Source organism: Phacochoerus africanus, chromosome 13 (assembly GCF_016906955.1).
Source record: "Phacochoerus africanus isolate WHEZ1 chromosome 13, ROS_Pafr_v1, whole genome shotgun sequence".
Taxonomy (NCBI): Eukaryota; Metazoa; Chordata; class Mammalia; order Artiodactyla; family Suidae; genus Phacochoerus; species Phacochoerus africanus.
Genome location: NC_062556.1, coordinates 51,693,030 through 51,765,118, shown reverse-complemented (window position 1 = coordinate 51,765,118; position 72,089 = coordinate 51,693,030). Strand labels below are relative to the sequence as shown.

General features: G+C 40.6%; 1 long non-coding RNA gene across 1 annotated transcript; it reads left to right on the top strand.

The window, feature by feature from the left end:
• Positions 1–45,339: 45,339 nt before the first annotated feature.
• LOC125113443 (uncharacterized) lies at positions 45,340–49,823 on the top strand. Its single transcript, XR_007131454.1, has 3 exons — positions 45,340–45,582; positions 45,940–45,998; positions 49,300–49,823. It is a non-coding gene; the product is annotated as an uncharacterized LOC125113443 (long non-coding RNA).
• Positions 49,824–72,089: the final 22,266 nt, after the last annotated feature.

Sequence of the window (72,089 nt, the reverse complement as noted above, 5' to 3'; positions counted from 1 at the left end):
ATCTAGGTTACCTTAAACAAAACAAAATGCATTTAGTCTTATAGCACAGTCTGCAGTGATTCATGATCACCCGAGTTACACGTCTGACTTCAAATTAGCTTTGTTTTACCAATTATCTAATTTTATAAGTAGCTCCTCAAGAGCCCAACTGGATGAATGAGTGGCTAGTGTTGATCACGAAAAGAGAGGCAGTTTCTTGGGTTCATTATAAGATTTCGACCAAGCCACCTTTCTACAAATAAGCTGACAATCACCTATTCTTTTTCTATCTCACAGGAATGCTGCAAAGAGAAATTGCAAACAATATGGTTGCTTCTAATTATAATAAAATATTAAAGTTAATATTGAAATGAAGGTGCAATTAAATGATTTTATGGGGCTAAATTTCCCTTTTCAGTTTTAAAAGAACCTAGGCCTCTACATGTGGGTCTAAATATATTGCCTTAATTCAACCCAAAGCAACAAGATTGCCTGGTAGTCAGTTTTGGGAAATTTGCTTGAGAACATTCAAGTTAATATGTCAGTATATAAAGTTGTACAGCAACACTTCAATAAAAATTTTTTTAAATAAAAATAAAATTTACAAAGCATGTATATATAGATACACCTCCATACACAAATAAACAACTGAGTTGGATTAGCACAAAAATAAAGGAATAAAATAAAATAGATAAGCCAACAAAGATATACTGTATAACAGGGAATTACAGCCATTACCTTGTAATAAATTTTAATGGAGTATAATCTGTAAAAATACTGAATCAACAATGCTGTACATCTGAAAGTAATATAATACTGTAAATCAATGATACTGCAATAAAAAAATTAACATGTCAACTATTTCTACCTAAAATGAGGGGTGCTTAAAATGATTTGTGATTAAAAGAATTTTGAACATTGCTTTATTTGTATTTTCCCTACTATTTTTATTTTAATAAAATCCATTTATTGGTTAAATGGATTCGTATGGGGCCCACTGTGGTAGAAGTTTGGGATAAAAAGATAAAGAAGTCACAGTTCCTGCTCCCTGCTCTGTCTGGAGATGGAGGTACCCAGCTGGGATACCTAAGAAAGGCAGAGTCAGGAAGCTGACAGAGGTTGGGCGGTGGGCGTTGACCATGGAAGTGCAGCTGGACATGCTCATCCAAGTTGTTCAGGGAAAATGGTGCCACTGGTGGCAGAACAGAGTCCAGAGAAAGGGGTGGGAGGCAGACAGGAGCAAGAGAAGGGGGGTCCGTGATGCCTGCGAAGGAGGATAGCACTGGGGTCAAGAACATGCGCTTTAGGAGTTCCCGGCATGGCTCAGCAGAAACCATCTGACGAGCATCCATGAGGACGCAGGTTTGATCCCTGGCCTCGTTCAGTGGGTTAAGGATCCGGCATTGCCCTAAGCTGCGGTGTAGGTCACAGATGCGGCTCGGATCCCACATTGCTGTGGCTGTGGTGAAGGCTGGTGGCCACAGCTCCAATTCGACCCCCAGCCTGGGAACCTCTGTATGCCATGGGTGCAGCTCTAAAAAGACACACACACACACACACAGAGACATGCACTTTAGCCTCTACAAGACCCAGAGAGTTTTAAATCCTATGTCTGCCAAGTCACATTCTCTCTCTGGCTCAGTGTCCTTTTCTTTTCAAATAGGGACAACAGGGAGTTCCTGTCATGGCTCAGTGGTAGAAACCCGACTAGTATCCATGAGGATGCAGTTTGATCCCTGGCCTCGCTCTGTGGGTTAAGGATCTGGTGTTGCCATGAGCTGCGGCAGCTCCGACTCGACCCCTAGCCCAAGACCTTCCATATGCCACAGGTGCGGCCCTAAAAAGCAAAAAACAAAAAATAAAAAAAAATAAATATTAAAAAAATAGGGAGAACCATAGTAACTCATCATGAATTTACTGTAAAGAACAATGATATAATGCAGAGAAAGTGCTTAGTACTGTGCCTGGTACTTGCAAGTCTTCTGTGACAATTGGCTGCCTTTTAAAAAAGTGTTAATATGGGAGGAGGAGAGAGAAGAAGAGGGCGAGGAGGAAGAGGAGGAAGAAAAGCAGAGGAGAGAGAAGGAGGAAGGAGGGGGGAGGCGATTCAAGGGCACACCGCCTGGATGAGACAGCTCAAGGTAAGCCACAGGGCTGTGATTCCTGAGAGCGAAGCTTCAGACGGTAGGGAAAAATGAACCAGGGAGGAAAAAAAGTGCCAGCCTCAGATGGAGACTTGAGTTGATACTAAGTGGGAAACCAAGGACACTGCATCCCTTTAAAGCTTTAAAATGAATCAAAGCACAAAATGCCATGGAGAGCAGTGACCTGGAGGAAACTCCAACACACCTGGGGGCCCCAGGCAGATGGGGTGCGGTCATCAAGGGGAACCGAGGAAGTAACTCATGAACCTGTTGTGTCTCCCAGAGCACAAAGCCTTCATGCAGGAGAGGGACAATCTGGGGAATTGTGGCTGCTTAAATACTTTGTCTGCATTGTGCCCAGTTGGTTTGGGAGTCTGAGTGAGACCTACTGTGCAGAAAGCAACCACAGGGAGTTGGTCCTAACAGTCCTAGGAAAATGAGACAGCACCTCAAGGAGCCCACCATAGAATGTGCAAAAGATGAACATGTAAGAACCATATGCAATGTGCAGATGTGTGCCTGGTGTCTGGGGAGCCGAGGGAAGAGTTCAGTCAGTCTGCCTGGGCCCCTGGAAGAGTGTGCAACTCTGGAGTCAGACTGTAGAGGATACATTCACCAGGAGCGCAGAAGGAAAGGACCTTCGGGGGTGGGGGGGATGGCAGGAGGGGAACAGCAAGAGCAAAGCTGCACAGGTGTGAAAGTGGATGGCAAACTGGGGACACCAGGTCTGGTGGTGAATATGTAACATCGGGGGGTATGTGTCATAATGACGGGAGGAAGGAAAGCAAAGGAGACGGGAGGGAAAGAAAAGTCTTGGCTGTTTGGTGAAGTGTTCCTACGCATGATGTGTATTGATAAACCCATTTTCAGAAAAACCTTGCTCAGTGTGCAATGGGTCACAATAATTATATGACTTTATACATGATCTGGTCATCTGAGGATATTCATTTATTGTTTACTGAGAGTGTCCATGTCTTATTTAATTTTTATAGCAGCACAAGAAGATAGAGGTCTTGCCATCCCTGGTTTTGCAAATGAGGACACAGTCTGAAAAAACCTTAGTGAGTTGCCTGCCCAGGGTTGCTGTGCTTTGACTGAAACTGGCTGCCTCAGTATTCATTCATATTCAGCAAACATGCACTGAGTTCCTATTCTACTGCCAAGCACTCTGAGAGATGCTGGGAATACAAAGAATGCTCAAATGAATGCACAGAAAGGAGGGGAAACTATTACATAAACAATGAATTAAAAGATAATGAAGTAAAAATGACTATCAGAATGTGCAGGAAACTGCAACTCAGAATATGCACACAGGGATGTTGTAAGAGCTGTCCAGAAGGAGTGCCACCAGAACCACGAGCAGGTGGTTAGAGATGGAAGAGAGAAAGGCTGGTCCAGGCTTGGGACCTGTGTGTGCGGAACCATGGAAACATGAGAGGACATCACATGAGGTCAAACTCTGAGAAGTTCAGGGAGGCTAGTGTTGGGCTGCAGATGAAAGACACAGGAGCTAGTTCAAAAAAGGTCTTCGCAGGCTACACTCGGGGGGTTGAATTTTCATGCTGTAAGTGGCTGGGATCCACTGGAGGATTTTAATTGTGTGAGTGACAAGATCAGATTTGTTATTCAGAAAGCACACTCTGGCAGCAGTTCAGTGGGTGGGAAGGAAAGTGGTTACCCTGGAGACGGGCAGACCCAGGAGAGAGCTATGACAATAATCCAGGAGAGAGAAAATGAGGATAGTGGTTGGAGGAATGAGCAGATTCAAAGACATTTTGGAAGACTCATTGGATACAAATGCTGAACAAAAGGAAGATTCAAGGATGATGGTCAGGTTTCTGGCTGGGACATCTAGATGGATGGTAAATCATTAAGATGTAGAGGATCAAAGGAGCGGAAAATCTGCAGAAGAATATCATGAGCACATATAGGATGGGTTGAATTTGAGGTTCCTCTGGGACTGCTAGAGGACATGGTTATTAATACAATATATTTACTGTTCAGAAGAGAGGTTATGCGTACAGAGGTAGATTTAAGAATAATCATCAAATAGTTTGTTGTTGAAATTTTGACAGTCCCTGAAACTACAAGATCTGGGTACCATTGCTTCTACCCAATTCATTTGCACCATCTCTCAAGTAAGTACTAGCTCAAGCTTTGTTCCAAAGTACAAATTAGCATAGCAGCTCAGTAAACAATGTCTCTGAGCTTCTGGAAAGAAAGATGTTCAGTCACCATAAGGCCCAGAATTAATGAAAAGTCACGGAAATAATAGCTCTATTCTCCAGTTGCTTTTGAACCTCAAATCACTCTTTGGCAACAAGGTAAGAATTTACAGAAACTGCTGAAAAAAGACCTTCTCTGGTAAATAGGGCAGCAAAAAAGAGTTTGTTTTTAATATTCATGCGAAACCATATATGTGGTTGTACTTTGAAACTGCTCGTTCACATTCTTGACCTGAATTCCTTTTCTAATTGGAAAATCAATTTTGATTTTGATTATAGGATATAATTTCTTTAGGAAAAAAACTCTCATGAGAATTAGATTCCTTCTCATTATATTTTGTTTTCTGTTTTTTTTTTTTTTAAGCAGAAAAAAATTACAAGAATGGAATGAAGTATGCTTATGTAATGGATACAGTTTGTCTATATTTTAATTAGAAGACAGTTTGGGGAGGAAAAATAGTTTTGCTCAGCTGTGAATAAATATCAATAACATAACTTTAAAATTAAACAAAGGAAAATAGTTATTATTTTCAGGCTGGGGAGAGATGACTATAATATTAGGCCAGGACACTGTAGTCATGAATGCTCAGGAAGAACACTAAAAAATCAATAATTATGCTCCAAATTGACAGATATGAAACAATCATTCCCATTACTTCCCCATTCCCACCCCCACACTTCCGAATTTGGTTCACAGAAGATTTATTTGTCACGGTTCATGTTTTGTCACCAGAATGAACATCAGGGAAGGAAGGAAATGGCAACAAATGCTTTACACGTTTAATTGTCTCACAATGGTTTTCACAATAATCCTCTCCTGGGGATTCACAGATCTACTCAGTTTAAAAATTATTAAAACAGTAAAACTATTAAAGCAGCAATTATTGCATGATGAATATTCCATAAGTTTTCAATAGTATCAGTGCTTATTAGATAAATTTCCACTTTTTACCTGAGGACTCCCATACTCAGGAGGTTAAATATTTATCCAAAGTGATACAGTTAGAAAGGGCTGGTTCTGGGGTTGGAACCCAGGTTTGCCTGCCACTAGAGCCTCTGCTTTTTCTAGTATTCTATACTGCCACTTAGTGACAAGTAAATTTAGTTCCTATTGAAAATAATATTCTCTTACAGTATATTTGTGTAGAGAGGCTGCTAAAATAAGTATATGAAAAAAACCACCTTCTATCCTTTGATCGTTGATTTCAAAAAAAAATCCTTTGATTTACCTGTGCCTTAGTTTTCTCATTTGGAAATACAGATGTCATGACTTCCCTTCTTTGCCAATATGCTGTTCAAATATTCAATATAGTGTAATGTGTTACAGTTTCTACATTATAGCTTTGGTATACATCAGCTTTTTGGATCTTCAGAATAAGAGCTATTAAGACCTAATGGAAAGCATATTGCATTTCCAGTTTCCCAAACCTGGACACAGTGCTTAAGCTAAGGAAATTCTTCGAATCTCTGTTTTCTCACTTATAAAAAAAAAAACCTAGAAGATGAATTAGATGCTCTTGCTGGGTTCTTTAACCATCTTATAAAATGGGGTTGTGTAGAGATCATTCTAAAATTTAGAGGCCAGAAAGGGCTCAGAGAAGATCAATGGTTTTCCCTAAGGATGTTTAGAAAATAAATGATGAAATCCTAGGACCTGGGATATTTGACTCCTAACACAGGATCCTTTCTGCTCTACTGAGCTACACATTTATTCTGATGGGCAAAGACACTTTAGCGATGCTTGATATGGGCGATGATTCAACTCATCACATGACTCTGCTTTCGCCTTTAGGTAGATTGATATACTTCAAAGTAATTCGCATCTACAATTGTGAAACTGAGATCTGAGTGATGTTGGGACCAGGCTTTGTGAGTTGCCCTTCATTGGCAAGCTTCACTTTAACACAGCAAAGTCTATCCTGCCTGTACCTGAATTGCCCTCTTGAAACAAGTAACCAGTGTCATCTTTCTCTTGAACGGGCTGGCACTGCTGTGATATCAGTGATCACGTGATATTCCAAAAGGCAACTGTGATCTCTAGCTTCAAGGTGTTAGCAATCCATTTGGAGAAAATGAAGTTTGTTGTTAAGCTCCTGGCAGTTTCTAGCAGAGCTGGATTGAACAATAGGGTCCTTGAATCACCTGGAATATCCCTGAGTACTGCATAAATGTTACTCAATATTTAAACTGGATAAGACGTCACAGAACCTCAGGTTTCACAAAAGCAGAGCTTCAATTGTCAAAGGTATTGGGATCTTGGGAATTATTTAGAGAGGTTACCTTATTTTGGAAAGGAAGAATTTACCCACCATTTCTGTGGGCAGGGGAAGTGGGGAATGGGAGCTAGAGTTTCATTAGTTAATTTGCTTTAAGGAACTACAGAAGTAAACAGATGCTTGGCAAGCACCAACCACATAAGAGGCAACATGCATTTTCTAAATGCATGTGGATGTTCCTCTGTATAACTTCAGACTATCCCAGCATCATTTCATAAGCAAGTATCCCAGCCCTCAGAAATGTTGGGAGCCAATAGGGAGGCACTAACATGTAGCAGCCTTTCCTTTCCTTTCTTGGCTCCACATCCTAGTCCAGAGCCATTATCCACCAGCTTCTCTGGCCCACTTTTCACATGGTCATCACTGACTATGGCATATATATCTATATCTACACTATCTATCTATCTATCTATCTATCTATCTATCTATCTATCTATCTATCTATCTATCGATATCTATATCTATATCCAGAACGTAGTTCTTTTCCCAGCCCCAGACAAGGTGGGGAATAGCCTGACTCTCTCTCTCCTTCTACCTTCAAATTGCAAGATATTGTTTTTGTATGTCTCTTCTCTTTCAAGGCTGCCTCAGCATTCAGCATAACCTGAGCTGACTTGGGTAAGAGCATGAGTTAGGAGAAGGTCCTCAGAGAGTTATAATCCCGAGTCCAGACCTTCCAGAGAGGAGCCAGGCTGCAGAGCTTCCTAAGGCAAAAATCGTCTGATATAATTTAAGAAGTAGAACTCTCACCAGCTTGGGGAGAAAGCAAAAATGCCAGTAAGCTGCTTCTCACTGAGCACATAAAACAGTGGCACCCAAAATCTTGTTTTCTGTTTAATAAATTAAAGAAATCCATCACGAATGGAACCCAGGGCTGAGTGACCACATCATAGTTGACTCAGTGGGTGTGATGAATAAATCGCCTGTTTTATGATTGAGACATTCCCCAAAGTAACATTAAAGTAATGAAAATTGGGAGGGATTGTTCTTTCTAGAGAAAGAGGATGCTACTGACCTACCACCAGCAGCCAAAAATGTTTTCAACAGTGAGAAAGGATTTACAATGTTACCAATGAGAACTAATTGAAAGTGCTGACCCATAGCTGTGAAGCAGAGACCATCCCACAGATGTTTGAGCTGCATTAGTGGGCATTCCCAACCATCATCCCTGCCACAGCAATTTCCATTCTTTTACACTCAAAAAGGAGTACGCAGGTTTGATGAAACCTCCAGATTAGTACTTGACGCCTCCCCCCATACACACAAAAGCAGCTGGCCTTCAAAAAACTTACAATTGTGTAAGCAATAAAATCATATATTGAAATAATACATACACGTGCAATATTGTATTAATACACACAAAAAGGGAAATGACTAATTTTTAACTAAATATTTTCCAAAGAAATCTCCATATTTCTAGATTGCCATTCTCTAGATAATAAGTTAAACAAATATGTATTGTAACCCACGCAGAGGTGAAAGGTATCTTACTGGTAGCATTTTAATATAGGAGGGCAGTGAACTTTTGTTTTGGGCTCTGAGGCAGTAGTTTGCATCAGACTCATCCTTTGATGAAAGAACTATAAAGACCTTTTTTTTTTTTTTAAAGTAAATTCTGTCTGAATATTACAGAAAAATAAAACCATGCAGTCAAGAGTTGAGGATTCTGGATCCCAAATCCTTGAGAAATTTGCCAGGATCCAGAGAAAGGGTGATGCTTTGATGTGAGCCCCACAAGCCCTTGGGGAAGAGTCTGACTTGGGGCACAGGGCATGGAAACAAAACAGAAAACAGGAGCATGGACTTTGCAGTGCTCTCACTACACTGCAGAGATAAAAATCAAACTTTTCATTGAGGAAGCAAGAAAATATTTGGAAATGAGTGACATGTGTGCAGTGCAGAAAGAGTAGTGCTTAAGGGGGAAATTTTAAAGCTTTAAATAAATTTACTAGAAGAGGGAGGGGAAAAAAACCCTAAAAATCAGTGATCTAATAAGCATCCAACTCAAAAAATCTAGAAGAACAAATTAAGCATATTAAATAAAAAGGATGAGAAGGAAATAGCAATTTAAAAAAAAAGAGATCAGTACTTAGTGAAATAAAAACAAATCCTCAACTGGAACAATTTAAGGGCCAAATGTTGGTTCTTTGAAAATATTAATATAATTTCTAAATCTCCAGAAATACAGATGTTAGAAACAAATTATTAATATCAAGAATAAAAATAGGAGTTCCTGTCATGGTTCAGTGGAAACGAATCTGATGAGCATCCATGAGGATATAGGTTCCATCCCTGGCTTTGCTCAGTGAGTTAAGGATCCGGCTTGCCGTAAGCTGTGGTGTAGATCACAGATGCAGCTTGGATCCCACATTGCTGTGGCTGTGGTGTAGGCCAGCAGCTGTGGCTCTGATTCGAGCCTAGCCTGGGAACTTCCAAATGCCAAGGGTACAGCCCTAAAAAGACCAAAAAAAAAAAAAAAGAATAAAAATAGAACATCACTGCATATACTAAAGTTTAGTAAGAGGAGGTTATAAATATGTTAATTTCGTAAACTAGATAAATACATATCTTGAAAAGAATATAACTTATCAAGACTGGTTTTTTGTTTTGTTTTGTTTTTTGTTTTTTATGGCTACACCCAGACCAGAGACTGAATCTAAGCCACACCTGAGACCCACACCATTGCTGCAGCAATGCCAGATCTTTTAACCTACTGCAGCCGGCCTGACACCAAACCCATGCCTCCACAGCAATCTGATCTACTGCAGTCAGAATTTTTTTTTTTTTGTCTTTTTGCCATTTCTTGGACCGCTCCCACGGCACATGGAGGTTCCCAGGCTAGGGGTCTAATTGGAGCTATAGCCACCAGCCTATGCCAGAGCCACAGCAACACAGGATCCGAGCCGTGTCTGCAACCTACACCACAGTTCACGGCAATGCTGGATCCTTAACCCACTGAGCAAGGGCAGGGACCGAACCCTCAACCTCATGGTTCCTAGTCAGATTCATTAACCGCTGCGCCACGACGGGAACTCCTGCAGTCAGATTTTTAACCCACTGTGGCACAGCAGGAACTCCCAAAACTGATTTAAATAAAGAAGTAGAAAGTTCAAATAATGCTATTACCTATGAAAAGACTGATTTTTAAACCTTCCCACAAAGAAAACTCTGGACACAGATGCTTCAAAAGAGAATCATTCTATATACTTTGTGAAGCAAAAATTTCAATCTTGCACAAACTTTTTAGAGTCTAGACATAGGGAGAATACTTCCCAACTCATGTTACGAGACCATCACAATCTTGACAATGACACCAGATAAAGACATTATAAAGAAAAATTATAAATCAATCTTTTCTGTGTACAGAGGTACAAACATACTAAATAAAAGAGTAGCACGGTGAACCCAACATTATGGAAAAGCATCATATATCCCTATGAAATTGGGTTTAAACCAAGAATGTAAGGTCAATTTATTGCTCTGAAATCAATTACTGTAATTCATTACACCCATCCATTACACTTAAGAACAAAAGCATGTAACCGTTTCAATAAATGCAAAAGAACAAGTAAATAAAAACATTATGACCATTCATGACTGAAATAAAACAAGGCAACAACAAATTCCTTATAGAAAAATAGACAGAGGGAACTTTTTTGTATGAAAAGGAGTTTCTTCAAAGAAAATGCATAGCAAAATCATACGTGAAATACTAGAAAACTTCTTCCTGAGATAAGAATATCTCAGGAGATAAGGATAGCCCCATTGCCATTTAACGGTGTCCTGGAAGTCCTTCCAATGCCATAAAGCAAGAATAAGAAATAAAATATACATAGATTGAAGAGGAGATATGAAAGTGTACATAGAAAATCCAGAAGATAAACTATTAGAATCAGTAAGTGAATTTATCCAAGTCAGTGGATATAAAGTAAATATGCAAAATAAACCATACACATAAAATACCCATAAATAATGAGAAAATAAGATTAACATAAATTTTAAGTATCTAGTATTATACTAATAGTTATGTGCAAGAAGGAAACATTTTGAAAAGAAATTAAAGACGACCTAAATCAATATAGCATATATCGTGTCCATGAATCAGACGACAAAAGCGTAGGAAAGCCATTTGGCTCCATATTGATTTATAAATTCTATGCACTCCTAATCAAAATCTCAAGAGGTATTTTTGTGAAGTTTGAAAAGTTGATTTCAATCAATGTGGAAATGTTGAAGACCAAGAGTAGCCATGACGCAGTCCTGGAAGAAGAAAGACAAAGTTGATGGCCTTATTACTGATTAAAGGATAGATGATAAATATATTGAACAAAATATTCCAGAAACATACGCGTATATCTACAAATACTTCACTGACGACAAAGTGTCATCACAAGTAGTGAAAATGATCATTGCTTTTGCATTTCTTCCCAATAAATGGTGCTGTGTGAATTCGATGTCCACACAGGGAAAGAAAAAATGAGTCTTGAATCTCACCTCACTATCTTTTATCATACACCAAAAATTAATTCCAGATGCAACAGATTTCAATATAAAAAGTAAATAATATATTTTCTGGAAAATAATATAAGAAGATATATTCACGAGCTTAGGATGGGCAAAGATCTTTTAAATAGGCTATGAAAACACTATTCATAAGAAAATGATAGATAAGCTAGACTTCATTAATTTAAGAACAGCTGGACCATTGATGCTCTCCCCTTTCATGTTCTAAAAGAATCTGGACTATCCAACTTTTTTAATTCATAATTATTTAAATTTTTCAAAAGCCAACATATAGGTGAATTAACTATGTCTAATTAGCAGGAACGTTGTGCCCTCGCCAAAAAAATCAAAACCTTGACCATTTCAACAACATGGAATTGCTCAATAGAAATGCAAGAGACAGTTATTTGATTATAATTCAGCAAATCCTATTTCAAGTAATATAGTAGGGAGCTAAGTCTATTCTATAGAAAGCAATTTAAGACTCAAAAGTGCTTTAAAAGGGAAAAGTTAATCAAAATGTCTATGAACATCTGGCTTCACTCTTTTTTTAGTTAGGCTTGTCTGAAGCACAGTTCTGACAGAACTAACCCATCCAGGCGCAGCCTAAAAATGGAGCCAACTAAACACTGAAAGACTATCAGAGAAAAGGCAAGTGACTGTATGAAATGTGTACAGAGATTCTGTCTCAGAGAACAAAGCCCAGAGGAATGTCTTCAATATTTATCATAGAAGGTAGACTTTAGAGCTCCATCTTAAATCATTACCTATAGTTAATAGATCCTTTTATTAAACTGTGTGTGTGTTGAGGGAAGCACGATCTAATTCCAAGAATAGGAAGAGAATAAGAACAACACTCTGTCCTCTGAAAGCCATGAGTAATTCACATTCATATGTATTAATAAAACAGTCCTCCACTATAAGACTATGCAATTTTTCAAAAAAAAGGGAAAAAGGGGGGGGGCTTCATGCATTATAAAGCAAAAAGATAGAGCTGCAAGATAATAGGTTCGACAGGCAGTATTGGCTACGTAATTTGTACACCCGATGCCAAATGAAAATGGAAGGCCCCTTGTTCAAAAATGATTTAGCGTTTCGACAGTTGGCGATAGCAGAGCATTAATCCAAGGGCAGGGCTCTTCTGGGCACTGGGCCCTCGGTGGCTACCCCATGAGGCTGACCCTGTTTGCAGGCAAGCATTACACTCAAAAATCAGGCTTTCCTTCCACACTTGCCTACAGGGAGGACTGCACCATCAGCAGCACTGTCTGTGACTCCAGAGAACCACCATGTGGACGTCTGGATTCCGTATGCTTTTCGCTATGAGGTTAGACAGAAAGAGGATCCTCGCACTGAATCTTACTCTGCTTTTGCTTCTGAAAATGATAGCTTGCTGATTCAAGGCTGTGATTTTCAGAACGCATTCCCATTTCTATTTCCAGTCTCGTGTTCCTTAGACTGCCCCAAAAGAAAGCTTTGTGTGTGTTATGATTTTTTTTTTCAAACCCAGCCCAGTAAGCTTTCAAACCCAGTCAATCAGAAATGATACATGTGCATATAATATCTATTTCGCTTGAATTCCATCAGTTAATACAGAGAGTGGGACTGACTATTTAGAATATTTAATACTGAGAACAAAAGAATGCCATTCCTGGAGTTCCCATCGTGGCTCAGCAGTTAATGAACCCGACTGGCATCCATGAGGACGCAGGTTCAATCTCTGGCCTCCCTCAGTGGCTTAAGGATCCTTCATTGCCGTGGCTGTGGCATAGGCCGGCAGCTGTAGCTCCAATTAGACCCCTAGCCTGGGCACATCCATATGCCGCGGGCACAGCTCTAAAAAGCAAAAAAAAAAAAAAAAAAAAGATGCCATTCCATAAAAATGTAAGAATTAGTTCCAACTCTGTGTTTTTCCCTCCTGCTCTATCTAGCCACTTTATCTGCATGGATTTCTACCAGGAGATAAATATTTTCAATCAGGATTTTTTTTATGAGTTGCGCTCCATGACCTGTCAGGTTGTCTATCAAATTTGCAAGTGTATTTCCCCCTCCTGATTCTGCTAACCTGGAAAAAGGTTTACAAAGCAAGAAATCTTAGCTGTCTCATTCATTCTAGGCACTGAAAAAAATGGCAAACATATTTTTCTCCTGCTAAACACAAAATACCCATCTCCTGATATGTTCCCCTAAAGAGATGACAAAGCACAGATTTTTGTTTTACCCGAAGGACATAAAACGTACATTGAAAGTTACATTTCAGGGCATAATTTGCTATTTCTTACCATTAAGCAACACATTTTCCAAAATCAATATCTACTTCTTTTTAGATTTCTTGGAAGGGAAGAGTGAAATTGAATATGAGAAAATGTGACGGGTAAAGGGGTGTTTATCTTCTGCAGCCCATCCTGTGAAATAATAATGAGGCCCGGGGATGGATGATAATGATCACTCACTTTTATGTGTTAGGGAACCACCATCTCTGATGACGGAAACCACTAAGGCAGAGAGTGCTGCTGCAGGCGCCCTCATGCATAATTTAGGGACCCTGTGTTACAGGAGCGATTCCATCCAGATGTGTACAAAGTGAAGACCTAGTGCTATGTGATGTAAAATTAATACTTGTCTGAGTTGAGGCTTTAAGGAGAGCATAAAGGGACAGCAAGCAAACTCCTGACATTTTGGAGAATCCTCCTCCTTGCTGCTGTCTTTCACTTACTTAAAATCTTTTCCACATTGGATGTTAGGTTTAGTGCATTTCTATCCTACTCACTTTTCTTCCATGCCATTTGATAAGCTCAGCATAGAAAAGTCCCTCTTTATCTGCTTGGGGAATCTTCCCACTGCATCATGAGAGTCATTTTCCATTATTATTGCTTTAACCAACTCTTCCCTTGTGCCAGGCTTCTTGGTCTCTCACCCGGAATGTTTAATAACCTTGAGGGCCCTCGCTCCAGCCTTCTCCCCTTCTGATCTGTCTCTTAGATAACTTCTAGGTTCTCTTTTGAAAATGCCTATCTCATCGTGTCGCTCTGCTGGCTCTTAGGAGGAAATCTTGGCTCCCATGTAGATTCAAAGGAAGCGGGCAGAGTCCAAAGGGACCAAGGCAGGGGAGGGAGGGCTCGGCCAAATCCATGTACGGCTAATTTCCCACCCCATCCTGAAGCACCAAAGGCTAGCGCCAGTGCTCATTCATACTTAAACTGGATGAGGTTTTAGAGGCTCTTTGCTACACATTCTAACTAATCAAACTAACCAACTAATCTAACTAGCAATCTCTCAGGGTTTCTGTGTTACCTGATACCTGGCTTACTACTATCGTTGTTCTATTCCAAGGAAACACAATTTCTAGGGAAAAAGATCCCAAGGTGAGCCAAGGACACAGATGGAGATTTTATTGCTGAATACCAGGTGGTCCTCGGGGAAAGGAGATAAAGCAGTCTGCTTGGACAGGCTCAAATTCTAGGTGTAAACTAAGACACAATAGAAGTTCAAAGGTTCACATGTGTTCCAGGCCATATCCACAGGTTCAGGATTTCACTTGGATTTGAATCAATTGATTCCAATCAATCGTGTGTTTGAAATTCTCCTCCAGCATATACCAATGGGAGACTAGCACAGACTCCCCTTTACGAATTTGGAAATTCAAAATCTTGATGTATCTCTTTCCACCAAATTTCACTAACAAAGACTAATACATCTCATCAGCCTACAGTAGGAATTTGAATGGTTTTTCCCAATGACCTGAAATGAATTCCATAAACAGCAAAAAAGTACAACTCCAAGTGAGAAATCACATTACCTACAGCTGAATTTTATAAGCTCTTTTTCAAAATCATGTATTTAATATAGTACTTATGCTAAGACTGAGCAGAAGGATATTGAATCTCTCAACGATCTTAACGAATTATGTAAACCTCACTTATTTGTAGTGTAGAGTCAAATGCTTCCTATTAATGAAAGATTTCTTTACCAAATTCCCATAATAAAGTGGTTTATGGTATTTTCTAAATGGACGGAGCCACATCAGTCTTCAACGCCACACTGTCGCCTTGTAGCCTTAGGAGATTTTTCATATTCCACAAGGGATTTAATTTAAGAACTAGTCTTTTAACAATTATGTCTTTCTTAATGTTTTAACAATTTTACAGAACTCTTGGGGTGTGGTGTTAAACTGAAGCCTCTTCAAGCTTCCAAAAAAGGATTTAAAAGCTCTCAGAACTGTTCCCCAAACCAGATTAATCCTTCATGGGAGAAACTTCGATCATAGGATCACAGAAAACCTCACTTTCTTAGTAGCACGTTTGGGTTTCTGCATAAATCAAGGTCTTCTTTTGTTTTCTTTGCTTTCTTTCAATGGAAGAAATTTAAACATGAAAATTTAAAAGGAAAAAGCCAACCTGTAGTCCTTGGTAGCAGTTGAAGAGCTGACACCAAGAGGACTGCATAACCAAAGAGCTACTTTTTTTTATAGGAAAATACTCCATCAGAATGTGATCTCGGGTAGTTCCCCGAGTGCCCGTTGTGGCACCATAGGTTAAGAACACGACGTTGTCTCTGTAAAGATGTGGCTTCAATCCCTAGCCTTGCTCAGTGGGTTAAGTATCCGGCATTGGTGCAAGCTGCCGTGCAGGTTGCAGATGTGGCTGGGATTTGGCCAATCCACAGTGGTGTAGGCCCGAAGTGGCACATCTAATTCAACCCCTAACCTGGGTCTGCCATTAAAAAAACAAAAAAGAACATGAACTCAGACTCAATGAGTGGACTGATACTGTTTCCCCTGAGGCTTTTTGGGGAGACTTCACAAGAACCTTGGCTTCATCATTTCAGTCCCTTATAAATGCACAAAAAGCTAGTGTAGTCGCGGCGGCAGAGCTCACAGTTCTGACAAATGGGTAAAATGCTCCTTTGCTAGCTCTGTTCAAGACTGTAATAATGTCTCTGACATCCTGCGACGTCAGCGTGCACGCACTCCTACCAGGAAATCCAGCTCCAGCTTGTTGCTTCTAGAACTCCTCTAAATCTCCTCTAATCTCTGGCATTAGCATGTTTTCCATGACGACAGTGTGACTTCTTATAAGTGGAGGTGCTAACATCTGCATGAAGTTCAGGGCCTGCTTCCTGATGCCTCAACATTTTTGGAAAGCATGACTGCCAAGCCCCCTGCCGCAGAAATCACAAGATGAATCTAGGCTTTGAAAGTCTGACCCGAAATAATTTCAGGGCATGATGAAAGGACTCAGTTCCATCCTAAGTCCTTTTCAATGTGTTTCCTAAGATCCCATGTAGGCAGCATTTGGTATCCTGAAGATGTTTAACAAAAGCTACAAGGAACAAAATAGTCAATGTCAATGGCTGTTTTCAAAAGCTAATTCTGTTGGCTTTTGTTTGTTTGTTTGTCCTTTTAGAGACGCACCATATGAAGTTCCCAGGCTAGGGGTCCAATCGGAGCTGCAGCTGCTGGCCTACGCCACAGCCACTGCAATGTGCGGGATCCGAGCACAGTCTGCGACCTACACCACAACTCACAGCAACTCCGGATCCTTAACCCACTGAGTGAAGCCAGAGATCAAACCTGTGTCCTCATGGAGGCTAGTCAGATGAGTGGGGAGCCATGATGGGAAGTCCTAATTCTGTTGAGTTTGAGAGTCAGTCAGTACAGATGGTCCAAGAATAAAATTCCAGCTAGCACCAACATGAAGATAAAACATAATTAGGAGTTCCTGCTGTTGTGCAGTGGGCTGGGAATCTGACCTCAGTGGCTTGGGTCACTGCAGAGGTGCAGGTTTGATCCCCAGCTCAGTGCAGTGGTGTAGGTCACAGCTGTGGCTCGGATTCAATCCCTGGCCTAGGAACTTCCATAGCCCACAGGTGCACCCATAAAAAAAATAAATAAATAAGTCATTCGCTTAAAAATTATAGGAGTTTCTGTTGCAGTGCAGCAGGTTAAAGATCCGGCATCACTGCAGCTATGGCGTAGGTCACAGCTAAGGCTTGAATTGGATCCCTAGCCAGGGAACTTCTACATGCTGCAGGTGCAACCATAAAAATAAATAAATAAATAAATAAAAATTACAGAGGAAAGGCAGGTATGGGACATATTCTGTGTATCCACCTTGACCAGACTGAGACATCAGGTCAGGTCCTCATAGGTCCTGTTTGCATCAAAGTTCCAAAAGTTTCCCAACAATATGATGAGGAAAATTCATGGAAATGATAATTACTGTCATCTCCTGAAACATAAAGGCCACTGACATTACTGCCCTTCTTGTCCATCCTTTATTAAGTTCCCCACTGGAAAAATTATAGACAAGTTTTAAGAAATGATGGCATTTAAATGCGAACCAAAGCCCCTAAATCTTACCTAGGTGTTCCATCCCTTCCCATAATAATTTATTGAGTGGCTTGATGTTCCAAATAAAAGGTCACATTGCCCAGTGTTAAAAGAACTTCTTTCGAAAAGAGAATTGTACACTAGGGAGATGGGGTATGACTTCCTCAGGAATAGGGATTCTCAATTTTCAGACTTTAGAGTAATTGAGGTCTTATTCTTAACAAAGTTTAGGGCATTAAAAGTACATTTTGTAGTTATTAAGCATTCTTTAAAATTTTTTTCATACCCAAATGATTTCTTTTTAAAGCAAATGCTTACAAGTTTGAAGTTAAACAAAGGCGCTTTATTGCTCATAACTAGGGATTTTGGACTGATTTAGAAAAATGTAGAACATACTGACCATAATGATTTCACAAGTAATTCTTTTTCTTTTGACATATAAGAAAGGGGTGGATCAAATCCCTTATGAGAACTGTATTAGACTCTTTCTGAATTAAAAAGTGGCTTGAGTTTTAGCTTGTGTAGTTTAGTAACCATAAAATTATGTATTTTTTCTGCTGCTATAAACTCATGAAATTGGGTTAGAAGGAAATTACACATAAAATATGTATATACACATGTATACATATATACGTATATGTACCCATTTTATTCGTAATTATACACACATATTTTCTCAAATTTTAAATAAACTTTGTTTTGCTGTTGTGTTTATTTGTGAAGCATTCCTGACCTAAGCTGAGTAGTGGCTTTGTTATTATTGTGCCCCTTTGAAGCACTATGGATGAGTTAATTTGATAATGATATCCGTAGACATAAAACGTAGCCGCTTTTTTGTTTTTGAAGATCATAACATGAGAGCAGCTACTATTGTTATTAATGTTAATTTTAAGCAATAAAGAAATTATAATAAAACTGGACATGAGACCTCAGGGAAGAGATGATTATGAATCCCTTCATCTTTAACTAGCTCCACAAGCCTAGATACACACAAATGAACATCTGTTCTTGCGTTGAACAAGTATTTGCTCAGCACTGCAATGTACTAGGCACTACACTAGGCATTGGAGATAAAAAGAACAAGACAGACTCTTTTCCTCCCCTCATGTAACTTGCAGTTTTTCAGGAAAGACAGATGATTACACAAATAGACCGCGACTTGGGCTCTAAGTTTTTACGGAATATTAGGGAATATTTTTCAGAGGAAATGTCTTACAGATAAGTAAGAATTGACTTATTATCAGAGCTGATGTCTTATAGATAAGTAAGAATTGACTGGTAAAGTTCGAGGGGAGAGGGAAAAGGAGCCAGGTCCGGGGAATAGGATGTATCAAGATTCAGAAGCAAGAGACAGTTTGGACCCTCAAAGGCACTGGCAAGAGTTTGGTGTGACAGTAATTCAAAGCTGGTGGGGAGGGGCTGGAGGGGAGGTAGGAGGTACAGGTAGGAAATGGGTCATGAAAATTCTCAGAAGCCATGTTAAGTTGTGTTGCTGTCGGTTTTTGTTGGGTTTTTTTTCTTCCTTTTTTTATTTTTATTTTTTTTGCTTTTTAGGGTCATATCTGCAGCATATGGAGGTTCCCAGGCTAGGGGTTAAATCGAAGCTGCAGCTGTTGACTTACACCACGGTCACAGCAATGTAGGATCTGAGCCACATCTGTGACCTACACCATAGCTACACCATAGCTCACAGCAATGCCGGAGTGTTAGCCCACTGAGCAAGTCCAGGGATCAAACTTGCACCCTCAATGATACTAGTTGGGTTCATCACTGCTGAGCCACAATGGGAACTCCTGTGTTAAGTTTTGACTTGGTCTTAAGAATCCCTGGAAAATTACAACTGGTTTCAACCGGGGAATGGCACGAATTGGGGAATTGGCATTTACAGCAGATTGTGGGGATTAAAAATGATCTGAATGGTTAGGGATTTTCAGTGGTCCAGGGGAGTGATGGTGATGGCCTGGACCTGGGATAGTAAGCAGTCCCACTGGAGAGATGAAGAGAATTGAAACCGAATTCTTTTATTCATTCTTGACCAGGTGCTTGATTAAACAGGGAGAGAGATGTCACAGATGGCCCCCATGTTTCCGACTTGGGTGACAGTGCTACCATTCACCCTCACAGAAACCCTGGAGGATACAGCATTGAGAAGATGATGGATTCAGTTTCTGAAATGCTGAGTTCAGTGTTCTTAGATGCCTTAGATAACTTCAGCTATTCAGTCAGAAGTTGGCTCTGTGGCTCCGGTTGTCTGAAAATAGGTCTGATGTAGAAATAAAGATTTGGGAGGCATTTCACAAAGCTGCTGAACAAAACCCACATTCTTTTTTCTTTCTTCATGGGCTCAAAAGGGACTATATTTTCCTATACCCTTTGCAGTCAGATACTGCCATACATGTCTGAATCTGATCAGTGGATTACCAGAAGAAAAATACCTCACTTATGGACTGACCTGTAAAAACCTCCCATGTGCTCTGCTCCCAGGCTCTTTTTCTTTTCAGCAAATGCTGAAGATGGCAGGATCTCTGTCAGCCTGAGTTACTGGACAACGACCTTTTCACCTACCCAGTCCTGTTACAGGGGCAACATCTAACCTGCACCATGACTGAGGAATAGTGTGTTTAGGGGGTGAATCTGTTATAGTAACAAGGTTGGCATAACTAATTCAGGAGCCTTCTGATGGCTAAAGAATAAACAATCTGAAGCCTCTGAGGAGCTTGTCCAGGGAGAGAGCTGTCTTCGTTTCTGATTGCTACTGTTAACACATTATCACAAACTCAGTGGCTTGAAACAACACGAATGTGTTGGAGTTTTGGAGGACAGCAGTTTGAAGTGGGTCTTAGAGTGTCAAGGTGTCGGCAAAGCTACATTCATTTCAAAGGCTCCGGGGGGGGAGAAGAGTGTCCCTACCTTTTCCATCTTCCGCAGGATCAACCTCTGCATCTATCACAACTCCTTCGCTGTCTCTCCAGCCTTCCTCTTTCCCTTATAAGGACTCTTACGAGGACACTGGCTCGCCTAGATAATCCAAAGTAATTTTTCCATCTCAGCGTCCTTACCTTCATCTTATCTGTACAGTCCCTTTTGCCAGATAAGGTAACATGGTCACAGGTTCTGGCAACCAGGATGTGATACCTCTGTGGAGGGGGCTTTTATTCAGCCCACTGCAAGGTGTGAAATGACTCAGGAAAAGCATCAAAGACAACACTTTGAGCAGCACTGACTTAAAAAGTGTGGGCTGAGGAAGAGAAGAGAGCAAGGTATCCATGAATGAACAGATTCAGACATAGGAGAAACTAGGCAGTCCTCCGGCATGGAAAATAGGAAAAAAAGCATTTTAAGAAGGAGGGAGCAATCAGATATATTCTAGCCAGTGAGAGATCCAGGAAGATAAAGATTTGCACATATTTTTGAACTTAGCTACACGGAAATCATTAGCGCCCTGTTAAGGATCTGCCTGAGAAAAGCAGTAAGAATGGAGGACTAAGTGGGGTCCTGGCTGGGAGGGGGCACTGTGTATTTATCAGTAGAAACAATCCTTTCAAAATGATGGGCTCTAAAGAGAAAAGAAAACTAGGGAGAGAATGGTGGGCAGGAATGAGAAACAAGGGAGGGTTCCCTCCACCAGTGGCAGTACATATGCATATTTAAATTGCCAGTGGAGGGAGGGATATTATACATAAAGGGTAGGATGGACTAAATCAAAGTTAAGCCTCTAAGAAAAAGGAAGAGACTCTCTTCCATTTTTAATGGGGGAGAAAAGAAAAGTTAGTGTTGTATATAAGTAAATGGAAGGAATTACTGTTTAATTACATATGTGTTTTCTCTGTGAAACGGAAGACCAGACCAGAGGCTGATGGCAAAGGGGAGCTGGGGAGGGAGAAAACATAGATATAGTCTGAAACACCACATGGAATAGGAGCATATTGACCAAGAAAAATATAATAATTTTGTCAGATATAACAATTTGCTAGTGCCCCATCAAGACCAGACACCCAAAGCAGTAGTGGACCGATCCTGACTGACCGCCGTGTAACTTCTCTTGGAATGTCAATGAGTTGAATGCAAAAGCAGAGATGACAGCAATCAGATTTAACAAGGTTTGTGAGGTTTTCTTCCGTCCGGTGTGGTGGGAAACAGCAGACGAAGAGGTTTCAGAATACTTGTAAACAAAAGGATGGGGTGATGACACGAGTTAAGGAGAGAAGAGGGACCTAATGAGGGAAGGGACAAGGGATCCTGAAGAAAGGTAGGAAAAGGCAAAGAACGGGGGTGTTGACTCTCCACAACGTAAGAGACGGGGAGAGACCGGGACATGTGGTTAAGGTCCAGCATGCTTTATATGAGTGGTGGCACAACCCGGAAGTGAGAAAGTCTAGGGTGTGGCCACAAAGTGGAGACGGAGTGGGGCGGGGGGGGGGGGGGTGTCCTGGAAGGTGAGGCAGGCGTGGAATCACGAATGAGGCCAGGTGGTCATGCTGAGTCACCCAGAATGACATCAGGCCTGAGGGTGGGGAAGATGACCCTTGGCCTAGTGTTGAGGCCTTCTCCAAGAGATTTACTGACCATATTGGCAATAAACAGGCAAGGAGAAAAAAACCTCAAGAGCTTCCCATAGAGGCAAAGCCCCTTTAAGCAATTATCTGAATAATTCAATGAAACATCCTTCTCATGGCTTTTTAGGAAAAGGAGACTTCGCCTGTAATAGCCTAAATGAATTCACTTGACAATTTACAATATCCCCATCACTTTTCCTATTGGAAAACTTAGCAACTCTCAGACCCCCTCTGGGCCCATCTGGCCCTCAGGCCCAAGGATGGATCAAGACTGGACCTTCTCCTGATGAAACTGCACAAGAGGATTCTGGCAACTTTCTTCTTCTGCTAGATCAGTCAAGTCACAAAGGAAGGGCTGTGGTGGACAGTCTGGATGGGAGACATGCAGTGACCACTGAGACCACTGAGGGGATTCCTGCTCCAATCTGTGTGTTGCCCTCCCAGCTGCAAAGGAAAGGCTTGCTCACATCCGTTCCCCAGCCTATGATTTAGCCCTGTCATAAAAGAATATTTTTAAAATCAGCTAGAAAACCTTGCACTGTTTGGTGTACTCTGTAATGCAAGATAAACTGGCCCCTTCCTTACCCTCCAGGAGTGAACAATTGTGTGCCTATTTTTAGTTGCCTAAAATCACAGATTAAACATTTAGTTTAACCTTCTACTTGATACGAGTGACGTGCCAGTAAATTAGTGCTTCTAAGTGATGATAAAGGGGGATTCTTTAGAAAGGGCCCATCAAAATATCACCATCTGTCTTCTTCCAATTCAGAGAAATGTAGCATCTACTTACTGACCGCTTGCCATGCTCCCTGGATTGAAGCAAACACAAAAAGAAGATCTACACACATGCTTGCTGAGCACACGTGCAGGCTTGTGGGGGACGTCCATGACATTTATAAAGCATAAGATTTCATCCACTACCCAAATCATACACATACATTTATTATAGGACTGGATGAGCTCTGCAACTTGGAGATGAGTGAAATGGTTCCTGTTCTGGTGCTGTTCACAGTGGCGGGGGCGGGGGCAGTGGGGGAGCAGCAGGCACACAGGGAAGCCATAGAACTCTTCTGTAAGTTATACTGGAGACGTGGGGGACAGAGAAGAGGAGTCACTCACAAGAGAAGTGGGGAACCCTCCCCCAGGGGAGATGATAATGGAACCAGGTCTGGAAGGCATGGCAGAAATTTGCTGAGGACGTAGAGCAGTGGGGGGCAGGGGCGGGGGGAGAAAGCGGGAGACTCCAGCTCTCCACATCTGAGCCCCTCTCGGTTCTGAATAGCACCACTCTAAATGGGTCCCCTGCTCAATAATCCAGAGTTTATGAAATACTTTTGGAACTGGAAGGAAGAAACTTCAGGGATCCCATGATTCAGAAATGCAGTGGTGAACACTGAAATCCAGAACTTAAAAGGTCCTTATCAGAGTGCTGACTGCTCGGCAGCTGGGGACACGCTGGGACTAGACAAATCTGTAAATGTCTGTGGAGAAAATGATCACACAGGCTAACCCGTGCTGGGATAAAATCTGTAGAAGAAGAGAATAAAAGGAGGCAATAAAGGGAAAAGTTCAACACTAAACAGCTGAATGTTCTAATGGTTATGACAATGCTTATTGTCATTGCTCTTAGAATTCTGCTCACTGCTGTTTGATGCCATAGTAATGAAACTAGACATAACTTGGTTAACAGAGGCTTTATTGTCCTGTTTCCTTGCACAAAGATTCTGTGCTTGCTTATGACATTTTTGAAATCACAACTGAGTCATTTACCTTGGGTGGAGACCCCCGGCCTATAGTGAGCAATTGTTTATTGGGAGGGAGGGGCAAGGCCGACTCATAGTGAAACTTCAGCTGCCTCAGACGATGACAACCAGGGTTTTACTTTCTTAGTTTATCAAATTGAAAACCAGATGTACCAGAATATAATAAAAATGTGCCTCGTGACATAAATATTGCAAAAGGGGGAGATCCAAGCCTAGTCTACTATAAGCCGGCAATAATCAAAATGATGGGGCCTCACAGGTTTTGTGGATAAATATGAGTACTTCAAAGAGGTCAGAGTGGCACCTGGTTTCTGGTCTGACACATAAGGAGCTTAGAAATCACTGTTCCACCCTAACAAGTAGGAAGTTTGGGAACTGAAAAAATCAACAACTCTTCTTAGATATGTCAGACAACTCAGATCACAGGGAAAAACACTGCCCCCGAGACCGGAGAGAGAGACAGATGAATACAGAAATACTAGAACAGAAATCCACAGCAGAAACCTCCATGGTGCCAGTACTTGGGTGGGAAAACCTGAACTGTAATTGACAAATTGTTGGAGTCTCCATGTGGACAAATCTGAGAATTAAAAACTCCAAAGGATCCAAGTCAGAGTGTTGCCCCACACTTTTGTGCAAATACCAAGCAGGTTAAGTGCCCCAAACCAAACCAGACAAAACCCCAAACCCTACACCTAGGTGTATATCATTTCAAACTATAGAAAATCAAAGATAAGTCTACGTCCAAGAGTTCTACCAGTCTGCACACTGAATATTGGAGAAAAATCACCTCATGTTTCTGATAGGGGAAGGAAAACAGGAACTATTTTGAAATAAGTCAGAGCATTCTGTTCTTCTTAGTAAGATCTGCCTTCAGGAGAAACTATTTTCCCCAGAGCTGCACCCAATGGGGTTTTTCTCAGAGCCTAAGATATATGAGGGAAGGGAAATAGCTGAGTCCATCTCCCTCCACCCATCCTTCCCCATCTAAAGAAGGTGATGATGAGTTCCTGTTACGGTGCAGCAGAAACAAATCTGACTAGGAACCATGAGGTTGCAGGTTTGATCCCTGGCCTCGCTCAGTGGATTAAGGATCATTGCCGTGAGCTGTGGTGTAGGTTGCAGATGCGGCTTGAATCTAGCATTGCTGTGGCTCTGTCGTAGGCTGGTAACAACAGCTCTTATTTGACCCCTAGTCTGGGAACCTCCATATGCTTTGGGTGCAGCCCTATAAAGACAAACAAAATAAATAAATGAATAAAATAAAGGAGGATGATGAGACTGAGAAGCACTGGTGAAGTTCACAGTCTGGGATACAGGCACATCAAAAGACTAAGACCTAATCACAGGGCTATAGAATATTTCCTCTGCCCCATACACTAACAGTACATCATAAAACCCCATGGACTGAAGTTCCTTTTACCTTTTATGTCATGTTTACCTTTCAACCACAAAAAATTATGAGGTATACTAAGAGGCAAGGAACACAAGGCGAAGAGACTAAACAAGCATTATAACCAGAGTCAGAGGAAGAAATGTTGACATTATCATAGTAGAATTTTTTTAAAAACGTTATTATTAATAGGCTAAGGGATTTAACAGATAAAGTAGATAATTTGCAACAGATGGATAATGTAATCAGGGAGCTGGAAATTCTAAGAAAGAATTTTGAAGTAATGCTAGAAATAAAAAATATTGTAACTTAAATGAAGAATGCCTTTGATGGGTTTATTAGGACATGACATGACTGAGGAAAGTATCTTTGAGTTTGATGATATGACAGTAGAAACTTCCAAAAAATGAACAACAAAGGCTGGAAAAAAAAAAGAAAAGAACAGCGTATTCAATAACCATGGGACAATTACAAAAGCTGTAACGCACATGTAATGGGAATGCCAGGAGAAGAAGAAACAGAGAATGGAACAGAAGCAATATTTCAATTAATTATGATTGAGAATTTTTCCAAATTCTCAATTTATTTAATGTCACACACACACACGCACACCATAAATCCAGGAAGCTCAGAGAATACCAAGCAGGATAAATGAAAAACAAATGAGCAAACAAACAAACCTACCCTAAGCATGTAATATTCATGCTTTAGAATATCAAAGATAAAGGAACAAAAATTTTTAAAAGGAAACAATAGAGGAAAAAAAATCTTACCTTTAGAGAAGCAAAGATAAGAATTACACTTGATGTCTCTTCAGAAACCATGCATTCAAGAAGAGAAAGTGAAATATTTAAAGCATAAAAAACCCCGACCATCTTAGAATTCTGTACCTTGCAAAATTACACTTCAAAAGTAAAGGAAAAAGACTTTCTCAGGCAAACAAAAGTTGAGAGAATTTGTCGCCAGTAAACCTGCCTTGCAGAAATGTTAAAAGAAGTTCTTCAGAGAGAAGGAAAATGATATGGGTGAGAAACTTGGATCTCCATAAAGAAAGAACATCAGGGAATGAATAAGCGAAAGTGAAACAAAAACTTTGATTTTCTCATTCTTAATTGATCTAAAAGGTAAGAGTCTGTACATGAAATAACAGTAAAAATGTATTTAAGTATGCTCTGTATCTCTATATGCTTCCATATAAGTGTAATGAATGACTGCAGTGGTAAAAAGATGGGAGGGAGGAATTGGGAATATTTTATCATAAAGTATTTGCACTGCCTGTGGAATGGCTTAGAGTCATTTGAAAGTGGACTTGAGTTAGTTTTAAATGCGTATTGCAAACTTTAGAGCAATCACCAAAACATTTTTTAAAAAGAGGTAAATTGCTAAGAAAGGAGAGAAAACAGAGATTGGTGTGCGTCAGGGGAGACAGAGGGTATATGGGAACTCTGTACACTTTCCACTCAATTTTGCTGTTAATTTAAAACTGCTCTAAAAAATATTTTATTAAAAAAAAAAAAGAGGGGTTGGGTGACAGAATGTTTAACACTTGGGTTCTTAGAGAATAATACCTAATAATTTGACCAGGAATTTGTGTCAAAAAAAAAAAAAAAAAAAAAGAGCACTGGATCTAAAATGTGAAATTATCTGAAGATAGTTTGAAACTGCAACATTGGAGAACTAATCAATTGATTTTCTTCTTGGAAACTTTGATGTTGCCTTACAATTCTCACCATTAATATATTTATAGTAAAGTATAATTAATAAATGAGTCTTGGATTAGATATGTATTTTTAAAGGTATAAGCATCCATTTACCCAAGCTGGATGTCAGGACTAGATGAAAACAGGTGTGGCATAAACCAAATGGATAGAAAAGGCAGAAGCAGGACAGCTTTCCACTCAATGACAACAGTTTTGAACAGAAAGAGGCATGCCAGAGAGGGCCATTTTCTGGGCTCTGAGAGATAACACAGTCTTAACTTAAAAATAAAATGCCCTAGAGTCTCTAGAGAAAAATTCCTCATTATTGAGCTCATTATAATCAGGCTTAATTGATATAATACTGACCAATATTTAACTACGCCATATACCAGGCACTGGTCTAAATAAACACTTTACTGTATTACAGATGAGGAAACTGTGACAGAGAGGAAACATAATCAGAGATTAAGTAATATGCCCAAGGCCAAATAGCTAGTAAGTGACAATGAGGATTTTAAGCCTGACTTGGATCCAGAGCTCATGCTCTGAAGCTTTGTACTAGACTCTCTCTCACTCCACAGAAAGAGTTCAGAGCCAGCCAGCTTGACTCATGCTCTGTGTGGCCTTGGTCACATTGTGTTGCTTTTTTGAGAGTGAAATCACTCACAGATAAATCAAGCAGCCTCTGGCTATTCTACCCGGGAAGATGGAAGGCAGCAATAAGCCTGGAATTCTTATCTTTACTTACTTTTTTTGGGTTAAGTCTTCCTACCTAACCTTAAATCCTTTGGGGAAGAAATAAAGTTAAGTTTGGGAACAGATTTCTGCACCAGGTCTGGAGGACTCAAGGGATGTACAACGATTCACTGTAGCGTAGGGAGTCAAAAAATACTTGAATGAATAACAGCCTGAGTTAATGAAATAATCAGTCCAATTAGGCATCTAGTAGCTATGAATTTTTTATAAAGAAAAAACCCAATATATTAGATTTAATTAGAGTTTTAAAATCTTTAAAATAACTCACTAGTTGGAAATGAAAAGGTAGGCCATAGAAGACACTATTTGCAATATGGACTATTCAGAGTATACAAAGAACTCCTAGAAATTAACAACAAAAAAAACATAAACAGCCCAGTTTATAAAAAAGATGGGCAAAGATAAGCACAGACACTTCACAAAAGAAGATACAAAAATGGCCACCACACACATGAAAAGATGACCCACATAATTTAATCATCAGGGAATACAATTAAACCATAGTAAGAGAGTAGCTTAGACAGCTATGAATTTAATTACCTCCTTATTCCATTCTACAATCTTTCTCCCCTGCATCATTACCATACAACCTTAAATACAAATTATCTCACACTGCTGCTTTTCAGGAACACTTCAGTCAAGTTTCATTCTTTGCTACACTTATCACAGTTTTCTTCTTGTATGTTACGGTGCTATTGCTCGCGATGTAAACTGCACCCAGAATGCCCTCCTTTGCCAAAGCTGCAAGTTCAAATCCCACTTTTGGTTAAGGTCCAATTCAAACACAGCATATCTTCACTAGAGGAAAGTAATTTATCCCACCTCTGGTACCCAACATTATCATCACTCTATCCTTATTTGCATACGCCTTATCTCCCCACCAGAAGTTGCCTGACAGGGGATGCCAATTCTACTTTATTTGAACTGTCCCTCTTAGTGTTTTATGTGCTGTAAGTGGCATTGGAAAAAGATAGTACAGGCTTTAATTTGTTAGTATTAATGAATAAACCCTATACTCCATATATTACATTACTTATCAACTTTTGGCTTGTAATTCATCTTTTATCAACAGACTGTATCAGTAATTACTTAACTCTGGTAGGAGTATTTCAAATGGTTTTCTCCTGTGTTCATAATTGTATGGGCCTTTAGTGAATTAATCACTTCAATGATGCATTCACTTTAAAATTTATTAGAGAAGTTCCCGTCGTGGTGCAGTGGTTGATGAATCCAACTAGGAACCATGAGATTGCGGGTTCGATCCCCGACCTGGCTCAGTGGGTTAGGGATCCGGCGTTGCCGTGAGCTGTGGTGTAGGTTGCAGACTCAGCTCAGATCCCACATTGCTGTTGTTCTGGTATAGGCCGGCGGCTACAGCTCCAACTCGACCCCTGGCCTGGGAACCTCCATATGCCGCAGGAGCGGCCCTAGAAAAGACAAAAAAATAAAATAAAATAAAATAAAATTTATTAGAATTGAGATTACCTTTGTTTTATTATCATTGAAAATTTGGGGTTACTAATGAGAGGAAAAAAATGTAAGTATATATTAAAAGTTACATTTAGAACAGGATTTATTTTTTAAATAAAAATTATGCATTAGATGCAAAATGTAAAATCATATTTGCTGCGATTCTTTGATCAGAAAGAAGAATCACTTGGAGTTGCATAGAAACCTAAATTTTCTGGATTTAGTTACGAGTACATATATACCACATGTAAAGAAATTAGAAAAGAAACAATTTATCCTCAAACTGCAAAAAAATAACAATGGATGTGATACTTAAATATATTTTTAAAAATAAATTCAGGAGTTCCCGTCATGGCGCAGTGGTTAATAAATCTGACTAGGAACCATGAGGTTGCGGGTTCAGTCCCTGCCCTTGCTCAGTGGGTTAACGATCTGGCGTTGCCGTGAGCTGTGGTGTAGGTTGCAGACAAGGCTCGGATCCTGCGTTGCTGTGGCTCTGGCGTAGGCCGGAGGCTACAGCTCCGATTAGACTCCTAGCCTGGGAACCTCCATATGCCACGGGAGCGACCCAAAGAAATAGCAAAATACAAAAAAAATAAAAAAATAAAAGTAAATTCACATTATCATGCTATTCTGTTTTGCAGCTGTTATACCTATAATATAATTACATCTGAGAATTCACTGGAACTGTATGTAGCATTTTATTTTCTGATAAAATATTATTGTTGCCCTCCATATTGCAATAATTTATTTCCTTTTAAAAACAGAAATATAGGAGTTCTCTTCGTGGCTCAGCAGTTAACGAACCTGACTAGGATCTATGAGGATGTGGGTTCATTCCCTGGCCTTGCTTAGTGGGATAAGGATCCAGCATTGCCAGGGGTTGTGGTGTAGGTCACACACCCAGCTCAGATCCTATGTTGCTGTGGCTGTGGTGTAGGCTGGCAGCTGCAGCTCTGATTAGACCCCTAGCCTGGGAACTTCCATATGCCACAGGTGTGGCCGTAAAAAGCAAAAAAAAAAAAAAAAAAAAAAAGAAAAGAAAAGAAAAGAAAAAGAAAAAACAGAAATATATATGTAATATAATTGCAAGGCTTATAAATACATAACACACATCATCCCACCCCAGAGTGTGTGGCATTTAAAGAACAGCCAAACAAACACTCCAGTCTTTACCCCGTATCTCTTCCAATCCTTTAGTAAGTAATTAAAAACAAACAAAAATCCTCATTTCTGCATTCACTCTCTTTCACCTGAAGAGCTCCATCTCTCCTCCTTACTATTCTGATCTCTCAAACTTTCTCTGTGCTGCCTTTTGCCCCAGAACAGCTTATAGTTGGTCCCTTGTAATACCCTCAATGCAGAGACACAGATACATACCTGTACCCCTGCCCACACACCATCCCCCCAAAAAACATGTCCATGAGCACTGTTCTCAGCTGTCAGTTCCTCTGCAGTGAGGCTCTGCCTGCATCACTTCTAGCCATTCCCTCACTCCTCCATGGAGTGTTGGGTGTGGTGAAGGAGAAAGAAGAAAAGCCTCTGAACACATGGATGATTATTTTTTTTCCTGCCACATTTATCCCAACTAAAATACAATAATAATAAATGCCCTTTATAATGTCTTGTGTTAAACTTATGTCAGTAGGGTCTGTCAGTAGTACTAATTTTCCCTGTTGAATGTAAGGAATATTTCTTTTTAAGTCTTGATAAACTATGTTGCTAATAATGCATTTTTTGGAATTTATTTTTTATAAATTTGGTATGAGTATAGGTGACTTACAGTGCTGTGTTAGTTTTAGAGCAGTCTAGATTCACAGAAGTATTGAGATAATAGTACAGAGAGTTCCCTTATCCCCTCCTTACACTCAGTTTCCCTTCTTATTACCAACATCTTACATTAGGATGACAGCTTTGTTACAGTGAATGAGCCAAAACTGACACATTAATATTAACTAAAGCCCATGTTTTATTCCAGCATCCTTAGTGAAGCAAATATAATGTCTGTTTCTATTTCATGATCCCATCCAGGATACTTTATTATATTTTGTTATTACTTCTCCTAAGTCTTCTCTTGGCTGTGAGGGTTTCTCAGATTTTGCTTTTGATTATCCTGACACTTTAAAAAAGTATCAGGCAGGAGTTCCCATGTGGCTCAGTGGAAACAAATCTGACTAGTCTCCATGAGGACGCAGGTTCGATCCCTGGCCTTGCTCAGTGGGTTGAGGATCTGGCTTTGTTGTGCACTGTGGTGTAAGTCTCAGACATGGCTCGGATCTGGGGTTGCTGAGGCTGTGGTGTAGCTTCAATTCAACCCCTAGCCTGGGAACCTCCATATGCCATGGGTGTGGCTCTAGAAACACACACACACACACACACACACACACACACAGTATCAGGCAAATTGGGATTTGTTTAATTTTTTTCATGATTAAACTGGGGCTGTTTGCGGAGAACAAACACAGAGGCAAAGTGTTATAGTCATCAGATCATATCAAGAGCACATACTGTCAATATCACTTGTCACTGTTGAGGTATTGCTTGTCAAGTTTCTCCACTATGCTATTACAATTCCCTGCCTGCTGGCCACAGGTGAATTCTTTGGACTAGATTTCTTGGGTGCAAACACCGATCATATTCAGGCTTCAGAGTATAAGATCAGCTGATCCTATTGGAAAAAAAAAATCCCCAGCTAAAATATTAAACAGGGAATTGGCATAATTTTTCCCAATTAAACTTTAGTTTGCTTTCCACAATTTTAGGGGTTTAGACATGAGTAGCTCCATTTTCTGGAGAAAATAGTAAGTCATTCTCAAGATGAAGTCATTTTAGTAAAGGTTTAGTCTGTCATTTATAAGGAAACTACTTGGTAACTGGGAAAAAAATCAGATTTCATTCGTAACAAAGCAAAAGGACTATATTTAACATATGCATACATATACACAGGAAGTACATATAGGTAAAAGAAGAATCTACCTAAAACTTAAGAGAAAATCTCTGGTCATAATAGCTCAATAAGGGTGGGTTGTTTTTTCCTATAGTAAGATGGTTTTCATAGTTCGTATCATAAAACTTTCTTATAAATCACTAAATTGAATGAAATTAAATCAAAACTATGAAGGTATAAAGAAGCAACCCTATATTCTTCCTTTCTCAAATTCTCTTAATGTCTTTCACACTTTTCTTTCTTCTTTCTTTCCTTCCGTCCTTCTTCAACAAATGTCATGTTTAAGAAGATATTTTAAATGATACATCTTACAATGGATTTAAAAAGGGTTGGTGCCTTCGGTTAAGGGCTCCCAAAAGTTAAATTGAAATGAAGTTGTAGACACTCTGTAATTTTATTTTCTACTAAGTTTTAAATAATATAACATTAGCAAAACTCTTACACTGATGTGAAAGCACAGAAGGATTAAGAAGCCACTTAGATGGTCAAGGTCCCAGGGCTCCAGTCTGAAAGGTCAATATAACTTACTGGAATAAATCAGCAATATGTTGCCAGTTTTCAGGTCTCCTCATTCAACTTCTTAAATAACCAGAGAAATAAAAGTACATTGAATGGAAAGAGATTTTTTTTTAAGTCCTCACTGATACACCCTCTCTGAAGAACACCATTATCTCTGAAGCCAGCTTGTACAGAGTTGTACGAAGTTAACAGTCTCAGAAGAATTTCTGAAAACTAATAGCGTAAACCCAGTCCATTTTACAGAGAAGTTATTTGATTACCTAAATTTCAGGAGTTACAATGCCTCCCAAGAAGTTGTATGATATGAGGAACAGCATGTAACAAAAAATGGGATAAATTCCTGATTTTGCTTTATTTATTTATAAGATTTGTGAATTACTAAAGAGGATTAACATACATTAACTAGGAAGACACTCCCTGGTGTGCAGTGAGAAATCTCCAATTTCCCCATCTCCCAGCTACCAGCTGATTCTTCAGGGACAGCCAGTTTTTAGTTCTTAAATAAACCTCAGGAGATATTTCATGCATTTATAAATGTATCCACAGAAATATTTTTAAATGAGAGTTCCCATTATGGCTCAGTGGTAATGAACCCAACCAGTATCCATGAGGATGCAGGTTTGATCCCTGGCCTCGCTCAGTGGAATAAGGATCTGGCGTTGCCGTGAGCTGTGGTGTAGGTTGCAGATGTGGCTCAGATCTGGCATTGCTGTGGTTGTGGCGTAGGCAGGCAGCTGCAGCTCTGATTCAACACCTAGCCTGGGAACTTCCATGCCATGTGTGTTGCCCTAAAAAAAAAAAAAAAAATTAAATGGCAACATGTTATATACATGGTTCTATAGTTTCTATTTTATTTTTTTAATTGAAACACCTTGGAGAATGTTCCATATCATAAATGGAGATTTTTATATTTTAAAATAGCTCATGTGGCATTCTATTCTGTGGTTGATCTATAATTATTATATAAACCCTACTGTTGGACATTAAGTTGTTTATATGCTTTGGCTAATTTATTTAACTGATGCTCCAGTTATTATTTATTATGTATTATTTCTCATAAATTCCATAATAACTGTGGAAAGTTCCCTGTTGTATGTAATTTTTGTTATTTGGAAACTAGCTTCTCTTTAGACTCCAGACAAATATTTCTTTTCTTTTTTTTTTTTTTTTTTGGCTTTTTAGGACCGCACCCATGGCATATGGAGGTTCCCAGATTAGGGTCCAATTGGAGCTACAGCTGCCAGCCTACACCACAGCCACAGCAACATGGGATCCAGGCTGTGGCTCACATGAACTTGAAACATAAATCAAGATACTGGGTCATAAAAAGCGGGATTTTTAAAAAAGATTTCTGAATTTTTTCATATGAAGAATTTAAAACACTAGGGAAATTAAATCCTATTCACTTATACATTTGAAAAAGGATCCGTTTCTTGAAACCAGAACGCTACCAGAAATCCTATGGCTTATGGTTATCATCCACATGGATGTGAAATGGGCAAGGTCAATGGCAGCATCTGGTGTGCTGAGGGATGAGAAAGCTTGCCCCCTTCCATCCAGGAAGAGTTAGAATAACAGAGAGTCAGTGTCAGACATCAATGACCTCTAGTCACTACGGGTCACTAGGTTTCTGTCAAGAGTCAGGTAGGAAAATTTCCTGCCAGAGAAGATGAGATGCAGTTCGAGAAAAAAGTCAAAACACCTTTCTCATTAACTCAGTTCTCAAAGGGCAGACGGGGGAATAGAGAAAGGAAAATCGGAGGAGATTTTTCATGACTAGAGCAATAATTTGCAAGGTGAAAAAAAGGTGGCAATAAAATAGAACGTTTTTGGAAATGATATTCATTGGGTCCCACAGCTCCAAGTCGCAATGGAGGAGACTCTGGAGAACAGTAAACTGGAGCTCATGGTGCCCAGCCATGTTGAATCACTGTTATTTAAAGGTTTTGTTGCTGTTGTTGTTGTTGTTGAATGATTTATAAAAGAACCTGTTTTTTTAAGACATTCCAATTTCAGGGAATTTTATTCTTTTTACTCAGATGAGTTTCCTAAGGATCTTATTAAATACAGGAAGTTGTTAGGTTTCATAACAAATTCGTGTTAGAAATAATTTTTGAAAATATGCCTTTACTTCAGGTAAACAATCTGAACAAACTTTTCTTCAAGAAATATATAGAAAGGATCAGTAAGCACAAGAACAAATACTCAACATCATTAGTCATCAGGGAAACGCAAATCCAAACTATGAGATGCCACTTCACAACCGGTAGGATGGTTGCAACCAAACAGTCTGATAATAACAAGAGTTGGTACAGATGTGGAGAAATAGGAACCTCCTCCCCAAACACCAATGATGAGAATGAAAATAGTGCAGCCACTTTGGAAAACAGTCTGGCAGTTTTTCAGCTGATTAAACATGGGAGTTCAATAAGACCCAGCAATTCCACTCCCCAAAATAAAAATGTATGTCCACACAAAAACCCACAGGTGAAGGTTTAGAGCAGCACCATCCACTATAGCCAGAATGTAGAAACAACTCACATGTCCAATGGATAAACGAAAAGTGGAATATCCAGATGATGAGGTATTATTCGGCCATAAACAAGGATGAAATACTAATACATGCTGCAGCATGGATGACACTTGAAAACATCTTGCAGTGTGAGCGAAGCCAGTCACAATAGCCAACGTATTAAAAAATTCCACACGTATGATTGTTCAGAAGAGAGAAAACTATAGAATAAAAAGTAGATCCATGGCTGTGAGCGGGTTGGAGGTTGAAAAGGATTACGAAGAGTACAGGGCTTCTTTTTGAGGTGATAAAAGTTTTAAAAATTTGACTGTGGTGATGATGATAACATCTAAAACTAAAAACATACTGAACTGAGTACACTAAAAATCATTACATTATATTCTTTACATCTGTGCCTTGCATGGTATGGAAATTATATCTCAATAAAGCTGTTTTTAAAAGGTCAGTTTCAGGGAGTTCCTGTCGTGGCGCAGTGGTCAACGAATCCGACTAGGAACCATGAGGTTGCGGGTTCGATCCCTGCCCTTGCTCAGTGGGTTGACATCCGGCATTGCCGTGAGCTGTGGTGTAGGTTGCGGGCGCGGCTCGGATCCCGCGTTGCTGTGGCTCTGGTGTAGGCTAGTGGCTACAGCTCCGATTTGACCCCTAGCCTGGGAACCTCCATATGCCGCGGGAGCGGCCCAAAGAAATAGCAAAAAGACAAAAAAATAAAATAAAATGAAATAAAATGTCAGTTTCAGAGTTCCTGCCATGGTTCAGTGGAAACAAATCTGACCAGTAACCATGAAGACGCAGGTTCGATTGCTGGCCTCACTCAGTGGGTTAAGGATCCGTGTTGCCGTGAGCTGTGGTGTAGGTCACAGAGGCAGCTCGGATCCTAGGTGGCTGTGGCTCTGGCGTCGGCTGGCAGCTACAGCTCCAATTTGACCCCTAGCCTGGGAACCTCCATGTGCTTGCAGGTGAGGCCCTAAAAAACAACAACAACAACAAAGTCAGTTTCTTGATGGTTGTACAACTATAAATATACTAAAACTCATTGCGTTTTTTTCAGTCAGTTCCCCCCACGCCCCATCCCAGGGGGATGGGAAAGAGCAGAACCTGCTGTTGTTTCGTAAGATTTATTCTGCTCCAGCTTATTTAGATAATCTCTGGTTTCTGGAAGAATTAGCAGTTTTGTAATAAGACAAGGACAGTTTTCCAAAGGAGGCAATAATCACAGTGGTCTTTTAACCTTCCATATAATCAAGCACATTGAACTTCCAGCAGCCGACCGTCAGAAGTAGCTCCTGCCAGCATGTTCTAAAGCACTGATGAAGAGCGAATTACTCTGATTTCTGAATTGTCAGAATGAGAAAAAGCACAGCTGCTTTCAATGGAAAGAAAATTAGATTGCAAAGTGGCAAAGAACTCCTCCTCCCGTGTTTGAAAGTCTCTTCCTCTCTAGGTTTGCTTAGTCCACAGGCTACCAGGAAATGAAACCCTTAACCTAATATTTCTATATATCAATTTACAGCAAGTGCTGCCCTGCACATACAGAAACATCAGTGAGATAGTCCTCTCATTGAAGTCATTAACAAAATTGAATGTTTATTTTGCACTCAGTCTGCAGTACAACGGATAATGTGTACTTTTAGGAAACAAAAGAGAAACCTCAGACAATTTCTTGTCACTAAAATATAACATCCAAAGCTTTTTCTTCTTTCAGGGCAGTGTTTTTCCAAGGCTGAAGATCTACATATATTTCAGGAAGTGAGCTAAATGCGGTATGTACATTCTCAATTAATTTCACACCAGCACCATGAAACAAGTGTGTTAGTATAGATCCTTGAAACGCATGACAAAGATGATAAAATAGTACACAAAATACCCATAGATTCAAGGCTAGGAAGGTCCTTATCCACCTGGTTTATTCATTTATTTACCTTTTCATCCAACTGTTATATACTGTGTCTTGGTGACTAGTTGTTGTGCAGCAGTGAGTGAAACAAAGTGCTTTCCTATATAGCTTGATGAGATGAGGGGCGATAAATAGCCAACTGAACAAATATTTACAAAATATGAAGAGCCCTAAAAGAAGAAAAGCGTGCTAAAATGGAGAAGATCAGAGTTCCCACTGTGGCTCAGTGGTTAATGAACCAGATTAGTATCCATGGGGACAAGGGTTCGATCCCTGGCCTCGCTCAGCAGGTTAAGGATCCAGTGTTGCCGTGAGCTGTGGTGTATGTCGCAGACTCAGCTCAGATCCCACGTTGCTGTGGCTGTGGTATAGGCCAGCAGCTGTAGCTCCGACTGGACCCCTAGCCTGGGAAATCCCTATACTTTGGGAGCAGCCCCCCAAAAAAGACAAAAGACAAAAAAAATAAAATAATAGAAAATGAAGAAGAGCATGAGACTCTGTTTAAATAGACTGATCAAACAAAGCAGGCTACACGGAGGAGGAGGCAGTGATGGAGGGCAATAATGTTGGAGAAGGAGCCAAAAATCCAGGGAGGGGAGGACCTTCCTTGCAGAAGGAAGATCATAGGCTCAAACCTCACTCAGGGATGTGAGGAGTGGGATGGGAAGGGCCCTGTGAGCAGCACAGGGGAAGCGAAGTCGAAATCGAGTTGGAGACATCAGCAGGGACCATACCACACAGGGCCATGATGGCCAAGGTCAGGAGGCTACTTCATTCCCTGCACCGTGAGAAGCTTAGCCTGAGGTTACTTCATTCCCTGCACCATGAGAAGTGCCTGGAGCTGGCCTTGACCTGCCAAATATTCAAATTCTGGGTTAACTGAGCACCATACTTCTATCATACTACAGAAATTGTGAGGTAAATTAAATGACATTCTTTTTTTTTTTTTTTCTTACTACAGCCAACCTGCAGCATATAGAAGTTCCCAATTCAGAGCCACAGCCTACACCACAGCCACAGCAGCATCCAATCTGGGCCGCATCTGTGACCTATGTAGCAACATGCAGCAACAATGGATCCTTGACGCACGGAGCGAGGCCAGGCCTCGAACCCATGTCCTCTTGGGTACTAGCCGGATTCTTAACTCGCTGAGCCACCACAGGAACTCCTAAATGACCTTCTTTAAAAAGCATACAATTATCATAGCTCTCACAGATTGAAGAGAGCTGAAAAATAGGATAACTTAAACTTCCAGAAAATAAATATGTATTGAATATCCCTATTCCACATGTGATCTTTTAAGGGCTGAAGCTAAAACGTGAATCAGATGTTCTAAACCATGCTCTTTTTATGACATCACATAAAGACATCTAATCTATTGAACCCGGTACCCCAGCATTTCACATAACATGAGGTTCACCAGAGCACTGCATGCCTGAATGGGTTCCCTGAGACCTTTCTAGAAATCCTCTCATTAGGTAAAACATCTCTGCAGTCTGACAGCATATCTGCATTTTAGTCGTTTGGATTCCAATATCATCCCACTGCATCTGCTTTTAGATGGTCTTAGGGTTCCAGGAAATCACATCTCCCCACGAGTTCTCCATGCCTCTTTGATTCTCACTAAAAGCATGAAACTTGGGCCAAGTACGTATTTTTGTCTCCACATTATAAATGAGGTGCCAAGCAACCCCACTGAGCTTCAGATTCCTCCCCTATAAAATGGAGGCGATAATGCTCACCTTCCAACCTTTCAGACTTAGCAAGAGGAGCAAATAAAACAATGGATGGGAGAGTTCCTGAAAAACTAGAAGTAGGAGGTAAGCTGCTATTACATTGTCATAAAAGAGGACACCTCTGTGCCACCTACAACACAGATCTGCAAAAAAATGTACAGGGCAACCGTATCAGATCTGCATCTTGTTCTGAGGCTTCAGGGTGATGGACTTGGGGTGAGAGAAGACCTCAGCCCACCAATTCAGAGGGATTCAGTCTCTCCCAACTTAAAACAATCCCTTTTCGGTTAATTCAGTCCATTTTTAGCAGAGGCAAAGTAAAGCTGCAACTCCCCATCACGACTCTGCCCTGATTCACAGATGTTCCCCTCTGTTCCCAGACATCACGTGAGCCCAGGGGAAGCTGAGTCCTTATGGCTTTAGGGCAGGGCCCGGTGTTAACCCAGCCCATGCTTCTCTTCCAGCTCCTGTGGGCCTTCAGCTGAGGTTTATAAACTCATTTCACACGTGCACACGCTCGCTCGCTCGCTCGCTCTCTCTCTCTCTCTCTCTCTCTCTGCATCTGCTCATGAGGCCCTGTAGCTGACGTCATGTCATGCTAGCTGCTTCTTCTCTCAGTCCAGCCACGGCCCAGCAGTTCATGCTTTGCTCCTCAGCCTGACCTCATTTTCCTCTGCCCTTCAGATCTTCTGAATCTCAGCCGTGGACTCCATCCATCGGACCCCTGGGGAGGCTGTCTTCTCTCCAGCCTCTGCTAGGTGTTCCCCTTGTCCCTCACTGCCGCAGCCCCCTGCAGGCCTGCTGGCTCTCAGCCTCGCGTAGACATCACTGGGGACACGTGCAAAACTCTGGATTTCCCCAGTCCTACCAACTGGTGCTAGGGAACAAAATGTTCCCTCTCTCTCTCTCCCACCCTCCCCGCTTCACTCCACACTTTTTCCCTTCCAGGAACCGTCAGGAGCTTCCTGACATCATATTTTCCTTCTTTCCTTCTTCTTTTCAAGCCATGAACCTGCTGATCCAAGAGAGGAACATATCTGTAGGCACTGGGTCCATCCCAACCTTTTACACATCTGCCCCACAAGGGAATCTCAAAATCCAGAGACGCTATGATGCATTTTTGCAACAACTGCATACAACCCAGTGCTTTGCCTAGAACTGACACCCCTTAAAATCTGTCGAGTGAACCAGTGATGGAATCCCCTTCCTTTATTGCTTTATTGCTAAACAGGCTGAGGTGAAATATTTTGCCCAAGTTAAATAGCGAGTTAGAGGCAGAGTGGGGACCAGGTCAAGTACGCTTTTCAACATGACGTGCTGCTTTTTACCTAGACTTTCTTAGCCGCTGGGAACACAAAGCCTAGAACATAAGATCTAAATGTGAGCAAGGGGGTCAGGAAGGGATGATAGATGACAAGGTCTTTCCCAAAGAAGAACCGAGCTTCAAAAAAAAAAAAAAAAAAACAAAAAAAAACAAAAGCAAGTAGCTGAAGGTAAATTAGTATGCTTTTTCTCTTTGTCTACATAAAATAAAATCAGCTCAATCTATACTCCTAAAATCTCTGAATAGAGATCTTACAGGACTCCGTGTTTCTGCCGTGATCAACTACTTGTACTTGGGGGATGGGTTACCGCAGAAATTCTCACAGCCATTTCCCCCTACCGCTATATATAATTTGAGGCGCATCTCCCGCTCATAATAATATACAAAAGGTTTAAAAGAAATCTAACTCCCCTGAAAGTGGAATTCTCTTTTTGTGGATTTAAAAATCCATTCCTTGTTAGAAATTGTAATTGGTTGTCTCCCCCTCTAAAAGACAGACGGCATTCACAAATCCTTTTGGAGAAAGGGCTAGCTACTACACACAGAGCAGTAACAAGACTTGAAACTGCAGCGTAGGCATACAGCATCTTGATGAACGCACACCAAAGAAATCTGGGTGGCTTAAAGTTTATGAGTTTGAGAGGTTCTTTTCTTTTTTTTTTTCCTGCTCTCCAGGGCCGCACCCAAGGCCCATGGCGTGAAGGTTCTATGCCAGAGCCTCAGCGACGCCAGATCCAAGCCGAGTCTGCGACCTACACCACAGCTCCGGGCAAAGCCAGATCCCCAAGGCACTGATTGAGGCCAGGGATCAAACCCCGCAACCCCATGGTTCCTAGTCAGATTCCTTTCTGCTGCGCCAGGAGGGGATCTCCAAGAGATTATTTTCTTAATGAATACCAGGAGCACTGGAGTTCCTGTTGATTCTTGAGGACGTGGGTTTGATTCCTGGCCTCGAAAGGCTCCAGTGTTGCTGTGAGCTGTGGTGTAGGTCACAGACGTGGCTTGGATCCTACATTGCTGTGGCTGTGGTGTAGGCCAGCAGCTATAGCTCCGATTCGACTCCTAGCCTGGGAACTTCCATATGCCACGGTGTGGCCCTAAAAAGACAAAAAAAAAACAAACAGTAGCACTATCCTCAGGAAGCAAACCTCAGAGGGAGGTGGGATTTTAGATCTATCTGTTGACATTTCCAAAGGGGATGTGAGCAATCCGCTTTTGTACAATCCGTGCCCCAGCAGACCAAAAGCATCAGCCAGGAGATCTGTGGGGAACATTTATGCCAAAGACAACGGTCTTTGGAAGCGTGCAGTGGTGGGTGGACAAGCAAGAGGATGTCCATTTGCCCCATTTGGCTTCAGCTTCCTTAGTTCCCATCTTCCCTTCACCCCTATACCATTAATTTCTTCTTTTGGGGGAGGTTCCAAGGGGAGGTGACTCGCTGCTGCTGAGGGTTGGGGAGCGCTCTCCTCTCTCAAAACAGTTACAGGCATGGACACGAAGCAGCAGAGTACGTGAACACAATGACGTCATTCTGAAGTGTGAAAACCTGTCACCAGAATTGTTTTCCTATGCGAATAACACCATACGACTACAGATAGTGACATGGGGGTGTGTGTGTGTGTGTGTGTGTGTGTGTGTCCTGTGAGGGAGAAAATAACACTTGTAAAACTCTTAGAAACTGAAAATGGATCAGTGAATAGGCCTTTCTGTTGGATATTTACGGGGAATTTGGTTTGTTTTCTGATTCTGTTTCAACTTTTAAGGAGCACCGTTAATGTGATTAATTAGCAAGAATTTATTGACTCGAAAAATCTCGACAGCCAAACGTATATGATTTTTTTAAATGTATTTTTTCAGGTGAAACTATAAACTGGAGGTCTAATTAAGACCTGCTGTTTCCTGAAATTTCACGTGCACAGCTCTGGGAAGGGAACGTTGCATGGAACTTTACTTGAAGGGGTACGTGTAATCTTAGGAGAAAATCCCCGCGTTCTATTCACTTCTTTCAGACGGAGTTCTTACTTAAGAGCCCCGGTGAATTTATGTCTGTGGTAAACATGAAAGCCCGCTCTGGAGCTGGCTGAGGGAAAACTCAGATCAGCTCGAACGTCATAAGTTGAGGACTTTGGCTGTTCCTAGCCAATATTTCCAAATTTACACTTACACACCATGAAGGATCATGCAGTTTGAGTCTTTTGACATTTTCGTACGTGCTTCCTTCCTGTTACTCTGCTAAGGATGAAAGGCTCTCTAGCCCATCAGCCTGTAAGAAATAGAATGTTCAGTGTAACCAAAAAAGGTTGGCTCTTGATTGAAGTTGCAAAAGGCCTTGATGGACTGATCTCTGACTGGTATTCACTTGACCTGCTTTCATTAGAAAAATCCATGCTCTGTTCCTAATGCTGCCTTGATAGCTCTAATGTAGTTCTTTATAGATCTAATATAGACTTTAAGCTGTAAGAATAAAAGAAATCTGCAGAATTCTAAAAACTGTCCAAGGTTTCTTAGTTTAGCCACATATTTATATGGCTTATCCCCAAAGGTCACTCTCTGGAGGTGATAAACTTCTGCCATCACAGTTGCTTCAAAATAATAAGCGAAAGTTTTTTTCAGCTCCCTTGACGTAAGCTTTCTTCTTAGGGCCCCAGGGAGAAAACATGAACAACTTACAACTTGAGAGCAAAAACCAATATCATAGTTTTGTCATTCAGCTAGATGTTGTGAACTGATGGTTTTGCACACTTATTAAACCGTAAGGAGCTGGGAACTGGGCTGGGGTGGGGCGGCAGTTAGCCATGAAACCTAAAATTTTTTTAAAATATTGCTAAGAAACTGTATTGTGGGAGTTCCCATTGTGGCTCCGTAGTAACAAATCCAACTAGCATCCATGAGGATGTGGGTTCGATCCCTGGCACTGCGCATTAAGGATCCGGCAACGCCATGAGCTGTGGTTTAGGTCACAGACGCGGCTCGGATCCCTCTTTGCTGTGGCTGTGGTGTAGGCCGGCAGCTGCAGTTTTGATTCAACCCTTAGCCTGGGAAATCCCATATGCTGCAGACATGGCCATAAAAAGCAAAAACAAACAAAAAGATAATATCCAACATAGAGCCCTCTTTTTCTATTTTCTGAGCAAAGTCTTATTATGAGCCTTCTTAAATGTGGAGGGGAATCTTCTTTCTCTTTACAATACTGCATTCAGTGCATTTCTCCAATAGCTCTTGCCTCAGGACAGGGTCTTGGTCATTTCCTATGAGACATTCTCCAGTGTCCTCAACGACCCAGAGATAGAAACATCCATGCGTGCCTCTTCCTATAAACCGTCTGGCTTCCCCGGCTCCTTCTTGCTGCATGCCCGCCTCATCCCCAACCCAGCCAGGCCCTTGCCTGGGAGCTCAAAGCCCCAGGCCACACCAGGGGAGAGCAGCCACATCAGAGCTGCTCCTGGCACCGAGGAAAATTATTTGCCCGGAGAGGCAAACACAGCCCACGCAGTGTCCAGAGTATCAATCCCTCTCTTCTGTGTGATAAAAGGCCCTATTGTAGAACCACAAATCCCTGGGAGATGGCATGGACAATGTCTAATCACTTAACAGCTACTGGGCACCCACTGGGTACGGGGCCCCAACTAGACACTGTCTATAACCTATTCCCTGGAGGAGGGCAGGGAAGCGGAGGACACCGATTTGAATTCATCTCCCATTCTAACCCTTCACACCATGGCCAACACACATCCCCGCAAACCAGTAGACAATGACAACTGTAATAGACATGAGACTACTTGGACCTGTGAGTGGCAAGAAAGGGGAAGGACACGAGCTTGGTATTCACCTGGACCCTGTTTTGACTCCTGCCTCAATAATCACTCAACTGGGGAACCTTGGGGAATTCACTGAATCTCTCCGGGATGCTCCCTCCTTAGACGCAAAAAGAAAATAATACTATCTAGGTCATAAGCGCTGTGAAGACCACTTTCACCAGCAGGTAGAAGTGCCAAAAGCTCCACATGGCCCATCACAGGCAGTCAAGAATTTTAGCTCCCTTCCCCATCTGTAGAACGCTGAATGCTTGTCAAGGCGTCTCACATGCATTATCTCATTTGATCCTTATGCAATACTCACAGGTATCTTAACCTCAGAGGCAGAAGGTTAGGTCTTTGCATTTCTTTTTGTTGCCTTTGAGGAAACACGATTGAAAATATACACTTGGTTTCTCCCACTACCTTAGCTCTGTTCTGCGGCAAGTCTTACAAAGTACCTGAGGCAAGAAGAAGGGTTCCTTTTATTCCACTGTTCCAGATGTCTTCAGCACCTTGACTTTAGGAATACACGAAGAACAGTAAGGCTTTTTAATGAAACTGAAAGGTATGCATTGTACTTAAATCTGGAACTTTTTCCTCCCGAAGAAACTCCGCCACCGGGACAGCCATCCTGCCATTTTCGACAGGGTGAGATATGTTTTTGCTCAGGCTTACCCTTTTTCAGCACATTTCCAACCAACGGCAGTTGGTATCCAAGCAGTTAAAACTACCTCAGCACTAATAGCTATGAGCTCATCTTGTATAAAGACATTTTTAGTTAAACACCACAATCTTGGGGTGGGGGGGGGAGTTAGCGTGCTTAACCAGGCTGGCTTGGAATAGCTCACAATATGACGCATACCACAGGAAAGAGAGTGGTGTGAGGCACCTACAAAATATTTTTCAAACAAGTCATTGACGCTGTAAGCCCCATGCCTCAGCTTTAGGAAGTCACTTATTAAGAATCAACACCAGCCGTGCCAAGCTAAGCTTTTGCTCTTGGTGATTTTCCAATTGAATATTCAGGGCCCTGTTTCAGTCTTGTTTTCAGGGGAGTACATGCCTGGAATGTTAGCAAGCTATTTGCTGGAAAAAATGCCCACAACAGGCCTAATGTTGATCACATTAATGCGTTTGAGTGAGTATGGAGTGCAAATGATTGAAAATGCTTCCAGATCCCCGTTGCAAGGGACAAAGCAGGCTCTGTTCTCTGATCTGATGGTCATTTTTTTTTCCAGCGGAGGATGTGGGGCAGGAAGAGGGAAGAGGGCCAATCTCTGTCTAATGGTTCCAAACAGGGCCCGGGCCCGGCCCTCTGGATGCTGACGAGTGGGAAATGAAACACAGATGGGTCAGATGGGTAAGGAGAGGGGGATTACAGGTCAGGCCAAAGAGTTGGAATAAATTAAGTGCTTATGAGGTACAGAATGGCACATTGTTTAAGTGAATGGACAGGGAAAAAACATTCCAGCATTGTTCATCCGCAGAGGGAGCCCAACGCTCCTCTTCCCAGACGAGCCCAGGCCACAGAGCGCCTCCTCCTCGCCAGGATGTTTGTGACCCACAGACTGAAAACGCGGCCAGGCGGTGCCCGAAACATTCTCCTAGACTCCAAAGAGGCCAGTTTGGCTTTATTACACGTGAGATGTAATTTATTGGGAGAAATGTTTGGGTTCGTGTGTCGGATGGTGGAGAGTCAGATTTGGAGTTCCCTGGGGATCTCCGAGGAGAAGGTGAGTAACCACAAATTAATACAGCAGGGAAATAAAGTGACAAAAGAAATGTTTCATTGTGCCTGAAATCTTGAACCAATTTCCCCCTCTTTAGCCTTTTAAACCTTTGCTCACAAATCAAAGAGGAGCTCAGCTGAGAAAACTCAGCAGAAGCCTGGAGGCCTCGATAACCCCAAAAAGGGGGCAGGGTCCGATATTCTTTCTGGTTTACGTGCCTTCACAAAGTAAGGAAAAGAGCAAAAAAAAAAAAAAAAGACACCTTGTTTTTAGAGTATTAGAAAACAATCCAAACAATTAGATACCTAAAGAAAAGGAAGCACTGGTAACCGTAACAAATCTGTGCATTTTGTGTTGTAGGTGTGTTAAGGAAATGACCAAGTCCCAGAGTGTAGACGAGCCCGATCCCTTCGCAGCAGGTAATCAACAGCCAGGCTGGAGAAAGCGTGTTTTCTTGAAGGAACCAAACCGAGAGAATGTGAGGGCGGAGAGGGTCACCTCAAAGGAGAGAGCTGAAGTCACAGCTGCCAACAGAATTAGAAAAGTTCTAAAGCTGGGGATTAATGGTTTCTTTTTTAGCGCGACAGAAATTATTTTCAGAAGTTTATTTTCATACCAGCCACGTTTCCATTTTATGGGCTTGACCTTTAGCAGAATATCCCACAGGCAACGCGGGAGACAGTGGTGCTCATGCTGTGAGTATGAAAAGCTTCTCAGTGGATCGATTGGGGCAGGGCAACTCCAGGCACACGGGGAGATGACTCCCAACGACCAGTGTGGAAAGTCTGGATGCAGCCTCTCTTTCAAAAGCCAGTGATTTGCACTGTTAGGATTTTAGTAAGTGGGTCCAAGTGAGTGAGAGCTGATTATGTGCACATGTCATCTTACTGTATACTGTTTAGCTGTACTACTTATAATGTCAATATTTTACCTTTCCCCCCCAATCTCTCCCCCCCCCAGAGCTTTTATTAGTCCTATGCTCTGAATCTTGGAAGGGAACCCCAGGAATAATCAGTTTGTAAAACAAATTTGAAAAAAACGATCATGACACAAGCATCAGTATTAAGAATTGGAGAGAAAAAAAGGACTGTGGAGAAATGTCCAGCTTGTGCTGAGCAAAAACATAAAACTGTTATTCATGGAAAGAAGGACAGACCCATAAGAAACTAATATCCGGTTTGGGATATTTGCTTTTTCCTTTCCAATAAAAGCGATGATTTTTTGGGGGGGGTCGGGGGTTAATCAGGAACCTCCTGAGTCCTCTGGACCACGCCTCCAGCCAGGTGTCTGAGTGTGGTCCAGAGGCCACCACAGAGCTCTCAACTTGACTTTCTGGATTAGACCCTGAAGCATTGAGCAGCAAACAGACCCTTCATGTCCCTGTGAAGGTACTTGGGCCAGCTGGCTTCGTGCCAGGGGTTCCCAGAAAATGGAAAGTGTGCTTGCAAACTAGCAACAGAGTGGCCAAATCTCTGTGACTGAGGCCTAGTGCAGGATGCACAGAAGTTTCCGTGACAAAAGACCCTCAAGCAGGGCAGTAAGGATGAGGCCATTGTCACCTCCAGCCACGGCTTCCTGGCTGTAGCCATGCCCGACTGTCCCCTCACAAGGTCTTCTGAGGGACGCGGCCCTTGGGCTCACCAGGCTGGAAAAAACACTCCATAGGCACAGCCGTGGGCTACATCGAACATCTCTGCCATCCCACTGTGAGCATGGAGCAGTACACAGCCAATAAAAATGAATCTCTTAAGGCGCATCCCCAAAGTTGTATAACCTCCAGATCCCACAAAGCCTGGAGCCACCCCTGGGGTTGCCATTTATGAGAGGGAACATTAGGGAGAGTTTGCGGAGAAGAAAGGGAGCTAGACTGACTTTCTTGATGTTTCTGGCTTAACGCCCAGGAGAATTCAGGCAAAGCTGTCCATTCGGTTGGTAACGACACAAGCAGGAGAATAGGACGGAAATCCAATTCTTCTGCTCCCCGGGATGTGACTCTCACACTGCATCACACAGCTTTCATTTCGTGAAGAACTTGTGGGTAAGCCTTTCACCCAACCTAGGAATTCTTTTCAGAGGAAGTCATCAATCCCCAAGTACCCATTACTTCTCCTTTTCTTTTTGTCTTTCAAAACAGGTAACACAGACAGAAACATGAGGGCTTGGGGCCACATGGTAGGAATTTTATTTCCCCCAAAAAGACTTCCAAAATAAGGAAGGAAAGACAAGCATCCCCCCCACCCCATCCACAATTTTGCTTTCTGTGGTTTCAGTTTGACCCATGGTCAATCATAGTCTGAAAATATTCAAGTAGAAAATTCCAGAAATAAACAAACAATTCGGAAGTTTAAAATTGCACGCCATTCTGGGTAGCATAATGAAATCGCATGCACTCCTGCCTCATCCCACGTGGGATGTGAACTGTCTCTTTGTCCAGAGTATCCAGCCCCCGAGTCTCTTAGTTGCTGCTGGGTTATCAGGTCGACTGCCATGGTATCGCAGGGCTTGTGTTTAAGTCACTCTTATTTTACTTAATAATAGCCCCAGAGCACAGGGGTAGTGATGCTGGCAACTCAGATAAGCCAAAGAGAAGACATAACAGTGTTTCCTCTAAGTGAAAGTTCTAGGCTTAAGGAAAGAAAAAAAATCATATGCTGAGGTGGCTAAGCTCTACCAGAAGAACAAATCTCCTATCCATGAAATTGTGAAGAAGGAAAAAGACATTCGTGCTGGGTTTGCTATCTCACTTTCAACTGCAAAAGTTGGGGCCACAGTGCCTGATAAGTGCTTAGTTAAGATGGAAAAGACATTATATTTGTACAATAAGATACGATGTCACTTATATGTGGAATCTTAAAAAAAAAAAAAAGATAACATACAAATGAATGTATTTGCAGAACTCACTTACTTGGAAAGCAAACAGTTTCAGTTACAGTTACCAAAGGGGACAGGTAGGGGGGTTGGGACTGGCATGTGCACTCTGTGGTTTATGGAACGACTGGCCAACAGGACCTGCTGTATAGTACGGGGACGATTACCCAGTATTCTGTGATAATCTATTTGGGAAAAGAATCTGAAAAACAATGGATGTGTGTACATGTTTAACAGAATCACTTTGTTGTAAGCAGAAATTATCGCACCATTGTAAATCAACTATACTTCAAGAAAACTTTTTAAAAAAGGAGAGAGACCACATCCATGCAACTTTTATCATAGCATATCATTACAATTGTTCTATTTCATTAATAGTTTCTGTTGTTAATCTCTTATTGTGCCTAATTTATAAATTAAACTTTATCAAAGGTAAGTATATATAAGGAAAAACATAGTATATATATATATGGCTTGTACACTATATACATTATATATATATGATATATATAGTACATGTATAATATATATGTACATGTGTACTATATGTATACTATACTATTATATACTAGTAGACTATTATATACTATAGTATACTAGTATATACTATATACTAGTAGATATATATATTGTACTATTATATACTATATATATACTAGTATACTATATACTAGTATATATTTAGTATATATCCACAGTTTCAGGCATCCACTGGGTGTCTTTGACCATATCTTCCTCGGATAAGGGGGGAACTACAGTATCAACTAACTATTCACAAAGCACAGACTGCATACTGTTTTCAAATGATGGGGAGATATTTATACTTTTCTCCTTGGACTCTCTTATAAACAGAAGCAGATGTTCACAAAGCAACTGACCAGGGCAGGTGTGTCCTTCAAGGCTACCTGCATTCAACAGAGGCGACCACAGCCCAGACCCATCCTTCTTGGGAGAGTTTCAAGATGCTCCACATAGTGGTGCCTTTGGCTCTGTGCACTCAGAGGCTAGAAGAAAAGATACAGAGGTCCTCTTTCAAGGAGAGGCCCTGACGTTTCTATTCTTACAAGGATTCTTTGGTAATAAATACAGTGAAAACACCATCACCGTGAAGATAATACTTAATGCTCAAGAGGTACGCAGCAGAGATTGCATTCCAATCAAGGACTTCCGTAACCCTGTCTACCAAGCCAGTATCACCTGTAGGCCAGTTCACCTCCATCCAGTCACTTTACAGCACTTGAGTGTTTGCTGTCCGCTCAATTAAAATCCTACTCTGGTGGGAAAAGCCAGATTTCCAAATGGGGACTTTATTGATTCAATAAAATTTAAGAAATTCTGCTTATGGAAAAACTCATTAACCCAAACTAATAAATACGAGTTTACCCTGCAGTCTGGGTCCTCTTTATTTGACAGAATTAAAAAATCACTCTGGAACAACTTAGTTCACTTTTCACTTGTTAATGGAGCTTAATAGTTCAGTAATTCGCTTTCTGTTCTAAGCTGGCGAACTCTTCATTCTTTCCGACACAACTTGCATTCTCTCGCTCTCAACTTTACAGAGCGTGCGGGTTACAAAGAAGGTTCACAGAAGTGAAGAGCAGGGAGGAAGGGGGAAGGAAGGAGAACTTTTCCTCGGGCTGATGTAATGGCTCGAGGCTCAGCCCCTCCTTGAGGGTGGTGTCAAATTGCAGGGCACTGTTAAGATTCTTCAGCAAAGTTTCAAATGCAATGTCCCTGTGAGGGACAACGTTATTATCGCATACATGTCACAGCAAATTTCCACTTCGGTTCAACATCCTCTAAAAGAAACTCCAAAAAGCCAAAACTGTGTGTGCACTGGACAAAAACCTTCCCATCAATTTTGCCCTCTGGCACAAAGACTTTCCTTTGGAAGGCTGCTACTGTACAAATGTTTGCTTATTCTTAGTACAGAACTTATGATGTCAGTTTTTTTTTTTTTTTAAAGCAAGAATGTGTTAAAAGTAGTTGTGACTGACTATGGATGTCTGAAGGTCTTCGGGATAAAGTGCAGAGCTTGAGGGGCAACGTCAGAGTTTGTTGAGATATTTTTGTCACTGTTCAGTTTTTCCGACACCTCTGGAGAGATGCCCCAACTGCACCTGTTGTAGCCATATAAATCACACTCCAACCCACCTGCATTCTCTGGACCAACCACTGCCCACCAAACAGTAAACCACTAGTCAGCTCTTAATGTGAAAATCTTAAAAGCTAGTTGTAAGTCAGTCTGAGTTGTTGAATCTTTGAAATATGTCATATGGTTTAATTGCTTAATTTTCTATCACTCCACAATCCTTTTTTTTCCCCTTAATCTATACTGACTTAGGAAGAAGGATTTTTTATGCAGGCAGGAACATTCAAACTACTTCCACATATACAGATAAAAGTAAATAATTGTTTCGTCTCTGGATACAAACTGAGGATTCTACTACTACCCCCAAAAGTGAAAAGATGCACCTTATGTTCATATTTAACACTATTTATAATAGCCAAGACATGGAAGCAACTTGAATGTCCATCAACAATGGATAAAGAAGATGTAGAATGTACAGACACACACACACACACACAAACACAAATGGAATACTACTCAACCATTAAAAAGAATGAAATAATGCCATTTGTAGCAACAAGAATGAACCTAGAGATCATCATGTTAAGTGAAATATGTCAGAGGAAGACAAATATTACGATATCGCTTATATATGGAATCTAAAAAATAGTAAAATGAACTTATTTACAAAACATAAATAGACTCACAGACATAGAAAAAAAATGCATGGTTACTAAAGGGGAAGGTGGAACGGAAGGAATAAATTGGGAGTATGGTATTAACATATATAAACTACCATATATAAAATAAACAAAAAGGACCTACTGCAGAGCACCAGGAACTATATTCAGTACCTTGTAATAAACTACCATGAAAAAATAGAATCACTTTGCTGTACACCTGAAATGAGCACAATATCGTAAGTCAACCACACTTCAAAAAAAAAAAAAAAAAAGGAAAAGAAAAAACAGAAAAGTAAAAACAAAACAAAACCAAGAAACCCAAAGAGACAAAAAAAAGTGAGAAGAAAAGCCTGGGCTTAATGAGGTAATGCCGAATGATTTTCCAAGGTGGATGAATCAACTTCTGCTTCTACCAGCATTGCCTATGTGTTCTCCCTGTTTTACGCTCTTGCCCATTTAGGTCTGAAGGCATTTGTAATTTTAAACATGCAAAGTCACTTGAAATATTCACAATCAGTAGGTGTTGTTACTTCTATGTGAAGTTCTTAAGATGACATCAAAGGGAAAATCGGTACAGTGGCCTGGGCTCAGGCCTCAGCTCACATTCAGAGTTCATCTCACGTAGGTCTGTGGCTTTAACCACTGCTGGGTGACCTCCAAATATCCGTCACCAGTCCTACCTCTCCTGTTTTCCCCTCAACCACCTATTTGGGATCTCCTTGTGTATGTTTAATATGCATCTCATTCACCTCCCCCTTTTTGTAACAGCCACCTAAAATTTGCAGAAAAGAAGCTGGCAGCTCTAAATGGCCACATTGATCCATGTCATCTCACATCAAAAACCCTCACTGAGGGAGTTCCAGTTGTGGCTCAGTGGGTGAAGAATCCGACTAGTATCCATGAGGATGCAGGGTCGATTCCTGGCCTTGCTCAGTGGGTTAAGGATCTGGAGTTGCCACCAGCTACAGCGTAGGTGGCAGATGCAGCTTGGATCTGGCATTGCTGTGACTGTGGCCCTGAGAACTTTCATATGCCACAGGTGCGGCCATAAAAAGAAAAAGGGGATCGATTTTAGGGGTTTATATTTGCATAATTTCCTCCCAGTTGTGAATCTACTTAGGCTATACTTTGGCATCTTGAATTTTTACTTTATAGTAGACATCTGACTTAGAACCACAAACTCTCCTGAAAACACAAATATATATGCCTGCATCATATTCCATCATGTAGATAAACCATGAATTACGTCTTTCATTTCTTTACTATTTGACACTTAGATAATTTCTAAGTTATGCTGTTTAATTCTATTACTATTTCCTTTTTCCACTGTTTTTATGTAGATTGTTTTTGCTGGAACATAGAAAAGTTAATAAATGTATTAATCTTGTGCCAAGTCAGTTCACTAAACATTTATAGTTTCTACTAATAATAGTTATTCAATTGATTCTTTACTGTTTATGAGGATACACAAATAATATATTTTTAAAATGCAGAATAAAGGGAAAAATATTTTTCCTTCCTCCCAATACAACTTTCATTTTTTTCATAATCAGGTACTTCCAAAATAATGTTAAGTGATAACATTTATCACTTCTTGAACATTTATTAAGTGCTAGGTCCTATCATAATTGCTTCATAAACATTATACATTATTTATTGGTTCACTATTTCTTAGATTTTTTTCTAATTTTTAAAAATCTCCAATATCCTTTAATATCTGATTGGCTGTTGGTTTGAAGCAGATATAGTTTATCATGCTAAGGCAAGTAACTTAAATTCCTTTATAAAAAATAAGCTTTATAGTGAAGATCTAAGGCTAGTACAAAAAAAGCCCTAGATACCCCACGCAGATTCCCCTAATTTGACAATTATATAATCATGGTGCATTTGTCAAAATAAGAAATTCACACTGGTTTACCCTATCAAATGAACTCCAGATTTAATTCAGATTTCTCCAGTTTTCTCATTAATTTGCTTTCTCTGCCCCAGGATCCCATCCAGGGTAGCATATTGCACAAAGTCCTTATGTCTCCTTAGTGTCCTATAGTCTGTGACAATTTCTCAGTCTTGTTTTTGATGACCTTGACAACTTTGAAGAGTCCTGGTCTGGTGTTTTATAAAATGCTCCTCAATTTGAGGTTCTGTGATGTTTTCCTCACAATTAGATTAGATTTATGGGCTTGGGGGAAAATGCTGCAGAGAAATGACCTTTCTTTCTCACATCATGTGAGTATGTGACATCAGCCTCACTTATCGCTGGTGTTAACCTTGATGAAGGCGGTGTTGGCTAGGTTTCCTCATTGCAAAATTAATTTTTCCCCCTTTCCACACGCTATTCACTAAGCCAGTTGTGAAAGAGACTACACTCAGCTGAAAAGGTAGAAACTAAGCTTCACCTCCTAGAGGAGAGAAAACCTACATGTATTATTTAAAATTCTTCTGTAAGGAAGACTGGTCCCACCTCTTCTATTTATTAATTTTGATAATACTGATTTATATTAGTATGGACTCATAGATGTTTATTTCATACTTTGGGTGAGAATCCAATAGCACTACATTATCTACCTTATTGCTCAAATTTTTCCAGCTTTGGCCAGTTGGCATATTTAGTTGGCTGCTGTGTCCCTTTGACATGTCCCAACATTTGCTATTGTTCTGATTCACTCTGTGCCCTTTGTTTCTCTGAGCCCTTCATTAATTTTTTGGTAAGATTCTCCAGGTTTACCTTGTACTTTCTCTGTCCCAACCCTAGAAACAGCCATTTCTCAAAAAAAATCTTGGTCTGTTTTATTGGAAAATGGTATTTGGAAACCAAGCTCTGAGCACTGTATGCTATATTCGTCTTTGCTTTTGAAGTTTTTTGTGCATCCCAATGTTCAGAGCAGCTTTATTTACAGTAGACAAGATATGGAAGCAACTAAGTGTCTATCAGCAGATGAACGGATTTTATACACACACACACACACACACACACACTGGAATATTAGCCATATAAAAGAATGGAATTTTGCTATTTGCAACAACATGGATGGGCCTGGAGAGTATTATGTTATGCTTAATGAAATAAGTCAGAGAGAGAAAGATAAGTACCGTAAGTTTTCACTTCTATGTGGAATCGAAGAAATAAAAAGAAATAAATAAATATACACAACAAAATCAGAAACAGACTTACAGAGAACAAACTAGTGGTTATCAGAAGAGAGACAAATGGGGGGAGGGGCAAGATGGGTGAAAGAGAACAAGAGGTACAACTTACCAGATACAAAATAAATAAGTTATGAGAATGTGATGTACAGCAGAGGGACCATAGCCAATATTTTATGAAAACTTTATACAGAGTATAATCTATAAAAAGTACTGAATCGCTAAGCCGTACACATGAAACTAGTATAAAATTTTAAGTTAACAATATATACTTCAATGAAAAAAGATAAAGTATTCTGTTTTGCCTTCAAAAAACTGTGATAATATACTCATGACATAAAACTTACCATCGTAACCACTGTTATGTGTATAGCTCAGTGGCATTAGTACATTTACATTGTTGTGCAATTGTAACCACCATCCCTCCACAGAACTCTTCTCATCTTGCAAAAACGAGATTCCATGCCCATTAAACAATAACTCCTTATTATTCTCCCTCCGCCACCCCTAAGCAACCCCCCTTATAATTTCTGTCTCTGTGAATTTGACTACTGTGGGTACCTCATATAAGGGGAATCATACCATATTTGTCCTTTTATGACTGGTTTATTCCACTTAACGTCCACAATCTTAATCCATGTTGTAGAATGTGTCATAATTTCCTTCCTTTTCAAGGGTGGATAATATTACATTTTGTGTCTCCTTTCATTGGCTAATAAGACACATGGGCTGATTGAAGTCCTAGGGCTATTGTGAATAATCCTGCTACAAACATGGGTGTACGGCTATCTCTTTGAATCTCTGCCTTCGGTTCTATGGGTTGTATACCTAGAAGCGGAACTGTCAGATCATATACTGATCTATGGGTTATTATTTTTTATGAAGTTCTATACTGTGTTTCCAGCAGGTGCACTATTTTACATTCCCGTCAATAGTGCCCAAGGGTTCCAGTCTCTCCACATCCTCACCAACAACACAAAAATCATAGAATGGATAACACCAAGAGCAAATCCTAATGTTTGGACTTTAGGTGATGATGAGGTGTCAATTGTCACAAATGTACCATTTGGGGAGTATGTTGATAATGGAGGAAGCTCTGCATGGGAGGAGGCTGAGGGTATGTGGGATAACTCTATACTTCTCTCTCAATTTTCATATGAACCTAAAACTGCTCTAAAGACAATGAAGTCCTTTTTTTAAGATAAAAAAATGAACAGAATATTTCTCAACATTTCTCTATGGCCTCAGTGAGTTCATTGAATGATAGGTGGAACTTAGCCTACAAGGATGGGCAAACAATTGCACTGAGACAGTGGCATCTAAGAGAATTAAGATATTTTTAACAGCTTCAAATAAAACAAAGTTTACTTGACTTTCTCTAGAAACCGATAATATGTATCCCCTCACCGTAATAAAACAAAGTTGACTTTTTCTAGAAATCAATAATATGTATCTCCTCATAGCAGTTATTCCTTAGCTTTACCTGCAAATGAAATAATAGAATTTTGAGGTTCATTTATTAAACCTATGGCAAGCTATAGGCAGTGAAAATATTACCTAAATAATCAATCTCTAGTGGTATTTTACGCAACTTTAAACATAATTGGTGAGAAAATAAACTGACAGCCAAGAATGTTGGGAGGTGAACAAACTTTTTGATACCATATTCCTTTTCTTTGCCAAACTCAGGGAGGATAAATTTGTGAGGGTGAAAACGCCTTTCAAATGGGCTGATTTAATAACATCTTCTCGCTAGAGAAAAAGTCTGATGAAGCTAAAGCAATCTAAATGGAAATATTGGTTCCCACCAATTTCTATTGGCTTTGATGATAAAACCTTCTGCCTCTTCTTTTTTTTTTTTTTTTTTTGGTCTTTTTGCTATTGCTATTTCTTGGGCAGCTCCCGCGGCATATGGAGGTTCCCAGGCTAGGGGTCTAATCGGAGCTGTAGCAACCGGCCTACGCCAGAGCCACAGCAACGCGGGATCCAAGCCGCGTCTGCAACCTACACCACAGCTCACGGCAACGCCGGATCGTTAACCCACTGAGCAAGGGCAGGGACCGAACCCGCAATCTCATGGTTCCTAGTTAGATTTGTTAACCACTGCGTCACAATGGGAACTCCTGCCTCTTCTACTTCCTTTTGATCTAGTTGCAAAAGGGATGCTGGGAGAGGCTCGGTCCAGGCTCCTTCAATGACCAGCTGCTGATACAGCTGTGGCTTGTTAAGGCCACAGGACAAGGAAAAGTTCCAGCATGCTTCCTGTTTTATCACATTCTTAAGTTAACATTATATTACTGAGAAAAGTGATATCCACACAGATGCAGAAATATGGTATGTACTGAAGGCCAAATGGATTGTAAAAATGAGGATCCAGCTACATATTTCAAACAATTATTAAGATGTAAAAGCTTATCAATAGAACCTTTATTCCAACACAGCAATGTGAAACAAAGATCTGCTTTTAGATAGTTTACTTGTCTAAGATTGATGGAGAGAGAGAGAGAGTTTGAATTCTCTGGAGAAACACACAAGCTCTGGTCTCAAGTATCCAGATGGATTTGTATCGTAGATCCAACCTCAGAGGCTTAAGGAATGTTACAGAAGGCCTCCAGCTGATGGGGGCGGATCTTAACTATGACTCGCACTGCTTTCCATTAAGGAAATGAGAAGCAACTCACTTTTTACAAGGTGTTAACTAAGCTTGGCTGAGCAGCCCAACTGAAAAAATCAAACATGCCCAAACACTTCATGTTTATAAAAACAAACTCCATTAACATGCCTGGCTTCCCTTTTCGTAAAATTGCTGATGATTTTTACTGCATATCTTAGTGCAGTCCAATTTTCCTGTAAAATGCATGTTCTGTATTATGTTTGGCACATTTTAGGCGATCAATGTGTAATTGTTGAATTGAATTAGAATTGATTTGTTTTCCATGAAAATTATAATGGAGGATTTTATAGAACCGGTGACTATCCAACTGACATAAAAGGGAGTATTTATACACAATATAAGAACTGGTATGCACTCCTAAAAGGAAGTGAAACATTTTTTTTTTTTTAATACCACAGTGTTCATCCTTCCAAAGTCAGACTTAAAAGGAAGGAGACCGAATTCTCTTGCAACATGCTCCATCAAGTTGGGCCTTATTACAACAAGTCTCTTCGGAGTAATTTCACTGTCTCCAATCCCTATATACCTGATTATATAAATTATTCTAGTAAAACCCAATTCTAGCACTTTCTAAATTTCTTAAAGTATTTCCAGGACAATGTCTATTCTTTCTGTTTATCTGCTTTAAAAAAAAAAAAAGATATTCCATAAAAAAGAATTTACAGCAAACCTCTCTGTACCCATCCACAGAAACAAGATATGCTAAGACAGTTGAAGCTGTTTACCCATCCGGATCACATTACCTGCCCATCCCCCTCTGGAGGAACCCTTCATTCTCTTTATCCAAGTCTGAATTCAAATTTGCTCACTGACCTGTGGCCTGGGAAGAAGAAAACATTGTAATAGGTTCAGAGCGGAAATTAGTTTCACTTTAAGTTTTTTGCAAAGCCCACTCTTGAGTAAGGTTATCTGATGATTTCATGTATTCTTCAGAAGACATTGGCTCTCTTTACCCTATTGTGGAGATAAACCTACTAAACTTACTAAAGGGTTGGCCAAGAAGAGACACAGACATTGTAGAGGCTTCAAAAACCCATGCTTTTGTGGGAGGCAGCTATGCTCACCACTATACCACCAATGCTTTGCAAAAAACCCCCATGCTTTTCTCACTGTGTAAGCAATTTAATCCCTTTCCTTGAACAGGTAGGTCCTTGGCATTCTCCCCGCATGGCCAAAGGCAACTTTCTGCCCTTTTCTAACTCTGTACCATTGACCTAAAGAGGTGAGCAAATTGATAATGATGAGATCCACAACCACCCAGGCCCTTCTCTAAAGCTCTGGTGTATTCCTAAGTGGGACCTTCACAGCCAGAACGAGGGCAAGATAAGCCATTAGGGTGTGGACAAAAGCCATGTGAATTACTACTTAAATGTATCTTTATCTAAAACTAAGAAGTGGACTACATAGTAATATACATATTCATAGAAGTACATGTACAACTTATGAGTAAATATATATACATTGAGGATACGATCGCTCACAATTCTTTTTAACCTTCTAAGAGTTTTTAATTACAAAAGGCTGGAGACTACAGCTCCAAACAATTCACATTTACTATCTGTGTGACCTAGGAAAAAAGAGCTTCAGGATATACTGTATGAATTAAATCGTATTCAGGTAATATTTAGTACCAATATACTAGGTACAATAAAGGAAATGATCTTCCTCTGTATCTGTGTGAAGTGGTAGAGGTCCTTGAATTTTTAGTTCAGCTAAGCAAATGAAACTAAACTTTCCTGATTCGTCATCTGCACACCTTAGGTCTTGCAATAGATTTAAAACACTGTTTTACCTTGGGTGCCAAAGCCACATGGAAGGACTAAATTATATAATACTCTCAGACCTAAAGGCTTCTTGTCTGTTTGTTCCTTTGTTTTTGAGAATCAGAATCTAGACGAGGTTTTCAGTAAAGAGTGGTCCAACAAAAATCATTGTTATATGAACTTCCAATATTTTTTGAGCACCTGCTCTGATATGCTGAATATTCAAAAGTTAGTAAATATTTATGCAGTGTTTGCATTTTTCAGGTGCTAGGTGATGAGGATTATGTGATGAGCAGAGTAGGAGGGTGATTCCTGTCTATGGAGTTTACAAGCTGGTGGAAAAAATATCAAAACTAAAATACAATGGAGAGAGTTTTAAGCAAGATAGGAACAGAGCCGTGTAGAAGTCTCCATGCCCACCTCTCTGCTCCTTCCTTCAGCTTTCCTCTTCTCTGGCCACTGCTCCAAAACACAGATCTCTGGTCTTGTTCTCATTTGCAGTCCCCAAGTATTCCTGACCTTGACCTCGCCCCTCAGCCTCCTCTGTATGTATTTTATCTGACCAACCTCATTTCGGTGACATCGGATGATAATGAGTTTAATGTGATCAATCCTGGCTTTTTTGAAATCCCTCCCTGAAAATGGAACAGAATAGCCGAACAGAAATGAGATAGCCACAGAAACTCCTGAAAAAGGGAGGCCAGGAGCAGGAATCGGGAGCACCAGAGCAGGTGAGAGGTGAAGGGTTTTTACGAGGTGGGCTTTTGGGAGAGGCATCAATCATTTCGTAGAGAGCAGCCACCTCGGAAAGTTGCACATAGAAGACCCCGTGGGTCCGAGTCCCATTGGATACTTCCTTTCCCTTGAACAATTCTTAACTTACTCCATGTCATTGTCATTTTAAACTCAAGTATTGGTTCTCATGGACCGGGGGCCTCTTGACAGTCATAGCAACTTCCTTTGGATTTTTCAAGCCAGCCTTCTTCCCTTCCAGCACAAGGCTCAATACAGAGCAAGGACTTACCCCTCCTGGAAATGGTTATTTGACGTTACCTCCAACAAGGCCTGCTGAGAGTGAGGTGAAGGACACAAAGATGTGTGTGCAAAGCTATGACATGCCATTTTGACCAAAGGAACGAGGATTCCCTTACTTCCCTCGCACAAACACGCGGGAATGTTGTGAGCATCTGGGACTTGAAAAACGACTCTTGGATGTGGCTTTCAGCCACGTATCATGCACACGGACAAAGACACGGCGTCAATATGATATGGTTCTGTCTCCATCCCACATCATCAGTCACAGCCTTATCTGTGTCACGCAGTCTCCATTTCCAAGCACGGGGGAGATGCTACAGTGGGGAGTAATGTAGGAAGAGATGAGAAAAGCGGCACATGTCTGCGAATCTCGGGTGTCATTTGTGGGCGTGGTGGTGATGATGAGCATGATGATAATGATAAGGTCCCCAGCTGTCTGTTGAAATTCCTTTCTGGGAAACAGCTGGAGATTCATTCTCTAAAGATCGCATCTGGCTTGATTTGCCAGCACTCAAATCCCATTGATCTGGTTCTGTTCTAGCCCTCTGTACTCCCAGTTCAAAGAGCAGGGAGGCCTGTAAAGAAATTACTGCCATATTGTTCCATCGGCCACAGTGAGCCATATATACGATTATAATTAGGAACACATTAAGGGAAGCAGCTCAGGGAAGATAAGCTGCTTGACTGCATACGCTTTTTGATGAGGGCTTAGCGCCAATCCGAGAAGAAAAAGATTAAATGTTTGTTACCAATCCTTTTGAACTTGTGGCAGAACATGTGGTAAAGCATTTTTGATTCAAATTAAAAGCATCCTAAGATAAAAATAACCCTGTTCTCCCAGGCCGTTCCAAGTGAAACCATTTGGAGGCTGATTTATTGTATAGCCCTTAACCCCTTTCCACCAGCATGATTAACGTAAGCATTTCTGAATCCCATGTAAGCCTGGACAGGTATTTGTCTTGTTACACATCTGTGGAACAAATGGCAATACAAATTAGACACTCAACAGATGTACGTTTTCAAAGGCTGGGCAAATTTAATTTGACTGTGCATGTAAATAAAAAGTTCATTTGAGCACCAAGGTCAGGGATGTGGGTTACAGGTAGAGAGGGCGGTTGCTTCAAATGTCACCCAAAGGCCAGCAATTCAGAAACTCTATAAAGAAGGGGCTTCCTAAAACCAAGCAGAGAAAAAAAAAAATAGGCAGCTACGGCAATGCCAGAGAGCCAAGCAGTGGGAAGGCTGAAAAAGAAAAGGCCTGGTTTAACCACAGCATCAAGAAAGGTTTGGCACGGTCATTGGACAGAAAAAAAGACCAGAGGACCACGTCAAATATTCTAAGCTTCCGCGTCAAGAGAAGCATGGTTTAGTGGTTTCCTCTGGGAGTAGAGAATAGGAAGTTTGTTCCAGATTCAGCCTCTTACTTCTTCTGTGGCCTCAGGCAAGGCCTCTTAACCTCTCTGTGCCTGTTAACCTATAAAACTGGGACAGTGGTTTTTACCCACTGCCTGGCATCGAAGGTTCCTGAACACCTTTCTGGAGTGATTGGCAACTGATTGAAAATGACACTGCATCCTGCACACGTCCTGAGTCTGAAAAGTTTGTAACCACACGACATTTACCTGCCAAAGGAATATTTGATGTTGGTTTTAACTAAATCATGTGTTATTTTAATTTCTATAAACAGTGAAGTCTCTGCAGGTGAAGGAAAACTCAATGACAATATTTTCTCACATTCTCTCACCCAATTTCTACCCCACCCAACACACACACACGCTTTCCTCTTCCCATTGCAAATTCTGAGGATATTTTCCCTAAATAATTTCCTCTCTAATAAGATGAACGTAGTCAAAAGCAATATTACGAAACTTCTGAAAGCAGTAAAAATCAACAGGTAATTTACCACAAGCAAACTCTTTAGCACTTTAGTTATCAAACTCTGTCAGGATGCCCATATTCTATTATCTAAAGTAGCCTTTTCCGGGGAGTTCCTTTCGTGGTGCAGCAGAAATGAATCCGAGTAGGAACCATGAGGTTGCAGGTTCGATCCCTGGCCTTGCTCAGTGGGCTAAGGATCTGACGTTGCTGTGGCTCCGGCGTTAAGCCGGCAGTAACAGCTCCAATTAGACCCCTATTCTGGGAAATTCCATATGCCGTGTGTGTGGGCTTCTAAAGACAAAGAAAGAAAAGAAAAGAAAAGAAAAGAAAAGAAAAGAAAAGAAAAGAAAAGAAAAGAAAAGAAAAGAAAAGAAAAGAAAAAGAAAGAAAGAAAGAAAGAAAGAAAGAAAGAAAGAAAGAAAGAAAGAAAGAAAGAAAGAAAGAAAAGCAAGCCAGCCAGCCAGCCTTTTCCAAGTTTCTGGGGATGTTGATAGGTATCTTATGTACAAAGATCTTTGATCACACCATTTTGGAACATATTTGGTTAAATCCAGTAAATATGACTTTCTTTTTTCTTTTCTTTTTTTTTTTTTTTTTTTTTTGCTTTTTAGGGCCATACCCACAGCATATGGAAGTTCCCAGGCTAGGGGTTGAATCGGAGCTGCAGCTGCAGGCCTACACCACAGCCACAGCAATGTGGCATCCGAGCTGTGTCTGCAACATACACCACAGCTCATGGCAATGCCAGATCCCCAACCCACCGAGCAAGGCCAGGGGCTGAACCCATGTCCTAATGGCTGCTAGTTGGGTTCGTTACTGCTGAGCCATGACGAGAACTCCAATATGACTTTCCTGAACATGATATATGCATTGTGAAGTTCCAAGAGAGGAAAAAGTGTGAAATGTTTTCCTAACTTTTTTGTATCCTTTTACCATTGAATTCTCTCAGACCTGTTGTCCTGGGGAAAAAAAAAAATGAGGAAATACTAATCTAAAAGGTTTTCTTAGACTTTTGCTGCTGGAAAAAGGTGAGTGAAGTGAGCTTTGAAACAACAGGAAGTTTATTTCCCAACCTAAATGAGATTGATTGAGAGTGAGGATTTGCCTTCAGAAAGATGATTAAAGTAAATGGACATGTATTATTTGATGTTCTTGCTTCTACCACGAAGATAATGTTGCTATTACAGTTGAACTGTGAACAGTATGAGTTTGAACTGTCCAGATCCACTTAAACACAGATTTTTTTTCTATAAATAGATACGATGGTACGATCCACAGCTGGCTGTATGCAAAACTTCCAATACGGAGGGGAGACCGTAAAGTTAATTCCCAATTTCTGACCGTGTGGCCTAACCGCCATTGTTCAAGGATCAACTGTATTCTTTTGCTTTGGTTTGTTTGCTTTGTTCTTTGCTGTTGAAATGATAATAATAAAAGTATTTGGAGAAACCTAGCTCTCTCTATTATAAATCGGTGCCATTACTAGAAGGTCAAACAAACCAAATCTGTACTTGCTGATAGTCTTAAAAATAAATATATTATATTTAAGAGATCCTTATTATTCTTTGAAATGCCAATTAGTCAGGAAACTCTTGCTGCTTTTCAGCCATTAGTCAAGGAATGTGGGACTTAGGACTCCACAGCCATGTAAGAATAATTCCCTCCTAAGTGGCAAAGTTAAAAGGGAGCCAGAGACATCTTTCAGGTAAAAGTAGTATAAATGAAAATGAAAATCCATTAACAACTTTTACAGCCGATAGCTAGGTAACCACAGTGCCTTCCTGTGAGTACCTTGACGTCATCTATTTTTCAGGTCTGCCTTTGCCATTAAACTCTGAGTTCCTTGAGGTCAGAGATGGCATCTTATTCGCATCCTTTTTCCTGGAATATTCTGTAGTGTCTGAGTCACGGTAGGCACCTGTCACATATTTACTGAACTGAATAGACATCAAGTGATTTGGAACAAAACACTTTATAAAAAATACATTCTACGATACTTAGAGTACGATGTCAAATCTTATTTTCAAAACGAAGTAATTTTATATTGACCTAGGTATTTCTAGCCAGAATATACAGCTTATTTGTGGTTGAAAAAGATGACATAAAAACATAAATACTCTATAATATCTATTCTGGGTCATAGCAACTTTGCTCAAATGCAATATTTACCTTTATGATTTTTGTGATCATATGAGGAAATTTACTGATAGCCCAGTGTGTCACTACTGGAGGATTATAACCTGATGAGGTGATTGTGAATCTTGATTTTTTTCTACCTATCATGTTCTGTGCCCCCTGAGAATGCGATAACCCTGTTCTCCAGGTTATCACCCAAGACTTTAATAACAATTTTAAATCCATAACCAAGGGAAGAATTCAGTCATATGAAAACAATAATTTTGGGAGTTCCCATCATGGCATAGAAGAAACAAATCCAATTAGTATCCATGAGAATGGGGGTTGGATCCCTGGCTTCACTCAGTGGGTCGAGGATCTGGTGTTGCTGTGAGCTGTGGGGTAGGTCACAGATGCCACTCGAATCTGGCTTGGATCTGGCTCGGATCTATGGCTATGGTGTAGGCCAACAGCTGTAGCTCTGATTTGACCCCTAGCCTGGGCACTTCCATATGCTGTGGGTGTGGCCCTAAAGAGCAAAAATAATACTACTAATAATTTCATTTAACTCATCAACAGCACTGGAATGTAGGCTTTTTACTTGCAGTTGTATTTTCATCCAGCCTGCCTTTCTTTGATATATGCAAGCGTATTCCAACACTTTGTCAAATCTTTGCTGACAAAGATAAATTTTGAGTCAACTGTAATTGCAAATCTACTATTACTATACCATCAGTCTCAGAGCTGATAGCAACTGCACAGCCAAGCTAAAACCATCATGAAGACTGATGTGGCCAAAACTTACGAACAAAAAGAAAAATGCCAGCCACCCTGTGTCCAACAAGACTGCATACTTGCCCACTTGTGTCTTCACTGACGGTAACGTGGCCATGGCCATCATGCTCATAGTCATGAAATACAGCCAGTGACACAGCTCCCTCACACTTCCTTGCCCTTGGCCTGTTGTGATGTGACGTCTGTACAGTATATTTCTGTGTTGTAATGCCTCCCTGTTCCTCTGAATATCAGGTAATTGCCACAAAATGCCGCTAATTGATGGCTTTTGGACTTTGAGAGCAGCCCCTTGAGATATTTTCCGATTTATTACAATCTGTACCAGAAATTCTAGGAGTTACCATCAGGCAGATTGTGGTACCAGACTATGAATTAATTGATACATTTTCTACTAGTTTTAAGAAGCTAAAACAACAACAACAGCAATAGCACATAAAAGAAGTAAATGAGTGAATTCCAGCACATGTGAGAATTGAATAAAGAGAAAGTAGTAGTTTAATATATTGTGGGACAGAATAGATTATTGAACCACTAGCCCTGACATAGAGAAAGAAAACCAAACTTGCAGCATTTAATTCTGATGGACTAAAGGAAATTGTAAATAATAGATTGCAAAAATTTGAAGATCTAAAAGACATCATGGGAGTTCCCACCATGGCGCAGTGGTTGACCAATTCGACTAGGAACCATGGGGTTTTGGGTTCGATCCCTGACATTGCTCAGTGGGTTAAGGATCTGGCATTGCCGTGAGCTGTGATGTAGGTTGCAGATGCGGCTTGGATCCCACGTTGCTGTGGTTCTGGCGTAGGCTGGTGGCTATAGCTCCAATTGGACCCCTAGCCTGGGAACCTCCATATGCCGGGGGAGTGGCCCAAGAAATGACAAAAAAAAAAAAAAAAGACATCATTTACAATTCTAAGCAACACAAGCAATTGAAGTTATAAAAGAAAAGATGGACAGGCTGTACTTTAAAAACACTAAATCAGCAAAAGATACCAAAGTCAAAAGACCAACTTAGAATAGGAAAAAAGTAGTTTTCAGTCAAATAATAAAGAGTAAATACATAATGTTCATTATGATAGATATATACATAGGCAGATGATAGATAGGTAGATATCACCAATAAAAGAAAAAAGAACTGTTGAATTATAGGCATGGGATAGTTGTAGGCAGTTCATGGAAGAGCAGATCATACAATTATTGTATGAAAAGACATAAAATTTCAGTAGCAGTCATGTATGAGAAATACATTGGGACAAAAATATATTACTTTATCAATTTGCCCTCAAACTGACGAAAGTTATAAGAACACTTGTTATAGATTTAGATAAAAGTAAATATGATTTGAATAAAAGAAAAGACTCCCACCCCACCCTGCACACAGCACTGGAAACATGAAGAGTTGCAGTCCCTTTTAGAAAACTCTATTAAGTTATATTTTCAATCCAAAATTCCCTGTATGGTCACCCTATAGAAAAAAAATTATATACACTTTGTAAGTATTTTTTGCAACATTGTTTGAATATACCTCACCTAGGATTGTTTAAAGTGGTAAAAAAGAAAACTAAATGGAAATAAATGAAAGTCTGCTGAAATGTGAATGGTTGAATCCATGTGGTACTACCCTACTGTGGAATATAAGGCAGCCAATAGAGATAAGAAAATAGAGACATAGGAGAGGAGATGGGATTAAGATGGCAGACTAGAAGGACTGCAGTACAACTACTCTCCTAAAAACAAAATTTGCAACCAAGTGCTGAGCAATCTTCAACCAAATGGACCAGAAACTTTCAAAAAGATATCCTACTCCAGAAGACAAAGAAGAGGCCACATCAAGAGGTAGGAGAGGCAATTACGTGATATAAGCAAGCCCACACCTCCCGGGTGGGAAGCCCCACAGACTGGAAAGTAACTGGTTCACAGAGACTCACCTACAGGAGTGAGAGTTCTAAGAACCACATTAAACTCCCACCAGTGGGGATCTGGCACTGGGAGAAAGAGCTCCTGGAGCATCTGGCATTGAAGGGCAGTGGGGCTTGTGCACAGGAGCTCCATGGGACTGGGGGAAGGGGAGATTCTTAAAAGGTGCACACAGACTTTCATGTGCACTGGGTCCCAGGGCAAAGCAGGGTCTCTGTGGGAATCTGTCTTGGACCTGGCTGCAGTTCTTGGAGGACCTCCTGGGAAAGCAGGAGTGAGTTTGGCTTGTTGTGGTGGAAGGACATTGAAAGCAAAGCTCTTGTGAATCTTCATTAGCATGCCTTTCTCTGGAGGTGGCCATTTTGGGAAAATCAGGCCCCGCCCATCAGCGCTGAGAAGCCCCAGGCCAAACAACAATCCAGCTGGGATCACAGCCCCACTCAGGCACACAGTGACCTCTAATCTCATTCAGAGACAAAGCCCCACCCACCAGAGGGATAGGAATAAGCTCCACTTACCAGTGGACAGGCATCAGTCCCTCCCATCAGGAAACCTACAGCAAGCCCCCGTACCAACTTCAGTCACAAGGGGGGCAGACACCAGAAGTAAGAGAGGCTACAACTCTATTATCTGTAAAAAGGTCACCATCCCAAAAACCTATAAAAATGAAAAGACAGAGAACTATAACCCAGATAAGGGAGAAAGAGAAAACCCTTAGCCAGACTTATCAAGAAAAAAAGAGAGACGACTCAAATCAATAAAATTAGAAATAAAAATGGACATCACAGAAATACAAAGGATCCTAAGAGACTACTATATGCAGCTATATGCCAATAAAAAGGAAAACCGAGAAGAAATGGACAAATTCTTAGAAAAGTACAATCTTCCAAGACTAAATCAAGATGAGATAGAAAAGATGAATGGACCCATCACAAGAACTGAAATTGAAATGGTGATTTAAAAACTTCCAACAAACAAAAGTCCAGGACCAGATGGCTTCACAGGCGAATTCTACCAAACATTTAGAGAAGAGCTAACACCTCTCCTTATGAAACTATTCCAAAAAATTGCAGAGAAAGGGACACTCCCAAACTCATTCTATGAGGCTACCATCACCCTGATTCCAAAACAAGACAAAGATACCACAAAAAGAGAAAACTACAGACCAATTTCACTGATGAACATTGATGCAAAAATCCTCAACAAAATACTAGCAAATTGCATCCAACAATACATTAAAAGGATTATACACCATGATCAAGTGGGATTTATCCCAGGGATGCAAGGGTTCTTCAATATCTGCAAATCAATCAGTGTGATACACCACATTAACAAACCGAAGAATAAAAACCATCTGATCCTCTCAATAGACGTGGAAAAAGCCTTTGACAAAATCCAACACCCATTTCTGATAAAAACCCTTCAGAAAGTGGACAAGAGGGAACCTACCTCAACATAATAAAGGCCATATATGACAAACCCAGAGCTAACATCATTCACATCATTCAGTGAAAAACTGAAAGAATTCCCACTGAGATCAGGAACAAGACAAGGATGCCCACTCTGGCCATTACTATACAACACAGTTTTGGAAGTCCTAGCCACAGCAATCAAAGAAGTAAGAGATAAAAGGAATCCAAATTGGAAAGGAAGAAGTAAAACTATCATTATTTGCAGATGACATGATACTATACCTAGAGAATCCTCAAGACTCTACCGGAAAACCGTTAGAGCTCATCCATGAATTTGGCAAAGTCGCAGGATACAAAATTAATACACAGAAATCAATGGCATTTCTAGACACCAACAATGATAGATCAGAAGGAGAAATCATGGAAGCAATCCCATTTACCATCACATCCAAACCTCGGAGCAAACCTACCTAAAGAGACAAAAGACCTGTACTCTGAAAACTATAAGACACTGATGAAAGAAATCAAACATGACACAAATAGATGGAAAGATATACCATGCTCATGGATTGGAAGAGTTAATATCTAAAGATTCAATGCAATCACTATCAAATTACCAAGGACATTTTTCACAGAACTCTAACAAAGTATTTTGAAGTTTGTTTGGGAGCTCTAAAGACCCAGAATACCCAGAGACATCCTGAAAAAGAAAAAAGGAGCTGGAGGAATCAGGCTTCCTGACTTCAGACTACACTACAAAGCAAAAGTCATCAAAACCATATGGTACCGGCACAAAGACAGAAATATAGATCAGTGGAACAGGATAGAAAGCCCAGAATTCAACCCATGCACCTACAGCCAACTCATCTATGACAAAGGAGGCAAGAATATACAATGGAGAAAGGACAGCTTGTTCAATAAGTGGTGCTGGGAAAACTGGACAGCCACATGTAAAAGAATGAAATTAGAATACTCCGTAACACCATACACAAAAATAAACTCTAAATGGATTAAAGACCTAGATATAAGACCAGATACTATAAAACTCTTAGAGGAAACCATTGGCCAAACACTCTCTGACAGCAACATCTTCTCAGATCCACCTTTTAGAGTGTTGACAGTATAAATAAAAATAAACAAATGGGACCTTGCTAAACTTAAAAGTTTCTGCACAGCAAAGGCAACCCTAAACAAAATGAAAAGACAACCCACAGAATGGGAGAAAATTTTTGCAAATGAATAGACTGATAAGGGATTAATCTCCAAAATTTATAAATACCTCCTACCACTCAATACCAAAAATACAAACAATCCCTTCAAAAAATGGGCAGAAGATCTAAACAGACAGTTCTCCAAAGAAGACATACAGATGGCCAAAAAACACATGAAAAGATGTTGTCAACATCACTCATTATTAGAGAAATGTAAATCAAAACCACGATGAGGTATCACCTTACACCAGCCAGAATGGCCGTCATCAAAAAGTGTACAAACAATAAGGCCTGGAGAGGGTGTGGAGAAAAAGGAACCCTAGTACACTGTTTGTGGGAATGTAAATTGATGAAACTACTGTGGAAAACAGTATGGAGATTACTCAGAAAACCAAAAATAGAACTACCATTTGACCCAGCAATCCCACTCCTGGGCATCTATCCAGAGAAAACCATGTCTTGAAAAGACACATGTACTCCAATGTTCATTGAAGCACTCTTTGCAATAGCCAAGACATGGAAACAACCTAAATGTCCATCAACAGAGGAGTGGATCAAGAAGATGTGGTACATATTCACAATGGAATATTACTCAGCCATTAAAAGGAATGAAATACTGGCATTTCTAGCAACATGGATGGACCTAGAAATTATCATGCTGAGTGAAGTCAGTCAATGAGATACCAACATCAAATGCTGTCACTTACATGTGGAATCTGAAAAAAGGACCCAATGAACTTCTTTGCAGAACAGATACTGACTCACAGACTTTGAAAACTTTATGGTTTCCAAAGGAGACAGTTTGGGGGATGGGGGGATGTACTGGGGTTGTGAGATGGAAATCCTATAAAATTGGATTGTGATGATCATTGTACAACTATAAATGTAATAAATTCATTGAGTAAGAAAAAAAAAAGAAATAGAATAGACCATTCAACAGAGTAGAAGTATTTTCATATGGTATCAGTAAGTGAGCAAGCAAATTGTGGAAAACTTTTATGATATAATCTTATTTATAGAAAATCATCAAAAATCATCCCCATCCTGCATATGCATAGGTATGTGTATATACACGAGTTAGGCTTCAAGTTCCCTTCAAGATTAAACCCAAAGCCTCTGGCCAAGGGAAGAATTACCAGACCCTTATCATCACCCCACCCATCTCATTGTAATGCCCCTTCCCCCACCTTGAGCCACCAGGCGTAGCAGACATAATGTCAAGGGATTCTCCAGGGAATTTCCCTATAACCTGTCCCCCACGCAAATGAGGTATCTTGCCCAAGACCAATCAGATATGCCCCATACAAAGACCAATCAATACTCAGCCCTTACGCATGTGCAGTGGGCCACAGCCGGAAGAATCAGTGGGCCGGGTGGGAAATATCAGGCCCCCATTCAGATCCACAGCATGGAGATATAAGAAAAACCCAGGCCAGTCTCTATTCTCACTTTAATATACTTTAATATACTTTTTGTAAAGCACCTGTGTTTCAATTCTTGGCTGCGGTGGGCTGTGACAGAGGAAACAATGCAAACCTAACATTTGTGTGTATATATATATACATATATGTTTATGTGTACATGTATGTATATCTGTGAATGCTTTGGTTTGTAATTATGTGAACATGATAAGATGTATAAAAGATAAAGAATATATTATTTTTATGAGTCACTGGAGGGGAGGGAGAAGAATGTGAGAAGAGAGAAAGGGGATCACAAATAAAAAAGTGTAAGAAAATAGTTCTGGGAGTTCCCATTGTGGCTTAGTGGAAATGAATCTGACTAGCATCCATGAGGACGCAGGTTGGATCCCTGGCCTTGCTCAGTGGGTTAAGGCTCCGTGTTGCCCTGAGCTGTGGTGTAGGTCAAAGATACAGCTCAGATCTGACGTTGCTGTGGCTGTGGTGTAGGCCAGCGATTACAGCTCCGATTTGACCCCTAGTCTGGGAACCTCTATATGCTGCAAGTGCAGCCCTAAAAACAAACAAACAAACAAAACAAACCTCCATTAAAAACATTTAGCTTATATACAGCTATACACATGTATATCACATTTATATGTTACTCAAAATAATACACGTCGTTAAAGCATGTTTGAACGAAACTAATGAAAAGGGACTAAGCCTGGAAATTGCGTGAACAAGTCAAAATGCTACTTCTAACAAGCTGAAACTGCTGAAATTACAAATCAAATCAATCAAATAATTTCTGACACTAATAGCACCTAGGTCAGCCCCCCTTATTTACTACCTCAGGGATTACCATTCGCCTTTCCACAAATTGTCTCACATAAAACTCACAGCCCTGCCTAGGATTCAACATAAGGATGAAAAAGAGATAGCAAGAATCACTGTCATTACATGCAACTTGAATCCAATTTTGCAAAGTTTGTTTAGGAAATTGAGGTGCCTTTCGTCAGATTTTAAAGTCCACACCTCAATTATAAACTTTTCTACAAAATTCCCTGCCATCTTCTCAGACCCCAAAATCTAAATGACGCTAAAAGTGAACTACTGAAAAGCATGCTTCAAAGCAATACGTTGTGCCTGAGAATTTCAGCATTCTACCCATGGAGTGGCAGCCACCAACATTCTTGTAAAAAACCCCAGCTGAGCTGAGAATGAAGACTCACAGCTTCTCATTCCGGCTTTGCTGAGAACTTGCAATGTGACTTTGAGTAAATCACTTGACCTTTCTGAGCCGATTCTCTATAGGTCATCATCCTGGCCTTATCTCCTTCATTGTTTCAAAAATAAAATGAGGGGGAGGATGTGTGTGAAAGCACTTTGAATGGCAAAATGTGCCATATTATTATTCAAACAAGGCATTATCCCCTCAAACCTGCTTAGAAGGGGGTTGTAAATGAAATACTGCATATTAATGTGATCCCGGGCTTCAGAGAACTCAGCTTCTCTGGGCACCATTTCAGTCCCGGCTCTTT